General features: G+C 41.7%; 1 non-coding gene across 1 annotated transcript; it reads right to left on the bottom strand.

Annotated features, from left to right (window-relative positions):
* Nucleotides 1-30,715: 30,715 nt before the first annotated feature.
* LOC142428428 (small nucleolar RNA SNORA42/SNORA80 family) lies at nt 30,716-30,848 on the bottom strand. The gene has a single exon (XR_012780330.1). It is a non-coding gene; the product is annotated as a small nucleolar RNA SNORA42/SNORA80 family (small nucleolar RNA).
* Nucleotides 30,849-72,089: the final 41,241 nt, after the last annotated feature.

The following is a 72,089-nucleotide window of genomic DNA, read 5'->3' as shown; positions in this document are numbered from 1 at the left end:
TCTCCAGGGGATACTCCTCAGACTTCTCACCAGGGAGTTCCTGCCTGTGTACCTGGGGACATAAGGCAGCTCAGCCAACACTTATCAATATTCAAACCAATAGCGGGAACTTCAGCCCAGCCTCTGCAACACTGGTGCAGGCAGTTGATCTGCCATCTGGGGCACTCCCCTAATAGGGAAGCCACAGGAAGATAAAGTGGTAGGTTAATCCCATAGCAAAATCAGCTGTAGGCAGAGCGAAGGAGAATCCCTATAAGTCTTCCAGAGAGAGACTAGAAAATGGCACCTGGTCCCTCAAAAACAACTCAACGCAAACAGCCATCACCCCCAACGACCTCAACGAAAAAACAGGAGAAACAAAAGGCAAAGGAAGAAGATGTCCTGAACATAACAACATACATAGAAGAAGCAGACATTGAGATGCCATACAAAGAAGCTCTCAGAATGGTGCTTGGAGCGATGCAGAATATGAGGGAAACACTACAGAAAAAGGATGAAATGATAGAGGAGATAAAAGACATATACCAAAGGAAAATACAGGAGCTTGAGGAGCAGGTAACGAAAAACAATAGCAGAATCATGTTCCTTGAGAATCGATTGGAGGAATCAGCGAACCGCATCAGTGGCGTGGAGGACAGCCAAGCAGACTTTAATAAACGTGAACAAAAATCTAATAAGAGCATCAGAGAAGCCGAAGAAAACCTAAGAGCTATGTCTGATGCTATGAAGAGGAACAACATTAGAATTATTGGCCTACCGGAGGAAGACACAACAAAGAAGTCATCTGCAACAGTAGCAAGAGAATTCTTGGAGGAAAACTTCCCCAGCCTAATGAATGAAAACCAAGCAACCATCCAGGAGGCTGAGAGAACACCAGCACGACGGGACCCCAAGAAGAAATCACCAAGGCACATAATAGTTAAACTTTCAAACTTTGAGGAAAAGGAGAAAATCATGAGAGCAGCTAGGGAAAAGCAAGCAATCACATATAAAGGTTCCCACATAAGGATATGCTCAGACCTATCAGCAGAAACTATGAAAAAAAGGAGAGAGTGGAGTAACATATTCCAAAAATTGAAAGAAAACAACGCAAATCCAAGAATACTCTACCCAGCCAAATTATCGATCAAGATCGATGGAGAAGTAAAAGTCTTCCCAGACAAGGAAAAACTCAAAAAATACGTTACAACAAACCCAGCATTACAAAAGATCCTCGCCGACTCAGTATGGGCAGAAGAACAAGACTCACCAAGCACAAATAAGACACCAGCACATAGAACAACCTCACCCAGAGCACAACAAAGAGAAAACAGACCCCAAGATAGCAATGGCTTAAGGATGGAAAGAAGTCAAGAATGATACACACACAAAACACACACTAATGAGAAAGGAAAGTAGGAAAACTCCCAACACAAAAAGTATAAAATGGCATCACAGAGTCCGCACATGGAGATAATAACCCTGAATATCAATGACCTGAACTCAGGCATTAAAAGACTGAGACTAGCAGAATGGCTTAGAAAACACAACCCATCAATTTGCTGCCTACAGGAGACACACCTCAAGGCTACAGACAAAAATAGGCTGAGAATCAAAGGCTGGAGAAGGAGCTACCAAGCAAACAGCAACACAAAAAAAGCAGGGGTTGCAATCCTTATCTCGGATAAAATTGACCTCAAAGTGCAAACCATAAAAAGAGATAAGGAGGGACACTATATAATGCTCAAGGGAATGATAGACAATGAACCACTAAGCATTGTAAACATATATTCCCCGAATGAGAGACCAGCTCAATACGTGAACCAAACACTCCAAAAGATTAAGAAAGAAATCACAGACTCGACAATTATAGTGGGTGACTTCAACACACCACTCACTGAGAAAGATAGATCACAGGGAAAGAAACTCAACAAGGAGACTAGAGAGCTAAACTCCACAATTAGACAATTTGACCTAATAGATATTTACAGAGCTTTTCATCCAAATACAGAAAATTTCACATTCTTTTCAAGTCCTCATGGCACATATTTGAAGATAGACCACATGCTGGGGCATAAGGCAAATCTACATAAATTTAAGCACATTGAAATAATACAGACCTCTCTCTCTGACCACTGTGCCATAAGACTGGAAATCAACAAAAGGAAGACAAAGAAAATACGAGCAAATAATTGGAGAATGAATAACTCTCTACTGCAAAAGGAGTGCATACTGGTGCAGATCCGAGACGAAATCAGGAAATTTCTCGAAACCAACGAAAATGAGCACACGACGTACCAAAACTTATGGGACACAGCAAAGGCAGTCATCAGAGGAAGGTTCATAGCAATACAAGCACACCTGAGAAAGGAAGAGAGACTCATGACGGATACGCTGACACAGAATTTACAAAAACTAGAGCTGAGTCAGCAGGACAACCCTACTAATAGCAAAAGAAAAGAAATTATAAAAATCAGGGCTGAGATTCAGGAGAGGGAAAATAAAAAAACCATGGAAAAAATTAATATCGCTAAAAGTTGGTTCTTTGAAAAGATAAACAGGATCGATAGACCATTGGCAAACCTAACCAAAGAAAGGAGGGAACAAATCTCAATAGCAAGAATAAGGGATGAAAGAGGGGTCATTACAACACACCCTAATGAAATCAAAAGGATAGTTACACAATACTATGAAGGATTGTACTCCAATGAATTCAACAATTTGGAAGACATGGACAATTTCCTGGAAAAACAATCCCTCCCTAGACTATCCTAGGTGGACATCAAGAATCTCAACAGACCCATCGCAATAGAAGAAATAGAAAAGGTTATCACGGGATTACCGACAAAAAAATCCCCTGGACCAGATGGATACACTGGAGAATTCTACCAAGCATTCAGGGAAGAACTAATACCAATCCTACACAAACTTTTCCAGAACATAGAAAAAGATGGCAAACTCCCAAACTCCTTCTATGAAGCTAGTATAACTCTGATACCCAAACCGGGCAAGGATCCCACAAGAATCGAGAACTACAGACCGATATCCCTCATGAACATTGATGCAAAAATCCTTAACAAAATACTAGCCAACAGAATACAAAAGTATATAAAACAAATAATTCACCTTGACCAAGTGGGATTCATACCAGGGATGCAGGGATGGTTCAACATACGAAAGACCATTAGTATTATTCGTCACATTGACATGAAAAAGTATAAGAATCACATGATAATATCAATAGACGCAGAAAAAGCATTCGACAACATCCAACACCAATTCCTGTTTAAGACACTAGCGAAAATAGGAATGGAAGGAAAGTTCCTCAAGACAATACAAGCTATATATGAAAAACCAACAGCCAAAGTCATAGTCAATGGAGAAAAGACTAACACAATCCCACTGAAAAAGGGAACCAGACAAGGATGCCCCTTGTCTCCACTCCTATTTAATATTGTGCTGGAGGTTTTAGCTAACAGCATAAGGCAAAGAAGTGACATCAAAGGTATTCGTCTGGGGAAGGAAGAGGTGAAACTATCGTTATTTGCAGATGATATGATTTTATATATGGAAAATCCCAAAAGTTCCACAAGGGGAGTACTGGAAGCAATAGAAGAGTTTGGCAGAGTGGCAGGATACAAGATCAACAAACAGAAGTCCATCGGACTGTTATACACATCAGATAAGACCTCAGAAGAAGAGATCAAAAAGGTGGTACCCTACACAATAGCCAAACACAAACTGAAATATCTAGGGATACACTTGACTGAAAAAACAAAAGATCTATATAGGGAAAACTATAGAACACTATTACAAGAAACCAAGAGCGACCTCAACAAATGGAAAAATATTCCATGCTCTTGGATTGGGAGACTTAATATAGTTAAGATGTCAGTTCTGCCAAAGGCACTATATAAGTTTAATGCTATCCCGATACAATTACCATCATCTTTCTTCAAAGAAATGGAAAAACTGATTACCAACTTCATATGGAGAGGGAAAAAGTCCAGAATTAGCAGAGAATTCCTCAAGAAGAAGGACACCGTGGGAGGGTTTGCTTTACCTGACTTTGGCACATACTATACAGCCACAGTTCTCAAAACTGCATGGTATTGGTACAATGACAGATACTCAGACCAATGGAAAAGAACTGAAAACCCAGAAATAAAAGCATCAGCATACACACAGCTGATCTTTGACAAGGGCCCCAAAAAGATCAAATGGGAAGCAGATGCCCCCTTTAACAAGTGGTGCTGGAAAAAATGGATATCAACAAGCAGAAAAATGAAGCAAGACCCTTATCTCACTCCATGCACAAGAATAAACTCAAGGTGGATCACAGACCTTGAAGTTAAACCCCAAACTATTAGGGCCATCAATGAGGGAATTGGGACCAACTTGAGAACTTTGGCGCAGGGAATACACAGGCTATCAGAAATAGGGAAGGACACAAACACAGAGGAGGCACAAATCGACAAATGGGATATACTGAAGATAAAACACTTGTGTACATCTAAAGAATTCACCAAGAGAGTAATAAGAGAGTCCACAGACTGGGAAAACATCTTTAGCAACGACACATCAGACAAAGGCCTTATTACTAAAATCTACAGTACTCTGCTAGCTTCCAAAAAGAAAAAAACCAATAGCCCACTTGAAAGGTGGGCAAAGGACTTGAACAGAAGTTTCACAGGGGCAGAAATCCGAATGGCCAACAAACATATGAGAAAATGTTCCCGATCTTTAGCCATAAGAGAAATGCAAATTAAAACAACAATGAGGTATCACCTGACACCCTCAAAGGTAGCCCAATTCAAAAAATCAGAAAGCAACAAATGTTGGAGGGGCTGTGGGGAGACAGGAACTCTCATCCACTGCTGGTGGGACTGTAAGTACGTACAGCCAGTATGGAAATCAATCTGGCGATACCTAAAACAGATGGAAATAGAGTTACCATATGACCCAGTAATCCCCCTACTGGGCATATACCCAGAAGAGGCAAGAAACAAACCAAGACCAGACATCTGCGCTCCAATGTTCATTGCGGCACAGTTCACAATTGCAAGGAGTTGGAAGCAACCCAAATTTCCATCAACTGACGATTGGATTAAAAAACTGTGGTATATACATATAATGGAATACTACGCATCACTAAAAAGCAGTGATGAACGTATGAGGCACATAGCGGCATGGGAAGAACTGGAGGAAATCATGCTAAGCGAAGTAAGTCAGGCACAAAAGGACAAGTACAACATGAGTCCGCTGAGGTAAGAATTTTAAAAAAATTTTTTTTAAAAAAGCAAAAGTGGCATAGGGAAAAAAGCTACTGTATACAAACATTTTAGGGGTGAAGACGGTGTAGTATGGAAGAGACCAGACCAAAACCATGGATGTACATGGTAGACAATGGTGGAGGAGGTGGGGAAAAGAAAACAAAAGGATGAATACAAGGAAGAAAAGGGTAGTGGGGTCATGGGGCATTAATCCACCCAAGGGGAGGGTATTGTTTATATCTCCACAGGGAAAGTGGGACCAGACTTCAACCCAGTGTCGCAAGGTGTTAATGCAATATCCCGGCGTGGAGGAGGGAACCGGTGGACAGGTCTGGGAGGCTGGCCCCAGCACCATAAATTAAGTGGATTCCTGCCCCTCCCCAGAAAAGAATTTGTTCCAAAGGACGACATTGACTCTGCAGCTCTGGGAGATGGACATATTTGATCAGAGCACACGGGAGCAGATGAAGGGGCAGGAGGAGAGAGTGGAGCACAGCCTGGCCCACCAGGCCGTGATGATGATGTTCCTGAGTAGAGCAGCCAGTCCACAGAGAGAACAACATGGCTGGCCCTACTATGAGACATGATGCCCCTCAGGGACTAAGGGCGATACAGGGGACAGCACCGGAGACACAGTGTGGGAATTGCACCTGACCTGATCCCACCACACCGAGGCAAATCACTGGGGGAGTGCAGCGGAACAGCAAGGGAATGGAGGGACAAGGTCCCCAGGGAATGCTGAAAGTGGACTTTGGGGCCAGGGCGCGGTGCTCCAACAGACTGGACTGGAAAACGCTCCTAAGGGCCAGCAAACGATCCCTGAACTAACTACAAGCTTTTCTCTTATGAACTGTTTTGTTCTGTTCTTTGTCAGTGGTTTGTTTTTGTTGTTTTGTTGTCTGGTTGTATACTGTTGCTTTGTTTTCCTCTGTCTAGTTTTCGTGCATGTTAGTGACTCCACAGGTCTGTCTGAATAGGACAGGCTGGATGAACTATCTGGAGGAAAAACAACGGGACCGACAGTTCCGGGGGGACTTGGGGTGGGGGGGTAGGGGGAGTAAGGAAGTGGTGTTAACAAACCCAGGGACAAGGGAAAAACATGGGACCCCAAATGGTAGAGAAGGGGGAGTGGCAGGCCTGGTGGGAAATGATCAAGGGTAAGGTTGCTTAGAGAAGAGGCATACTCTAGCCCAGGTGGCGATGAAGCATGGTAGTAGGGCAGGAGGAAAGTCAAGGGAGATGGAGGAAAGAGCTAGGCGTCAAAGGGCATTCATGGAGGTCTAGACAAAGACATGTACATGCAAATATATATAGGAGGATGAGGAAATAGATCTATGTGTCTATATTTATAGGTTAAGTATTAAGGTAGCGGAAGGACCTTGGGCCTCTACTCAAACACTCCCTCAATGCACGAATACTTTCTTTTATTAAATTGGAACTCTATGATGCTCACTCTCCCGACACACCGGCTGGAGCCAAAGTAGGTGAACAAGTAAATGTGGTGAAGAAAGGTGATGGTGCCCGGCTATCAAAAGAGATAGTGACTGGGGTCTTAAAGGCTTGAAGATAAACAAGCGGCCATCTAGCTCAGAAACAACAAAGTCCACATGGAAGAACACACCAGCCTGTGTGATCGAGTGGTCCCAAAGGGATCAGTTACCAGGCATCAAAGAACAAAAAATCATATCATTGACTGCACACCTCCATGACAGGATCGCTGAAAACAAATGGGTGCATAAGCAAATTTGGTGAAGAAAGCTGATGGTGCCCGGCTATCAAAAGAGATAGTGCCTGGGGTCTTAAAGGCTTGAAGGTGAACAAGCGGTCATCTAGCTCAGAAGCAAATAAGCCCACATGGAAGAAGCACACCGGCCAGTGCGATCACGAGGTGCCCAAGGGACCAGGTATAAGGCAACATGCAAAAAAAAAAAAGATATAAGTGTGTGTATGTATGTGTATATATGTGTACATGTATATATGTATGTGTATATATGTATATATATATCATATTAAATGAAGGGGGAAGTGCAGAGTGGAGACCCAAGGCCCAAGTGTCGGCCAATGGAGATCCCCTCATAGAGGGGTTTAGGAGAGGAGATGGGTTAATTAGGGTGTGAGGTAGTATCGATGAAGAACACAGCTTTCCCCCAGATCCTGGATGCTTCCTCCCCCCAACTACCATGATCCGAATTCTACCTTGCAGGGCTGGATAGGACAGAGGCTGTACACTGGTACATATGAGGGTTGGAGGTACAGGGAATCCAGGGTGGATGATACCTTCAGGACCAAGGGTGTGAGGGACGATGCTGGGAGAGTGGAGGGTGAGTGGGTTGGAAAGGGGGAACTGATTACAAAGATCCACATGTGACCTCTTCCCTGGGAGAGGGACAGCAGAGAAGGGGGAAAGGGAGACTCCGGATAGGGCAAGATATGACAAAATAACGATGTATAAAGTACCAAGGGCATATGAGGGAGGGGGGAATGGGGAGGGAGGGGGAAAAAAAAAGAGGACCTGATGCAAGGGGCTTAAGTGGAGAGCAAATGCCTTGAGAATGATTGGGGCAGGGAATGTATGGATGTGCTTTATAAAATTGATGTATGTATATGTATGGATGGTGATAAGAGTTGTATGGGTCCCTAATAAAATGTAAAAGAAGAAAAGAGAAAAAAATGATTAGGGCAAAGACTGTACAGATGTGCTTTATACAATTGATGTATGTATATGTATGAACTGTGAAAAGAATTGTATCAGCCCCAATAAATTGTTAAAATAAAAAAAATATGAAAAAAACGGAAAAAAAAGGATGCAGCCATTGTGAATAGCACTTTAGTGATTTTTGAGGGAAACATTTTCCTCAGTATTTGGTTTGATGAGCATACCAAGTTTTAAAGCTCAAGCACATACTTGTGTATTTTACTCCATGCTAAACAAAGTATAAATTAATTTAAAAGTGAAATTTCACAGTGAATATAGTTGTTGATAGTTATGTTTTATATCAGTGTTTCCCAAAATCTGTTCCCTTACAGCTTCATAAGCTCTAACTCACATTTATGCAGAATGTTAGCTATTTGTCTCCTAAATACTATTTCGTTTACTAGTGGTTTCTAGAGATAAAGAGTTTCAAACAAAAATGCTCTAAAAATCATTTTATTGGGGGCTCGTACAACTCTTATCACAATCCATCCATCCATAATGTCAAGCACATTTGAACATTTGTTGCCATCATCATTCTCAAAGCATTTTCTTTCTACTTGAGCCTTAGTATCAGTTCCTCTTTTTACCCTCATTCCCTCCCTCATGAAACCTTGGTAATTTATAAATTATTATTTTTTCATGTCTTATACTGACCGATGTGTTCCTTTACCCACTTTTCTGTAGTCTGTCCCCCAGGGAGGGGGTTATATGTAGATCATGATCGGTTCCCCCTTTCTCCTCCTCCCACCTTTCTCTTACCCTCCTGGTATTGCTACTCTCAATATTGGTCCTGTGGGGTTTATCTGCCCTGGATTCCATGTGTTTCCAGCTTTTATCTGTACCAATGTACATGCTCTGGTCTAGACGGATTTTTAAAGTAGAACTGCAATCATGTTAGTGGGAGAGGGGACAGAAGCATTAAAGAACTAGAGGGAAGTTGTATGTTTCATCGTTGCTACACTGCACCCTGACTGACTCATCTCTTCCCTGTGACCCTTCTGTAAGGGGATGTCAAGTTGCCTACAGTTGGGCTTTGTATCTCCAGTCTGCACTCACCCCCATTCACAATGATATGATTTTTTTCTTCTTTGATGTCTGATACCTGACCCCACCAAAACCTTGTGATCACACAGACTGGTGTGCTTCTTCCATGTGGGCATTTTTGCTTCTCATCTAGAGGCTGCTTATTTATCTCCCAGCCTCTAAGACCCCAGATGCTATAACTCTTAATAGCTGGGCACCATCAGCTTTCTTAACCACATTTGCTTTTCAATGGCTATAATTAATAGCACATTGTGTTAGTCTGGGTTGACTGGAGAAACAAATCCAATGATGCTCAAATGTATGCAAGAGATTTATATCCAAGAACAATTATACATTAAGAAAACCTCCCTTTCAAAGGACAGCATTGTATCTGCAGCTGTGGGAGAGGGACCTATCTGATCGGAACACATAGGAGAAGATGAAGGGGGAGTACAAAAGTGTGGAACACATTCTGGCCCACCAGGCCTTGAGGAAGATGACCCCAATTAGAGCAGCCAGTCCACAGAGAGGACCACATGGCCAGCCCCACTATGAGACATAACACCCCTCACTGACCCATGGTCCTGCGGGGGACAGCACTGGAAAAACTGTGTAGGAATTGCGCCCTATCTGATCCCACCACCCTGAGGCAAAGCACTGGGGAGTACAGCGGAACAGCAAGAGAATGGAGTGGCAAGGTCCCCGGGGAATGCTGAAGGTGGACTTTAGGGCCAGGGCATGGTGCCCCAAAACATTTCTAAAGGCCAACAAATGATCCTTTAAATAACTACAAGCTTTTCCTTCTTGTTGTGTTTTGTTTTGCTCTGTCAGTGGTTTGTTGTTGTTGTTTTGTTGTATATTATTGCTTGGATTTTCCCTGTCTTATTTTTGTGCATGTTATTGTCTCTGCAGGTCTGTTAAATAAGATAGACTGGACGAACAATCTGGAGGAAAAAACAATGGGCCCGACAGTTCCAGGGGACATGGGATAGGGAGAGGTGGGGGAAAGGAAGTGGTATTAACAAACCCAGGGACAAGGGAACAAGTGATCCAAATTGGTGGTGAGTTGGGTGTGGGAGACCTGGTAGGGCATGATCAAGGGTAAGGTAACCAAGAGGAATTGCTGAAACCCAGGTGGGGAGTGAGCATGATAGTGGGACAGGAGGAAAGTCAAAGGAAATAGAGGAAAAAGCTGAGAGGCAAAGGGCATTTATAGAGGCCTAGATAAAGACATGCACATATGCAAATATATTTATATATGAGGATGGGGAAATAGATCTAAGTGCCTATATTTATAGGTTTAGTATTAAAGTAGCAGAAGGACATTGGGCCTCCACTCTAGTACTCCCTCAGTGCAATACTTTCTTCTATTAAATTGGCATTCTATGATGCTCACCTTCGCGACAACACAACTGCTGAAGACAAAGTGGGTACATAAGCAAATGTGGTAAAGAAAGCTGATGGTGCCCAGCTATCAAAAGATATAGTGTCTGGGGTCTTAAAAGCTTGAGGGTAAACAAGTGGCCATCAAGCTCAGAAGCAACAAAGCCCACATGGAAGAACACACCGGTCTGTGTGATCACGAGCTGCCAAAGGGATCAGTTATCAGGCATCAAAGAACAAAACATCATATCATTGGGTGCACACCTACATGATATTATCGCTGAAGACAAATAGGTGCATAAGCAAATGTGGCGAAGAAAGCTGATGGTGACCTGCTATCAAAAGGTATAGCATCTGATGTCTTAAAGGCTTGAGGGTAAACAAGTGACCATCTAGCTCAGAACCAACAAAGCCCACATGGATGAAGACACCAGCCTGTGGGATATGAGGTGTCAAAGGGATCAGGTATAAGACATCATTAGAACCAAAATATCTTAACATAGTGAATGGGGTGGGGAGTTCAGAGTGGAGACCCAAATGGCCACTGGAGATACCCTTGCAGAGGGGTCTAGGGAAGGAGATGAGCCAGTCAAGTTGCGGTGTAGCAACAATGAAAAATACAACTTTCCTCTAGTTCCTAAATGCTCTACACCGCCCCCCGCCCCGCCTATTATCATGATCCGATTTCTACTTTGCAAGTCTGGCTAGACCAGAGGATATACACTGGTACAGATAGGAACTGGAAACACAGGGAATCCAGGGCAGATGATCCCTTCAGGACCAGTGATGTGAGTGGTGATACTGGGAGGTTAGAGGGAGGGTGGGTTGGAAAGAGGGAACCGATTACAAGGATCTACATGTGACCTCCTCCCTGGGGGATGGACAACAAAAAAGTGGGTGAAGGGAGATGTCGGACAGGGTAAGATATGACAAAATAATAATTTATAAATTATCAAGGGTTCATGAGGGGAGGGGGAGCGGGGAGGGAGGGGGAAAATGAGGAGCTGATTCCATGGACTTAAGTTGAGAGCAAATGTTTTGAGAATGATGGGGGCAATGAATGTACAGATGTTCTTTACACAATCGATGTATGTATAGATTGTGATAAGAGTTGTATGTGCCTCTAATAAAATGAATAAGAAAAAAACACATAGAAAAATAAAGAAAGAAAACCTCCCAACCCTGTCCAGATCAGGTCCATTGTCCTATATGTCCCATACAAGTCCATACATTCCTCTTCAGACTCACACAGCACATGCAGTGATGCCAAAGAAAGGAAGCTTAGAGCCTGGTGTTTGGAAAGTCTTGTGGATCCAATGCCAGTGGAAGCATCTCAGTGCTGGTGTGGGTCTCCACATGCTCCTCCTGCTCTCTGAGTGTGGCTCCTCAACAGGCAGGGGAAGCAGAGAGAGAGTGTGGCCCACCGCCAGGGAGAAAAAGAGGAAGTTCCCAGAATCCTCATGAAATGGCCACGCCCACAAAGAGGCATCATCAAGCTGTGACCTGATTGATGGGCTAGACCCCACCCCAATACTTATTTTTATAAAGTTGACCTGAAATTCTGTAACTACCACACATGGGTATGTGGCAGATTTCAAGAATTGACCATGTCCAAGTGCTAGACTGCTTTAAAAGGTTTAAGAAGTGCAAAAATTCAGCAAGTACAATATCAGCTATTTGTAGACTGTCTCCTGTTTTGTTTCAGAACTTCATTTTAATTTTCCATGGGAAAACGAACAATTTTCCATAAGGAAAATAAAATCATTAAAATATATAGTTTATAAAACAAGTTCTTAGTTCTGCCCTGAGGTATTTTACCTCATGACAAGTAATTCAGCTCAAATTATTTGTCTTGGACATTTGCTGTTCTAAAATATAGCATTGTGATATTTATCTAAAGCAAATAGAAGAAATGATGAAGTCAAAGAACTGAAGAGAAAATTTCAAATGGCAATTTGAGAAGAAAAAGTCAAATATTATAATGAAAGGTATAAAGATCTAGAATTAGAAAATCAAAACATAACTGAACCAGAAAGAACCCAAGATAAATTCAAGCTTCTATTTCCCATACTGAAAGATCCTAGGGGTAAAATAATGAACGATGCAGGAAACATCAGAAAAAGTATGGGAAGAATGCAGAATCACTGTACCAAAAATAAATAGTCAACATTCTACCATTTCAGGAGATAACATATAGCAAGAACCAATGGTGCAGAAGGAGGAAGTTGAAGCTCTACTGAAAGCATTTAGCCAAAAACAAGGCTCCAGGAATTGATAGATTATCAAGTGAAATATTTCTACAAGCAATGAAGCACTAGTATTTACCCTACAAAATTTGAAAGACAGCTACTTGGTCAATTAACTGAAAGAGATCCATTACAAAGAATAGTGGGCCAGCAGATTTCTCAAATTATGGAACAATGTCATCAACATCACATGCAAATAAAATTTTGCTGAAGATCTTTCAACAGTTCTGGCAGCAATATATTAACAGGGAGCTGCCTGAGATTCAGGCCAGATTCAGAGGAGTGGAACATGAAGTATCATGACTGATGTCAGATGGACATTCGCTGAAAGCAGAGAGTTCCAGTAAGACGTTTGCTAGTGCTATATGGAATCTGCAAAGGCATTAGACTGTGTGGATCATAACAAACTATGATAACCTTTATCAAAATAGGAATTCCAGTACATTTCATTATGTTCATGAACTTGCACATGGATCAATGGGCAGCTTTGTGAGCAGAAAAAGGGAATGGTGCATGGTTTAAATTCAGTAAAGGTGTGTTTCCAGTTGCATCCTCTCACCCTGATACTCACTTTTTGTTGAGTTGTTGGTAAAATGACACTTGTAATCAGGGTTCTCTCTAAAGAGGGTAGCTGCCTAATGTGAAAATCACATTTACATTCCTTACTCTTTTTAACACTCATCTGCACAAAAACTGATTCTAAGCACCGTTAGCAATGTTCATTCTGTCCATGGGCACAAAAACTAGAACGATGCTTGTAATATTTATTAATTTCATAACACTCATCATATTTTAACACTATACTACATTTTTACAAACATTTGCCATAAAGAAAACAATGCCAAACAACCAGAGGGTGGCATGCTGTCATTTCTGGCAGTTTAATGTTATGCCATTCTTGGTTGCTAATCTAAAGGTTAGTGGTTCAAATCCACCCACCACTATGTTGGAGAAAGACATCCAGTCTGCTTTCATGAAGAGCACAGCCTTAGAAACCCAGTGGTACCATTCTACTCTGTCTCACAGAGTTGCTCGGAGCAGATATCTCCTGCATGGCAGTGAGTTGGGGCTTGGTTTTTGGATGGCAGTTCTAAGGAACTCCAGTGACACAAAAATTAAGTGCTCACTCACTCACCAACCTCTCCCTGGGGTGCGTGGGAAAAAGACACAGCAATCACCTTCTGTGAAGACTGCAGCCTCTAAAAGCCTGCGGGACAGTTGGACTCAGCCACAGCAGGTTGCCTGGAGTTAGGTGTCCTCAAGTCAACGTTGACTTCAAGACCCCTAACCATGGCATGGCGATTCTGGGAGTAAGATTCTGGTGAACTGGCCAAGTGCTTTCCAAGGTGGCTCCATCATTTTATATCCCCACCAAAAGCGTGTCAGTGATCTCCTTTTCCCTCATCCTCACCAACACCTGTTATTATCTGTATTTTTAGCGGTTGACACCTTAATGGGACGCAATGTGCTTTAGATCCCTGGATTTAAAAAAAGTCAGAATTATTGTACATGTGACCACAAATAACATCCTAACTGAGAGAAGTAGGGAGGAGTTGTAGCAGGAATAGAAATATTGGTAACAGCAGTGGCTGTCGTTCCTATAGTGCAGTCAGCAGGCCCAGCTGTGGAATGTTCCCTTTGTTCCAGGCATTCTGCTACCTATGTGAGATGCTGAATCTTTAGCCTGACAACTGCTCCTGTAGGATGGTCCTCTTTGACAATCAACATGGACAATTTAAGTCATTGCATTATAAATTCACAATTAGAACTAAAAGAGCTGGGTTCAAACATAGACCTATCTAATTCTATAAATATTTGCCATTACCCACTAGCTTGATAAGCCGTTGGAATCAAATGAGAAACAAGACAAACAAACCAATCTCAATGGCATCGAGTGGATTTCAACTGAGATTGACTTTACATCCACGGCTCCCTCTAAGCCATTATGGTCTCTCTGAGGACCATGAATCCTCAGTGTTATGGGTAGGATTGGCCCAGCTGGCATTCCAATGGAAAATGTCCTGCAAGCTTTCTCTTAGTAGCTCATTTGTACTGGTGAGACCTACATTCTGATTTTCAAGCTGAAATCTGAGTGAGTCTGCTTCAATGAGGCCATTAGTAGGTACATTTTTTTAAAAAACTTTTTTTTTTGCCATGACGAGGTTCTAAGATATGATTTCCCCTTGTGCTGATTACCAGGTTTATTAATTACCATGGTTACTACCTAATAAATATGTATGATGTCCTCATTATGTATCTTGTTCAGTTTACAGCCAGTTATTATATTTAATAATGATTCTTTGGTTGCACAGTATACTCTGTTATCCATGAAAGCCCATTACTGTCACCTTATCAAGAAATGCACATTAAATTCCAATAGACTGATGTATACTCTTAGGAAGTTAAGTCTTTACCGGGGGGAAATGTATTCTTCTATAAATAAATGTAAAGGGAGGACTTAAACAGAGAAATATTTGATAAATATTTGCCGTGTGGGAGCTGCTACTAAGCTGTGAAATGAATTAGAAATGAATTCCAAATAGACGCTTTTTGGAAATTCTACTGAATCATTAATAAATTGAGTCTCTTCCGCAAGTCTATTCATATTTAATGCTCTAAGTAGATGTACTTGTGGCATTTATAAATGAAATAAGAGCAGCATGACCAAGAGAAATTGTCATGGTAAGTAGTCAACTTATACGACTGGAAACTATTTTGAATTTTAGGTTAGACCAATAAGTTCAAAGCTTTTGTTTGGGAGGAAAAAAACCTGCAGGTGGATTAGAAGAAGGCAAAATTCCAAATACAAGTCAACAAATGTTCACTTTAATTAAGGATTGCCTGTGCTTTGAGAAAGTCACTTGACCCCTGTGAGATCTAGTTTAATTATTTGTCAGAAAAGGAACAGAGTCTGGAATATATCATCTCACTTGCCAAGTTTTATAACTGGGACGCATTTTTTAAAGTGGTCCTGAAATAAAATAGAACAAGAATGTAACACAGAGTATTGAGTGTCCTTTGAACTAAACTTCCGATTAGTAGCCATTACAGTGGCAGATTAATGGACGAGTCTCTTCATTTGGCAAGGAGATTGGGACAATTCTCAAAGGTGCCAGGACCAATTAATGAAAAGATCATCGTAAGGGTAGGTCAATCCATAGTTCCGGACCACGTGAAGCACCTAGTGAGTTTCCTAGGTTCCTGCTGTCATTGCAGCAACATTAGCGACAATAACAGTATGAACGGCAGCTAATCAGAGCCCTGGCGGCCTGAGTGACTCGTTACTTTGCTCGCTACTAGCTAGACCTTGGGAGAAAGATGAGGCTTTTTAATTTAGTAAAGAGTTTCAGTCCCTGAAACCCACAGGCGCGATTCTACTCTGTTCCACAGAATCCCTATGAGTCAGAATTGACTTAATGTCTGTGAATTCGAACTCGAATGTGGCATCTGTTGGCTGCTGCTAGGTGCCTGCACTTACTTTTATTGTAATGCCTCTGACAACTCATTGAGGTTAGTATAAGTGAGGAAACCGTCACAACATGCTCTCGTGGTTTGCTGAAAGTACAGAGCTAGTATGTGATAGAGTCTACTTCGAACTGGGCAGCTTTATCTGTAGCTGGTGGCTGCCTTCAATTAAACTGTATTTAAAGATCTGAAATTTGATTTCCATATAAATCTTACCCATCATGAAATATTGTCATTTGGTGGTCCAGCCCGGTTCCTGCAAGCATTAAAAACATAGAAACATCCTTAGTTTGTGAGATGTACAAAGTCACGTGGTAGGGCCCCATTCGGCCGCTGGGCTGCACCATCCCTGCAGAGGCAATCCACTAATCAGGCTCTGAGAAAAAGTGATTCAAGTGTGTCGCTCAGTGTTTATAGTTTCATGTTCCTTAGTCTTTCTTCCCAATTCTATATTGTTTGAACCAAGCAATATTTATGTGCTGTTCATTTTAAATCCATATTTAAATATACCTATGTTTATATCATTTTTCTATTTCCAATTGTCTGGCACCCATTTTACTTGGTTTTCAATGTAGCCCAGCCTCCAAAATGATATGTAAACTTGGGCTTAAATAGAGTGTTACTCTCCTATAACAATTAGGTGGAGACTCGGCTTTCACATTTTATTAAATTTGATATGTTCAGAACTGAAGTATGTGCCTAGACGATTTGCTGCCCTGGAGTAAATATGGACCCCAGTCCTGAGCTCTTAATCAGGAGTCCTTAAACTTTTTAAAACAGGGGGCCAGTTCACTGTCCCTCAGACCCATTGGAGGGCCAGACTATAGTTTAAAAAAAAACTATGAACAAATTCCTATGCACACTGCACATATCTTATTTTGAAGTATAAAAACAAATAGGGCAAAAACTCCCCGCGGGCCAGATAAATGTCCTTGGTGGGCCGCATGTGGCCCACAGGCCTTAGTTTGAGAATGCCTGCTGGATAGTCCTCGGGCACTCCATCCTCCCAGCTCTGGCCCGTAGAGCTAACGATGTCCTGACATGTGGTTATGTGGCTAGAGGCAGCAGCTTAGTCACGAGTTAGATAGAATGGAAATCGAACATTTCACAGTTTTCCATGTCTGTGTGGAGACTTCCGAAATAAAAGATGATGGTGTTGTAGCGCGGGCTGTGCTTACCTCTTATGTCAGGGCGAGGCAGTTCTGCGAGTGTCTGACAACGCCAGGGGCTGCTCTGTCTCAGGGATGGTGCGCGTGCACAGGCCCGTGGCTGTGAGTTTCTAGTCATGTTCACTGTCCATGGACATTGGAGTAAGGATTTTGTTTCAGAATAACAGTTCTTAACTGGAGAAGACAGACTCTCCCACATCAGCACTCTTGTCACTCCATTTCAAGCAAAAAAAAGTATGTGATTCCTGACCTGCCCCGATCATGAAACTTCTCATTTTCCAGATCTTCAATCAGAGCGTGTGGTAGGTAGCTGCTATGTTCTTCCTGATTCAACAAGGGGGGGGGGCGTCTGATGAACATGTGTTTGCTTTTCAGAAGACTTACATAATACCCCCGTTTTCTGAGCAGACGTGCACTATTTCTGACCAGATGCAGCATTGACATTCCAAATGGCCTTACTAATACTGCTCCTTAGCTAATTATGCTGAGCAGCCTCTCCCCCCTTCCTCACATGCGGCTCTGCAGGCCCTCTATTTTTACTGCTGGGTGAAGCGCTCTCAGAAATAAATGAAAGGACAAGGGCATCCTGGGAGGAGACACAGACTTGGGAAGATGATGAACATATTTTTATACCTTGTTCCAAAATTCATGGCATGTTTTGTGCTATAAGAAAGGAGCATAGACTCAGAGACAGATATGAGATGTTGAAGAGATTATAATTTCCCAAAATGTAGTTGTTTCGTTTTCCGATTGTTACCATAACACATTACTAAAAATCCAATAGTTTAAAAAGTACAGATTTAATATCTGACAGTTCAGTAAGGGAAATCAAGGTATCAGGAAGGTATCTTTCCTTCTGGAAGCTCCAGAAGAAAATTGTTCTCGTCTTTTTTCAGCTCCTAGAAGCCACTCACATTCACATTATTTGGCTATCTTCAAAGTCACTTAATAGCTTTAAGGACCTCTAACACCCCTGTTTCTCTTTTATAAGGAACCGCATGAATTACCTTATCCCACTCAGACAATCCATTATCATCTTTCATCTGAATATCTTTCGAAGGACAATAGCTTTCAACCACTACAAATTTCCTTTTACCATCTATGGTTACACATCCACTGGGATGAGGACATGAACATCCTTGGATCCCAGTGGTCTGTCTCCCTCAAGCTTTCTATGGGGTTAAGACGTTCTGTAAAAAGAGGTAAAGGAAACCTCTTAGCTCAGAGGATGCATTTCCGGAACTGTGGACTTTGTGAGACAAGGTTAAGCCATGGTGCCTACCTTCAAATTCTAGTTGGGCACGATAGGAAGGAATCACATCTAAGTCTAGTCGTGTGCAGTCAAGCATCTCGCCCTGTGGAAGGTCATCCCAAAGGCAGCATGCATTGTGAGCAAAACTGCTGAGGGCAGATGCTTTCTGAAGAAGAACACTTTCCCTCTCTTATGAAATTGATGTCACGTGTTTTATTTGCATTCCCAAACACCAAATGCCTTCATTTACTATCATGTACAGACAAAGGAGAGTTTAGATTTAATTGACTTTCATATGTGTGTACATGCATGTAGATGTGTATATATTTCTTCTTTTTAATTGGAAGCCTCTTGGGCAGGTGGGTGTAAAAGATCATTATTTGGATGCCAGTGCTGGTGCAGGGAGATGATGGAGGTATGATCTGTACAAGCTGCCTCCCAGCACTGTACCTGTGAGTTACCCATGACTTTAGAAGCTATCAGGGTTCCCTTCAAGAGATGGGGAAAGGACAGTTCAACTAGCTATTGCAGACCTCCTTTTTTTTTTTTTCTAATACACCTTTTTAGAGACCCCAGGACTCTTATCAAGGATCTGTGTATCCTTGCCGCTTCGGCAGAACCAGCCCTGGATGGCAGAAACAATGTGGCCAGTCTCAATTCATGGCCCCTGCCTTCCCTCAATTCTCAAATAGGACAGAAGCTTCTGTAAACTCAGAGGATGGATTGATACTTGAAGTCGTCAACTGAAAAGAAGCTCAATAGGCAAGGCTGGGGAGGCAACCCTGTAAACAGACAAAAGACGTGTCCACACAAATGTCTACATCTAGGGTTCAGGCAGGCATGAAGCAGTTGAGTCTTCGTTGCTGCATTGGATAGGGCATTTCAGGGGCTGGGTGCAGGTGTGGGCTTTCTATAGCAGTGGCCTCCACTTTCCTAATGCCCCAACCCTTTACACAGTTCCTCATGTTGTGGGGATTCCCCCAATCATAAAATATAGTTTCATTGCTATCCAATAATGGCCACCTGGGAAAGAGTCGTTCGACCCCCAAAGGGGTTGCCACCCACAGGTTGAGAACCGCTATTCTAGAGGCTTTTATTTGAAGACTAGCCCAAGCATCAACAGTACCAGCAGCACTTGGAGCTTATTGAAAATGCAGTCTTGGGTCCCACGCTAAACCAACTAATTCACAACCTTTTATTTTTTTTTTTTTTGGCATGAGAGAGTTTTATACAAAGGGTAAGTGCATATTAAGAAACAATCCCAACCCAGTGCTGCCCAAGCCCACAAGTCCAACATTAGCACATATGTCTGACACTAATCCACAAAGTCCTCCTCCATCTCACAAAACACACACAATGATGCCGACTGCAGGAGGAAAGCCAAATCAGGGAATATGTAAGCATCTCAGTATTGGCAGGGGTCTCCACACAGCTGCTCCAGCACCCATGCCTACATCAGGGTAGGTTCATGTGGCTTCTCCTCGGGGATATCTTGCAGGAAGTGAGCCTTGCCAGCTGAAGCAGGAGCTGGCTAAGGCAGCTGCACCCTGGTCCGACCATCAGAAAGCAAGCGACCCAAGAGCTAGAATGGTGAGGCTCACTGAGCCATTTATTCCTCCGCCCTTCAGTTAAGCCCACATGTGTTTATTGGCCAGGTTGGTACAATGAACTTTTTAAAAATCATTTTATTAGGGACTCATATAACTCTTATCCTAATCCATACATACAACAACTGTGTAAAGCACATTTGTACATTCATTGCCCTCATCATTCTCAAAACATTTGCTCTCCATTTAAGCCTCTGGCATCAGCTCCTCATTTTCCCCTCCCTCCCCACTGCCACCTCCTTCATGAACCCTTGATAATTTATAAATTATTATTTTGTCATATTGGCCCTGTGCGACATCTCCTTTCACCCACTTTTCTGTTGTCCGTCCCCCAGAGAGGAGGTTATATGCAGATCCTTGTAATCAGTTCCCCCTTTCCAACCCACCCACCCTCTACCCTCCTAGTATCACCACTCACACCACTGGTCCTGAAGCGATCATCCACCCTGGATTCCCTGTGTTTCCAGTTCCTATCTGTACCAGTGTACATCCTCTGGTCTAGCCAGACTTGCAAGGTAGAATTGGGGTAATGATAGTGGCTGGGTGGGGGGGGCGGCATTTAGGAATTAGAGGAAAGTTGTATGTTTCATCGTTGCTACATCACACCCTGACTGGCTCATCTCCTCCCTGAGACCCTTCTGTAAGGGGTGTCTAAGTGGCCTACAAATGCATTTTTGGTCTCTATTCCACACTCCCCGCCTCATTCACTATGGTGAGATTTTTTTTGTTCTGATGATGCCTGATACCTGATCCCTTCGACACCTCGTGATCATACAGACTGATGGGCTTCTTCCATGTGGGCTTTGTTGCTTCTGAGCTAGATGGCCGCTAGTTTATCTTCAAGCCTTTAAGACCCCAGATGCTATATCTGTTGAAAGCTGGGCACCATCAGCTTTCTTTGCCACATTTGCTTATGCACCCATTTGTCTTCAGCGATCATATCAGGGAGGTGAGCACACAATGATAAGATTTTTTTGTTCTTTGATGCCTGATAACTGATCCCTTTAGCACCTCATAATCACACAGGCTGGTGGGCCTCTTCCATGTGAGTTTTGTTGCTTCTGAGCTAGCTGGCTGCTTATTTACCTTCAAGCCTTTAAGACTCCAGATGCTATCTCTTTTGATAGCCAGGCACCATTAGCTTTCTTCACCACATTCGCTTATGAACCCATTTGTCTTCAGCAGTTGTGTTGGGCAGGTGAGCATCGTAGAATGTGAATTTAATAGAAGAAAGTATTCTTGCATTGAGGGAGCACCACAACCTTTATTGTAACCAAATCCCCATACTGTTTGTATAAAAATCAATATCTGTGAAGGCTATTAAAATATTACTTTGGAATACTTTTTCACTATTGGGGGTAGCAGGTCTATCTGCCCTTTCTCCTGGTTCTTAATACACATCTCTTTAGGGTTTGAGGAGGATGGTAAGTATGATTGTCCTACCCCACTACAGATAATAAGTGGCTCCCTTTCAGCATATATCAAGATCTGCCCTGGAGAATCCTCCCACCTATATTACTGTAAGAAAACCACATCTACTAATAGACACCTTGACATACAAGTTAATCTCCCGAAACTGTTTCCCAGGTTGAGGCTTATGTCAGAGGACTAAGACCCTTGAGGCCAGCCAATGGGTCCCAAAAGAAATGACATGGAAGGGTCCCTTCTCCAGTATTTGTCCTTGCTATTGTGAATGGTTATTTCCTTCACAGGTTCTATGCAGTGACACTTTAACACCAGTGGAATCAATGAATTCTTCCCTTTTCTTGGCAGGCACAAGATAAGGCCTTCTACTCCTATAAAGAGTTAGAATGTCAGAAACCCACAGGGGAAGATCTGTCCTGTCCTATAGGGTTGCTATAAGTCAGCATGCACTAGATGGTAGCGAGTGTCCTCTTCTTGACCTTCAAATGTTGGTCCTTGTTGTAACTGCCCTATTGACTCAAGGCCCTTACGTTTCCCTCTGTATACCGGTGGGTCTGACGCCTAACTGACTATTGAAATCATCCAGCACACAGCTGTCTTTTGTAAAGCTTGTCTCTTAAAAAAAAAACCCACCCCCAAACAGACTCATTGCCATCGAATCCATACTGACGCATAGCTATAATGTTGAACCTTGGCTTGGTGACTTTAATGCATTGCCAGGATTGAGAAACCCTGCTGTTCCCTCTCATGCATACCCTTAACTTGTTAGTGTCCTATATTTGACAATGGCTTTTAAATTTGATTTGCCATGATTTCGCCTCCACACAGCCCTCCCCACACTCTGCCTGTTTCCTCTCTGGGTTCCACTTTCTATTGTTCTCCTCTCTGGCCCCTTCTGCCTTCTGAGCTTCTGTTAAGATGAATGATGCCCTTTGATCTCCTATGGTTAATGATGCTGCTGTTCTGCTGAAAGGGAGCCCCTGGGGGTGGGCTCAGTTCCACATGTGAAAGATGTCTGAAGGTCATGGTGTTGGAGGTTCCACCAGTATTTGTCAGAGCAGTAGGTCTGATCTTTTTTCTTTATTTCATGCCCTTTATTTTTTAACTCACAGTATTTCACTCATTAATCCAGCAAATATTTCTTGAGCACCGTGAAATGCCAGGTACTATTCTTTGTGTACTGAGTCTATCGCTTGTACCTTGGAGAATTAGGAGAGAAAACTGCTTCTTCTACAAACTTAGGACAACGAAGGGAATTTTGATGCATCACCACCCTCGAGGGCAGATTGGCACATAGTACTCCCAAGGCTGTGCCAGCAGATAACCACATCTCTCTCCCAAACAGAGGCTGATGGATTGGATTCCTACTGCCAAACTGTTGGCTTGCATCTAAGTGCTTCAACCCCCGTGCCACCAGAGGTCCTCCACTAGGATACACTTTAAGGTAAAACAGGCTCAAGAGGAATAAACAACTAAGTCCTCAATACAATGCTGTTGTCAGGTACCACCAAGCCGGTTCTGACTTAGAGCAACCCGATATACAACAGAAGGACAGACTTCTTGGGCCTGTGCCACCCTCATGGTTGTTCTCAGGTTTGAGCCTCTTATTGCAGCCCCTGTGGGAATCCATCTCACAAACCATGTCCTGATCGATTTGGGGCAGGAGATCGCCATCTAGTATTGTCCTTGTTAGGTGGCCTTGAGGAAATCCTCATGCACAACCCACATGCCACCGAAGGAACCACGGCCTGCTCTTGCGCCTCCTCCATAATTTATTAAGTATTGTTTAATTCCTTGTTTCTTAGGCATTCACTATTTGCCTGTTGCACAATCCTTCACAAAAGAGTAGCTATTACAATACCACATGGAAAACTGCATTAGTTGCTACTCTGTATTACTAATATATCCATGATAAAGTGGCGTATTACAAGTATGGCTAACAATTGTATACTACCTGAATAATTGAAATATGCGTTATTTCATGGTAGATGATATGCCCTCCTTCGGAATGTTGGCCTTGTGTCATAGCACTGCCATCAAATCACAGCCCATTATGAGACCATTATACTAAGAACAAATGACAAACAGTGACTGTGGGGTAGTAATGGATGCGTAATAGCGAATAAATGGTTGGAATATGAACAGTAATGGTAGCTAGTGATTTCCTAGTAATAATAACCTCCTTCTCTTAAAATAAGTGCAACTTCCATGTCAAAGGCTGTGGGTGGCAGGATAGCTCCACATTGCTGTCTGAGGGCTGGGTCACTCTTTCTGTCATGAGGCAAGCCTCTCCCCAGCTTCCTCCTGTGGTGTATCAGGGTGATATACTTTAAAAGCAGGAAATCCCCAAGCCCCAAACTGAGGTTATCTTTTAGGATACAAAACAATGTTCTTTGCAGCTTCCTATTTGCCTTACCCACTCTGACCCTGATGGTTTCTCATTTGCATCTAAGAAACCAAATGAGAAACAATTTACATACTGGTTGGCTGCTTCTTTCAACACTGTTAATAGCTTTGTTGTCTAAAACTGTAACCCCAACCTCTAAGAAGGCTCAGCACTCTCAGGTGTTCTTCAGGCCAAATCAATCAGTGACTCCTGGCAGCCACCTCCTGCATTGGGGCGGCCCATCCCCCTGCTGACTCTCCTTCCCTCCTGCTTGGTGCTTCCCAGCAAGGACCTCCAAGCCCTGTCATTGCCTGTGAGTCCCTGGGTCTTGAGGGCTGGGGGCTGGAGGGCTGGTGGTTCAAAGACATGTGCTTTGCTCTAATCATTAATTGAAATTCTGAACTTACTTTCCATGAGGGAGTTGTGCTTCTGATTTCCAGCCAATGGTGCCGTGGAGCCTTCAGACAACGACAAACCAGGAAGAAAGACGTGGCAGTCTAAAAAATTAAAATCTGAAAGTCAGCCGAAGCAAACCTTTTGCGTTACAACATTGTGATGTGAACGGAGCCTGGTTCTGGCAGCTCCGTGTTCCTTTGGGTCAGAGAACTATGAGTTGAGGGCTGACCCTACGGCACCTGTCAACAGCCAATTTAGACCCATGATCTAAATTCCTTTCCGGTGCAGCTTCGGTTGGAGCTCACGTTAATGGTTCATCTCAGTTGCCTCTGTAAGGTGCATTTCTTCACAAGCAAAGTCTTGGGGATGCAGTCTGCTCCCAATCTCCCATCCATTTGCCTTCACTGAAGCTCCCCTTGGCCCTGCCACTCCCACCACCTCAGGCTAGAGGATCCAGTGTCACTTTCTCAGCCCACACTAGCAACTTGTCCATGAAGTAAATTTTGCTCAGAATTATTACCGAGAAGCTCTGTCCAGTCATCACGCCATCTCGGGGAGGGCTGTTTAATGGAAGGCTCCAGAAGGACAGGTTGCTCTCTCTCTGCTCTCTCTAGTGTGTTAGCTGCTCACCACAAGGGGTTCTTAAACATTTGAAGTGTGGTTCCTTCCGGTGCCTGGTTCAATTTTATTCATTTTCATTGTAGTCAAGCTTAATTAATTTAAATGGAAATTGCCACATGTGGGCAGGGACTGTCACCCTGAGGGTGCAGCTCTAGGGAATGCAGTGGCAAGTAGACATGGCAGCTGGTGCATATCTTGCTGAAGGCCCCTCTACAGCATAGGGATAATTACCTGCCACCAAAAGCTGGTGTTTTACTGGATGTGGGGTCATTTGCCATTTACAGCTTGTCTTTTCTGACTGCTGTCTCAAAGTTACGCATCTAGGAGTTGAGTTGTCAAGGAGTCACTGGATAACACAAATAGTGGAGGCACTTGACCACTAACTACAAGGTTGGTGGTTTGAACGCAGAACGCACCCAGAAAAACCTGGAAGGTGTTAGACTTGGGAACCCTGTGGAACAGTTCTATTCTCCAGACATGGGGCCACCAGGAGGGAAAATCCACCGTTTGGTTTGAGTTTGGATCTGTTGTCCTTTTAATTTTATTAGCGAATATCATGAACTGCAAGATTGAACATATAATTCAGATGTGAGTCAGGGAATTGATTAAACAATAGCTAAAATCAATGATAATTTTGATGAATTCCAAAACTTTAAAAATATCTAAATATCTGTATTAACCTTTCTAGTCCTACATGAAAACAAATTTTTTTTTCAGGATTGTAAACACTCTTATACATCAATGTGGTCTGATTAGGCAAACAGACTATGCAGTTCAGTGATTTAATCATTATTCTGTGGCAGCACATGTGACCAGCCTAACTCTCCCTGTCAACAGTTAATGTCCTACTGATTAGACCTGGCACAGTATTCACTTTGAAAAGACTACAGAACCTTCAATACATACTGCTCACAAAGCATGTTCACTTGTTTTTGGCTCAAACTGATAAATGTGGAATTTTAGATCTTTATTTTAGGGGGGATGAGATTGATTTTGCTGAAGTTCAAAGCACGTGGTCCAGAGGGAGAAACAAACCACCACACATATAAGAAAAGGCACAATAGAAATACCACTCTGTATGTGTAGTTATGATAGAGGCAGTGTTCACAGCATAACATGGGATACAGAAATACGTCAAAGACTCTGTTATCCCTGAAATCTCAGTAGAGCGCAGCAAAAGACTAGCACAGAATTTCAGGGTTTGGAAGTGTTTTTTCCTCCCCTGATACCAGGCATCTTATTATAAACAAGGATCACATCAGATTAGCATGTAGGAAAATAAAACCGAAATCGAGCTAAAATACCTGCATTACCAGCGTCAAGCATGAATGGTGGCAGCCTTAGAGTAAGCTCTGGCTGCTAGAGGCATTATGCTGCTTTCAAGTTGCGCTCTTCACATTTCTGTTGAAAATGTGTCTACTAAGAAGAATCTGATCTTTTCATTGGTAATAAAGTAACTATAAAGAGAGAATGAAGGAACACGAAATCAGGGAGCTTCAGAGATCGGCATGGCATGCAGGAAGAGGAGAGGATCAGAGTCCCAGGCGGAATGAAGAGAACTGGAAGGTTTGAAAAGGGGGCAAACCAGCTCTGACCCTTGGAAATGTCCCTGCAGCACCGTGTGCCCTTCAGTCTCGCTTTCCAAGGTGCCTGTGGGCAAGGGGGATAGGAAAGGACTTGATCCCTGGAGAAATTGGGGTCTGGAAGTAAAAGTCTAGGTCGTTTAGATGAAACAAGCAGAACCCAAGAGATGGCCTTGTGATTAAGCCTTACTAATAACATTAGATATGATGGGATGCATGGACCAATCTTGTAAGCCCTTCTCTCTAACGTAATGCAGGTGTCCCACTCATGATCCTGGTTCGGCTCCTGTCGTCCTGTTAGGTTTCTCGGGTGTAACATACCTCGGTTCTTGGCTTCACACAAGAAAGAATTCACTCTGAAGCCTGCTTTGCAGTCCAAGTGGGTGTTTTGTAAAGGACAGAAGTTTCAGGTTTGACAGTCTCAAAAGAGTACACACTATTCCAGGAAATCATGCCAAACTGCGAGTGAGCCACGCTGGGGCTCACCACTGAACACAGCAAACCTCGTGGGACTGCTCGCCCACACGTGGGGACCTTGCTGAGCAGGCACAGGAGCAGGAGCCAAAGGGCAAGAAAAGAGCAGTGGTCCTGCAGCTAAGGCAGTTAAACCTCATGCTGGGGAGGCGTGGTCGAAGAGATTGGTTGACCTGATTGGCTAAATTAATCCCACCTGGACCTTTGGGCTGCCCAGATACACCGCCCACCTGGCTGGGGGAGGAGCTGAACTGGAGCATGCCCAGTTAGTCTTTATGGCTGGCTAAGGCTCACCTGATTTTTCTTACAAACCTCCTGTAGGGAGCCTTGTGCAGGCATGGGGAGGGACAACCCCCCTGTCCCTGTCTCTTGCTACCTAGCATTCCCACCTGTAATTGGGATGTACTGCTCTGCCACCAATCATGGATTTGTGACAGTTTCCTTTGTTCCGAGCTGTATTTAACTAGCATTCCTGTTTGAATCCTAGTCGCATTTTTGACTTCAAGTTAATGGTCTCTCTCCTCCAGATAATGTGTCTGTGTCTCTTTTTTTTTTTACATCTTTTAAAATCATTTTAATAGGGACTCATACAACTCTTATCACAATCCATACACACATCAATTGTGTAAAGCATATTTGTACATTCGTTGCCCTCATCATTCTCAAAACATTCACTCTCCACCCAAGCCCCTGGCATCAGGTCCTCTCTTTTAAGACTTAATATATATTCTCCTTAAATTATATTTGTGATTGGGATCTCCTTTGCACCCTAAAACAAGTGGTGTAGTCAGAAAACAGGAATCCAAAGCTGTCTTTCCTAGTGGGATTGCTGGCAGGATCTAGGAAACTTGGGACCAGAAAAAAAGTTACTTTCCTTCATATTTCCAGGGATCCTTGAAGATTCCACAATGGTAAGCAATCTCGGAATTGGAACCTTGTGCTTTGGGGCTTCCAAAAATTTTATTAAGTCTCATTAAATCTTGCTGTATATTTTCAGCTTTAAATTGTTTGCTCTCTGCACTGTTTGCCTTTACTGCCTCATTCTCATTTTTGCTTTGCGTGACTGTAAGTCTTCTGAAAATGGGTATTCTGCTTAGGATTTTGAGAGGTAATACCTATTTGGGGTTTGAGTGTTTGGATGCCATGTTATTTTGCACATGTGTGCTGGGAGTGCAAGAAAATATTCTATGTCTACATCGTATCTACGTCTGCAGATTTATATCTATTATCATCTATCTTCGTCTGCACCTACATCTATATCTACACTTACATCATGTATAATAGAATCTCTGCTGATATACAGGTTCTTTACATAATCCAGAGTAAACCTGAAAAATAGTACTCTGTTTTGGAACGTTTTGTGTATGGATTTGGAATTGTGAGTAAGGTAATTCTATTTCTCTGAGAGCTCTGACTCACTATACGCTGACATTTTGGGCTGCTTACTGCTGATGGTGTTGTGGTTACATGCTGGGCTGTAATCTGCTTGGTCAGTGTTCTAAACTGCCAGCAGCTCCATGGGAGAATGACTGGGCTTTCTACTTCTGTGAGCACTCAGTCTCAGAAACCCACAGGGGGATGCTGTAAGTCAGCATTGGCTTGCCTGCAGTGAGTTTGGTTATAAAGATTATCAGGTCAACAATTTAAACTCACCGAGTGCTCTACAGTGAATTTTTACACTTCTTTTATGATTTATAGCTTTGGAAACACCCGGGAACTTTGTCTGTATACACACACATATACACATACACACATACAAATGAGGGGGTACACCCAAAAGACCAGAAGAATGCTCCACTAAGTGAAACTTTTGTAGTATGCATTTTTCCTGCTAGGGGAGCACCCAGCAACTAGCTCTGAGTTAGTGCACCCAGTGGCATTGCCTTGGAAGCTTCTGTCTCAGGCAGTGAAGTTTTTTGTAAAAGCAGTTTTCTCAAACCTTGTTTTATTGGAGGTTTTGGGGTTTTTTTGTGTGTGTGAAGTCTGATTTAAGAGAACAGCATGTAGCTATACAGTTTTATTTCCTGTTCAGGAAAAATGCCACCGAAACTGTTGTGATGTTGAACACATCTTACAAGCACAGTTCTATGGGAAAAACTCAAATGTACAAGTGGTTTTCTAATTTCAAAAAAGGTGAAATGTCAATTGATGACAAACCTCATTCTGGATGTCCATCAACTTCTGAAACAGACAAAAATGTCTACTCATAGTGCATTTGGAGGTTGTTCTACCAGGTCAGACTGTTAATCAAGATTTCTGTTTAGAGGTTCTGAAAAGACTGTTTCAGTGTGTAACAAAAAGGCCTGATTTGTGGCAGATGAGGGACTGGTTTTGCCACCACAACAAAGCACCTGCTCACACAACCATCTCAGCAAGCCAGTTTTTGACAAAAAAAACAAAACAGTATGCCGCTCTTGCCTCACTCTGTGCAACTTCTTTTTTGTTTCTGCGAATGCAGAGGGACATGAAAGGACAGTGATTTGATGATGTAGAAGAGGTAAAGAAAATGAGGGAAGTGACCTCAGCAATCCCAACAGATGAGTTTGAAAATGCTTCCAAGCATAGAATCACAGAGTTGACAAATGTATTAAATGTAGTGAAACGTATTTTGAAGATGATACAGTGTTTTGCAAAAAATTTTGAAGCAACTGGATGACTTGATCTCATAGATATTTTCAGAGCTTTCCACCCCAATACAAAAAAAAATTCACATTCTTTGAATGTGAATTCATGGAACATTCTCTAAGATAGACCATATGCAGGCACACAAGTCAATCCTGAGTAAATTCAAGCACATAGAGATTATAGACTTCTTTCTCAGACCATTATGCTGTGATGCTAGAAATCAACAAAAGGATAATGATGAAAATAAGGGCAAACAATTGGAGGATGAATAACTCTATTGGAAAAGGAGTGGGAATAGTCCAGATCAGATGTGAATTCAGGAAGTTTCCAGAAACCATGGAGAATGAAACTACAATGTCAAAAAACCTTCAGGACACAACAAAGGCATTTATCAGATGACGTCTGATAGCAATACATGCACACCTGAAAAAGGAAGAGATTCTTATGGTTGATATGCTGGCACAAAACTTACACCAAGTAGAGCAGAGTCAACAGAACAATTCTACTAACAACAAAAGGAAAGAAATAATACAAATCAGACCTGAGATATAGGAGAGGGATAACAAGAAAACTATGGAAAAAATTAATGCAGCGAAACATTGGTTCTTTGATAGGATTAACAGAATTGTTAGACCGCTGGCAAACCTAACCAAAAAAGGAACCAATTTCAGTAGCAAGGATGGGGAATGAGACAGGGGACATTACAAAGGACCCTAATGAAATCCGAAGGATAATTGCACAGTACTATGAAGGCCTGTATTCTTACCAATTCAACACCTTGGAAGACATGGGCAAATAGTTGGAAAAACAATCCCTCCCTAGACTATTCCAGATGGATGTCAAGAACCTCAACAGACCTATAGCAATAGAAGAAATACACAAGGTTATCAAGGTATTACCAACCAAAAAGTCCCTCAGACCAGATGGCTTCACAAGAGAATTCTACCAAGCATTCAGGGAAGAACTGACAAAATTCCTCAATATTATACAAGCTACATATGAAAAACCAACAGCCAATGTGGTATTCAATGGAGAAAAGACAAAAACAATTCCACTGAAAAAGGGGACCAGACAAGGATGCCCCTTGTCCTTTTTCTTTTCTTTTCTTTCTTTCTTTCTTTTTTTTTTTTTAGTGCCTGAAGCCCGAGGGTAAAGCCAGGCAATGGTTTGGGGTGACAGTTTGCTTTCGCATGGTATACTGTGTCAGGCCCATGGGATCAGACCTGCCACAAATCCAAAACCATGCACCCCACTCCTATTTAACATTGTACTGGAGGTCCTAGCTAACAACATAAGACAAAGAAAAGACATCAAAGGTATTTGTCTGGGGAATGAAGAATAGAAACTATCATTATTTATAGATGATATGATTTTATATATTGAAAATCCCCCAAACTCTACAAGTGGATTGTTGGAAGAAATAGAGAAATCTGGCAGAGTGGCAGGATACAAGATCAACAAACAGAAGTCTATTGGACTGCTGTACACATCAGACAAGATCACAGAAGAGAGCATTGAAAAGCCAATAGCCAATTGCAAATTGAAATATCTAGGGGTATACCTGAGTGGGAAAAAAAGATTTTTATGAGGAAAGTTACAGAACACTATTACAAGAAACCAAGAGTGACCTCAACAAATGGAGGACTATCCCATGCTCATGGATTGGAAGACTCAATATAGTAAAGATGTCAGTTCTGCCCAAGGCACTATATAAATTTAATGCTATCCTGATACGAATACCATTATTCTTCTTCAATGAATTGGAAAAGCAGATTACTAACTTCATATGGAGACAGAAGAAGTCCAGAATTAGCAGAGAACTCCTCAAGAAGAAGGACAAAGTGTGAGGGCTTGCTCTACCTGACTTTAGCATATATTATAAAGCCACAGTGGCCAAAACAGTGTGGTACTGGTATAACGACAGATATTCAGACCAATGGAAAATAACTGAAAACCCAGAAATAAAATTATCAGCATACATACAAGTGATTTTTGATAAGGGTCCAAAAAATATCAAATGGGAAGCAGATTCCCTTGTCAATAAGTGGTGCTGGCAAAAATGGACATCTATCTTCATAAAAATGAAACAAGACCCTGACCTCCCTCCATGCACAAGAATAAACTCAAGGTGGATCACAGACCTTGAAGTAAAACCTTAAACTATTAGGGCCATCAATGAGGAAATTGGGACAAATCTGAGAACATTGGCAGAAGGAATACATATGCTATCAGAAATAGAGAAGGATGCAAATACAGAGGAGTCACAAATTGATGAGTGGAATATACCGAAGATAAAACACCTGTGCACATCGAAATAATACACCAAGAGAGTAATAAGAGAACCCACAGCCTGGGAAAACATCTTTAGCAATGACATATTAGACAAAGACCTTATTAATAAAATCTAAATATTCTGCTAATTTACAACAAGAAAAAATCTCATTGTTCACTGATGAGGTGGGCAAAAGACCTGAACAAACGTTTCACAGGGGTAGAAATCTGAATGACTAGTAAACATATGAAACTGTTCCTGCTTGCTAGCCATAAAAGAAATGCAAGTTAAACAATGAGATACCACCTACCACCTTCAAAGATAACCCAATTCAAAAACTCAGAAAGTAACAAGTGTTGGAGGGGCTGTGGTGAGATAGGAACTCTCGTCAACTGCTGGTGGACCTGTAAGTATGTACAGCCATTATGGAAATCATTTGCCAATATCTAAAACAGATGGAAATTGAGCTACCATATGACCCAGCAATCCCCCTACTGGGCATACACCCAGAAGAGGCAAGAAATACAACGGCCAGACATCTGTGCTCCAGTGTTCATTGCGGCAAAGTTCACAACTGAAATGAGTTGGAAGCAACTCAAATTTCCATCAATGGATGAATGGATTAAAAAACTGTGGTATATACATACAATGGAGTACTGTGCATCCCTAAAAAGCAGCGAAGAACTCATGAAACACATTGTCGCATGGGAAGAACTGGAGGAAATCATACTAAGTGAAGTAAGCCAAGCACAAAAGGACAAGTGCAACATGAATCCACTAAGGTAAGCTTAAAAAAATGAGGCATGGGGGGAAAGCTACTATATACATACATTCCTGGGCTAAGGTCCACCTACTATGGCAGGGCCAAACCCAATCTAGGGATACATACAGCAGCTAACTAAATAGGAGGGGGAAAGAAAGAGAAAAAGAAAAGACATGGGTATGGGGGAGCAGGGCACTAACCCACCCAAGGGGAGGGTATTGCTTATATCTGTACAGGAGAGGAAAAGAGAGACCAGCCTTCAAACCAATGCACCAAGACATGAATACAACATATTGGCATGTACAAGGAAAACCAATAGAGAGGTCTGTAGGGACCAGCTCCAATCCCAACTATGAGTACACCCCTACCTGCAGAAGAATGCACTTTAGAAAACAAAACTGGGGCTACAGCTTGGGGAGAGGGGCACATCTGGCTAGAGCACATGCAAGAAACTAAAAGGGATAGATAGGGAGGGGAGGACATCCTGGCCCACCAAACCCCAAGGATGATATTCCTGCTCAGAGCAGACAATGCAGAGAGGATCATAGGGCCAGCCCCACCACGAGTCGTGGCATCCCTCCCTAAACCAAAGCACTGCGGAGGACAACACTAGACACACAGTATGGGAAATGTGCACAATCTTACCCCATCACAGTGGGGTAAAACATTAAGGGCATGCAATAGAGCAGTAATGGAAGCAAAGTGATGACCTCCCTGGGGAATACCAAAAATAGACTTTGGAGACAGAGTGTGGCACCCATAACACTCGACTGGAAAACACTCATAAAGGCCAACAAACAGACCTTGAACTGTTTATAGGCTTTTCCATTTCTGTCACTGGCTTTCTTTTTGTTGTTGTTGTTATTGTTTCATGAGTCTTGACTTCCTTTGTTCTTTTGTTTGGATTTGCCTGGATTTTGCGCTTATTAAAGTCTCTGCATGTCTATCTAGATAAGATAGGCGGGATCAACAATTTGGAGATGAAAAGAATGGGACCAGTGTTCCCGGTGGGGGGAGGGGAGATATGGGAGAAGGAGAGGTGGGAGAAAGGAAGTGGGGGAGGGAGCCAACCCAAGGACAAGGGAACAACAAGTGAACTAAAATCAATGGAGAGAAGGGTGTAGGATGCCCAGTGGAACTTAATCAAGGGCAGTTAGCAGTGAGGAATTACTGAACCCAAATGAAGGCCAAACATGATGGTGGGACAAGAGGAAATAGAGGAAAGAACCAGGAAGCAAAGGACATTTATAGAGGTCTAAATACTGGCATGTACATATATAAATATATTTATGTATTTCTATAACGTGTGGGAAATAGAACTATGTACTCATGTCTATATATTAAGAATTAAGTTTGCAGATGGACATTGAGCCTTAGCTCAAGTACTCCCTCAACACAACAACATTTTGTTTTAATAATCCGACATTCTGTGATGTTCACCTTCCTGACATGATCGCTGAAGACAAAATGGGTGCATAAGCAAATATGGTGAAAAAAGCTGATGGTGCCCGGTTATCAAAAGATATAGTGTCTGGGGTCTTAAAAGCTTGAAGATAGACAAGTAGCCATCTAGCTCAGAAGCAACAAAGTCCACATGGAAGAAGCACACCAGCCTGTGTGATCATTAGGCATCGATGGGATCAGAGATCAGACATCTAAGACCCAGAACAAAATCATATCCAATGTGAACATGGGAGGGAGGGGGGCATGGAGCAGAGACCCATTGCACATCTGTAGAACATGGGGCATCATCTCACAGAGGGGTCACAGGGAAGAGATGAACCAGTCAGTGTTCAGTATAGCACTGATGAAACAACTTTCCTCTTGTTCTTTGGTGTTTCCTTGCCCCCACTATCATGACCTCAATTCTACCTTACAAAGCAGATTAGACCAGATCATGCACACTGCTACAGATAAGATCCTGAAACACAAGGAATCCAGGATAGATAAACCCCTCAGGGCCAACAATGAGAGCACAGATACCAGGAGAATTAGGGGGAAGAAAGCGAGAATGCATCACAAAGATCAACCTATCACCCCCTCCCAGGGGGACAAACAACGGAAAAGTGGGTGAGGGACACGGAGGATGATATAAGACATGAAAATCATGACATATAACTTATCAAGGGTTTGTGAGGTAGGGTAGACAGGGAGGGTGGGGGAAGAAATGGAGAACTGATATCAGGGGCTCAAGTGGGAAGAGATTGTTTTGAAAATGATGGTGGCATATCTGCAAATGTGCTTGACACAATGGATGAATGTATGGATTGTGATCAGAGATGTAAGAACCCCCAATTAAAGCACTTTTTAAATTTTAAATACATAGTTTGAAAAAAAATGTTTCTTTCTTTTCTTTTCTTTTTTTTGTGTGGCTACTCCTTCATTTAAATGATATTGAAGGGGCGCTGGGGGGTGTTGGGCAGGGTGCGATCTACACGTTTGGCAGTTGGAAAACACAGGCATGAAAGACAGGCTCTCTATTCCTGTCAATAATTACAGTCTCAGAAACCAGGGTGGGTGGGGTGGGTAGGACAGGTCTCTATGAGTCGGCAGTGAGATGTTTTTATATATATTAAAATTGCACTGGGCCACTGCTGATTATTGCTGCCATTTTTGTGCATGTTTGGGGAGGCTTCACCCAAGGCCAGTGAGGGATAGGTAACAGTTCTCCTGTGAAGATGCATGTCATTCCAGGGTCCGACAGAATGTCTTTGAACTTCTCCTGCAGTAGAAACTGGCATTCTATTACATGGGAGCCTTTAGACCACTAGCAGCCATCTTTAAAGAACATGGTTTAGAACTTTTTTAATCGGTTAACCTAACTAAAGGAGCTTAAAATTATGTAGCTAATTTTCAATGTTTGTGCTGTTTTGAGAATGTTGTGCAGTTGTTAATCTTCATAACAGGAAATTTCAGAAGAGAAAACTCAAGCCGTGAGCGACCTTACTGACTGTTACAGAGATTGAGTGCTTGACAGCCCCTGTGATGACTGAAAGTTTTGCCAGGAAGTTGGACTGAGTCCACCACGGCCTTCTCTGTCAACCTTAAGAATAATCCATTTTGAGGTTCAAAATATGTTTCCACTTCCATGTACAAATTTTCCCTTTTTTACTACTTGGTAATCAGATAAACCCTTTAAAGAGAGGTTTAAAATTAATAGAAAAACCTATTAATTTTTTGATATGACATGGCCTTTCTAAGTAAAACATTTATTAAAAATATAAACAAGAAATTCCTATTTCTGCTAATATATACTTTTCTTAAGAACTGAATTTTTAATTTATGTGTGTTTATGAATTAAATTGTTTTAATATTATGAAGAATTAATGAAATGATTTATTTTGACAGGTTTTTGTATGTGTATATTAACCTTAAAATCTAGACCTTCATGAGTAACTAAAATTAAATATCATAAAATATTGCTTCTCCAAAGAAGAGATTTTAGAAGAATAACCAGTTTATCCCCTTTTTTCCAGCCTTAGCTTATTTAGATATGCAAATGCTAGGGTTAATTCTAGTTAATTCTAAGTAGAAATGGCCTGGCAGCAAAGAGAGTCAGGCAAGCATTAAGCTGCTAACGTCTTTGGTTTGAACATGTCAGCCACTCCCAGGAGGGTTTGGCTGTCTGCTCCCATGGAGATATTTGTCAAGGGGTCCCTGGGGAACATTTCTGCTCTGTCCTATGAGGTAACAATGATATAGAATCTACTTGATACTAGGTTTGTTTGTTTGCTTTTTAAGTCAAAATGAAGACAAAATCTAAGAATGCCAGATATAAATAAAATAGAAAAAACTTAAAAGTAATTAAAATTTATTTCAGTAATCACTTATGATACATAAAAAATAAGACCCTTTATCTGATTTGCTTATATTAAAATTGAGTTAATAAATGTTTGTTGTAATTAAAAGTTCATGTTTTGAAGGAAAAGCTATATCTAAATCAAGTTTGCAAAATAGTGTTTATTTTTCTTTTACTGTTTCATTTTTCTCAATTTTCGAAGGGTTGTTATAAGATATATATAAGAACAATGTTTGAAGAACTCATCAATGATATATTTATTTGTCAAAATTAACTAAAACATTGATGGTCTATTAAAAGTTCATTGATTTGAGTTTTTTAGGGGTGTAATAATATTAAGTAGTATTAACAAAAACTTTGTTTGTTTGTTTTTTTAACCCTTAGGGAAGAAAAGAAATTTTACAACTAGTGTAAACACCTGATTCAATCTTTGAATGTGTGACTTCCAAATAAAGGGTAGATTGCATTTTCAAATCACGTGGTAAAAGGCTGATGCTCTGGCATTTCTCAGTTCATTCCTACCAAGTCAAAACTTCATGGAAAGTCATGTAACATAAACTGAGTTCCAATTTTTCAGTTAGCCTAAATGTAGACCCTGTTTGCTTGGTTCCTCACCCCAATATTCCAGGAATTTTTTTTCTTTTTTCTTGCTCTAGAACAGACATGGTGTCTGGATAATTTGACCTTGAGGATCATGTAAGACTATTCCACCCATAAGACTATTAAGATATCTAAAAGATTATTTAACTTTCATAAATATTACTTTTATTGTTTTAGCTAGTTGTTATAGTAGTGATTTCACCAAATATTTCCAACGACAAAAAAATGGACTGTATTTGAACGTATAAGTAAGGACTGACATCCTAAGTGGGAGCCTGTCAGTCTAAATCAGGATTTCTAGAACTCAAAGGTGATGAGATATGTGAATTACAACTGATCAAAAAATTATCAAAAATGGAAATTAGCCACTGAATAGATTAAATGTTTCTATAAGTCATATACGTGGGGCTGTTGTGGACATTTTCAAGGTATCCTCTGTAAATAAAAAAAACTAATTTTCTCATTTCTCTCAAATTTTTTACCATATGGGTTTAAAATGACTGAAATTTCTATCAGAAAAATTTAACAGATTTATAAAAATCATGATTACAAAAGCTAGTGAGATTGAACTATGGGTTGTAAAATAAAAATAAAATAAAGTAAAATTCTGTGCTAAGTTCCAAAGAGACAGTTTTGTGTCTTAATAGATAAACATTTTCAGTATCCATATTCATATCCTTGTTCATAAACCATCTGAGGAATTTACAGAATGTAGCCGCTACTGGTGTGTTTAAACATAAACAAATACTTCAAAATACTCCTTGAACTTGTCTTTTATGTCATTTTCAAACATTTAGTTTTATAGTGTTAGTATATCTGTTCTGTCTCTGGTTTTTGTGGAAGTTGGGATAAATCAAGCATGAATCATTTGCCCCAAGATGCTCTTAATTTTTCCCACTTTGGATCTGAAAAACAGACTCAAACAAAAAATTGGTGTTTAAAGACCATTTTGAATTTAAATGATGGGCACAGAAAGATCATTTTGCTCTGAGCCGTGTCCTATTGAAGAATTCAGCCCGTTTAATGGAACAGACTCCAAAACTGGCGGGGGTGGGGACGGGACCAAAACCCAAATGTCTTATTATTTTTAGGTGGCATCCAGGGGGTTCCGATCCACAGTGATGGTGTGCATAGCAGAACAAAACCCTGCCCTGTCCTGCATCCTATGATAATTGTTCCCATGCTCTGTCCATTGTTGCAGCCCCTGCTCAATCCAGCTCCTTAAGGGCCTCCACCTGTTTCAGCCCCGCTCTCTTTTACCAAACATGATGTCCTTCTCCAAGGACTGGTCTCTCCTGACAAGATGTCATGTAAGATGAAGTCTCACCATCCTTGCCTCTAAGGAACACTCTGGCCTCTAAGCAGTCCTTGGTACTTTCAGTATTTCCCAGCACCACACCTTAAATACATTGGTTGTTCTTCAGTCTTCCTTATTGAATGTGCAACTTTCACCTGAAAATGATGCAATTAAAAATTCCATGGCTTGGGTCAGGCACACCTTTGGCCTCAAAGCAACAGCCTTGCTTTTCAATGCTCTAAAGAGATATGGGCAGCAGATTTATCAAGGTCAATGCATCTTTTGATCTCTTGACTGCTGCTTCCATGAGCATTGATTGTGGATCTGAGCAAGACAAAATCCTTGACAACTTCAACCTTTTCTCCATATACCATGGTGTCACCTATTGGTCCAGTTGTGAGGATTTTGGCGTCTTTACAGTGAATTGTCATCCATATTGAATCTTTGATCCTCAGCAGCACATACCACAAGTTCTCCTCACTTTTAGCAAGCAAGGTTGTCATCTGAATACTGCAGGTTGTTAATAAGCCTTCCTCCAATGCTGATTCCAAATTCTACTTCATATAATCCAGCTTCTCTGACGATTTGCTCAGCATACAGATTGGATCAGTATAATGAGAGGATACAGCCCTGACACACACCTTCCCAGATTTTATACCATGCAGTATTCCCTTGTTCTGTTTGCACAACTGCCTCTCGATTCACGTACAGGTTCCACAGGAGCACAAGGAAGACTTCTGGGATTTCCATTCTTCTCAAGGTTATCCATAGTTTGTCAGTATCTACATAGTAAATTTCTTTCCATAGTCAATAAAACACAAGTAAACATCTTTCTGGTATTCTCTGCTTTCAGTCAAGATTTTTCTGACATCAGCAATGATATTCCTTGTTGCACATTCTCTTCTGAATCTGCCTGAACCTCCGGCAGCTCCCTGTGAATGTACTGCTGCGACCATTGTTGGATGACTCTCAGCAAAATTTTACTTAAATTTGATATCAATGATATTTTTCTATACTTTGATATTTCTGTTAGGTCATCTTTCTTAAGAATGGGTAAATAAATGAATCTCTTCCAGTCAGTTGACCAAGTAACTGTCTTCGAGTCTCCTACCATAAATGAATAAGTGCTTCCAGTGCTTCATCAACTTGTTGAAAAATTTCAACTGGGATTCCATCAATTCCTAGAGCCTTGTTTTAAGCCAATACTTTCAGTGCATCTTGAACTCTTTCTTTCAGCACCACTGGCTCTTGCTTATATGGTTTGACCTCAACCAGTTCTCCTTGGTGTGGTGACTCTGTATATTCTCTCCATCTCCTTTGGATAGTTCCTACATCATTCAGTATTTGCCTATAAAACCTTTCACTATTGGAACTTGAGGCTTGAATTTGTTTTCCTGGGGTTTTTTTTTTCTTGTTAAGTTGTGCTGAACATGCTCCTTTCTTCTGGTTTTCTTACTTTAGGTCCTTGCATATTTCATTATATTAGTTTCACTTCTCAGGCTGCCTTTTGTCATGTTCTTCATCATTTCTTTCAATTTAGAGAAAGTTTCAGACCCTCTTCTGACCTGCCCTTGGATGTTTTCTTTCTTTCCTATCTTTTTATGAACCTTTTGCTGTCTTTGTGAATGATGTTCTTGCTGCCCTCCCAGAGATCATCAAGTCTTCTGTCATTAGTATTATTATGTCAAATCTGTTCATGAGATGTTCTCGATATTCAGTTGGGATCTACTTAAGCTCATATTTTGGTGTTCATGTTTTAATGTTTTTAAGCTTCAGGTTGAACTTACATATGAGCAATGGATGGTTTGTTTCACAGTCAGCCCCTGGCCTGGTTTTAGGTGCTAATATTGAGCTTCTCCATCACCTCTTTCCATAGATGTCGTCTATTTGATGTCTGTATCTTCCATCTGGAGAACTCATGGGCATAGTCACATTTCGTATTGTTGAAAAAGGGTATTTGCTATGAATACGTTCTCTCATGGGATCTCCAGCTTTGTTTCCATTATCAAGAGCATATTTTTCAACTACTGTTTCTTCTTTATTTCCAATGCTTGCATTCACTCATTAATGCATCTTGCTTGCATGTTTGATTTCAGACTGAAGACTTCAGTAGAATTCTTCAATTTCTTCATCACTAACATTTGTGGCTGGTACATAAATTTGAATAATAGTTTTATTCATTGGATTTCCTTGAAAGTGGATAAATATAATCCTATCCAGCATTGTACTTCAAGATCAATTTTGAAATGCTCTTTTGGACAATGAATGCGGTGCCATTCTTCTTAAATGTGTCAATTCTGGCATAGTGAATCATATGGCTTTCTAATTCTAAATAGCCAATTCCAATGATACATTTCAGCTCACTAACACCTAGAATCTTTTGCATCAAATTCCATTTTTTACAACTTCCAAATTTTATACATTCCAAGGTCTGATTATTAGATTTTTACAGCTATTTCTTCTTACCTTGAGGTGTGCCCAATCAGCAAATGAAGATCCCAAAGGCTCCACCCCACAGGTTTTACCCCATTCTCATGGCTGTGAGAAAGCAGCTCCTCCTCACTCACATTTAGAATGCCTTCCGACATTAAGGACCCATCTTCCATTCATCAGGCCATCAGTATCTGATAATGTTTGGAAACTACCCATAAGGCTTTCAGTAGCTACTTCCTCTGAAGTGGGCAGATGATTGCTTGTTTGTTGTTTATTCTTAAATAACCCCCTAGAGGTTGTTTATGTTATTTCTCAAGAGGCTAATCATGCTGCCTATAAAATGGACCATAGAGATTATGTAAAACTTAAATATGTATTTTTGAGCTCACACTTAATCATAGCCCTACTCTAAGAACAATTAGTTTTCATGATGTGACCCTCGTCAATATTAGCCCTCATAAAGAGATAAATGAAGATAAGGGTGCATAGCAAAGTGTATTGAAGAAATCAGATGGAGCCTGACTATCAGAAAGAATAGAGGTTGGGGTGTTAAGGGCTTATCATAAAACAAACAGCCATTTAAGCGAGATGTCAGCCAAGTCCACATAAAAGACGCACACCAGCCTGTGTGATCAAAGAATTACTAATACTAATTCATGATCAGAGGTGTGATTGCACAGAGTTTAAATTAGGTTTAAATTAAACTGGATTTAAATTTAAATTAGTGTGGTAGTTATATAATCATTTGTCAATTTGCGGATTAATAGGGGTGGAGTCTAGCCTGTCAATCAGATCATACCCAATGAGGCCTCTGTTTGGGCATGGCCTTCTCCTGAGGATTCTGGGAAACCCCGTATTCCTTCTTGGAGGCAGGAGACACAATCTCTGCTCACTTCCAGTGAGACATCCCTGAGGAGAAGCCACATGGACCTATCCTGATGCAGCCCTGGGAACTGGAGCAGCCATGCAGGGACCTCTGCCAGTGCTGAGATGCTTATAACACAACTGGATCCAAAGACTTTCTACCACTAGCCTCTGATAGTCCTATAGTCAGCATCATTGCTGTATTTTGTGAGTCTGAAGAGGACTTTATAGATTGGTATCAGACTTACGGACTAATATTGGACTTATGGACTTGATCCGGACTGGGTTGGTATGCTTTCTTAATGTACAATTACCCTTTATATAAAACTCTCTCTTATACACAAATGAGTTTCTATGGTTGTTTCTCTTGTCTACCCAGACTAACCCAATTAGTGTACCTTGTTTGCAAAAGACAGTGACAGCCCCAAATCCACTTGCAGAATACCCACATAAATTAAGCCTCCATTGAATTATTTCAGAACATTAACCAAAATGCAGAAAATCTTGCCCTCAGGCAGAGTGACTTGCAAAGTGAATTACCTCCACCCTCTCCAGCCAATCCCTGGAGGGACAGTCTCTCTTAGGGGCTTGCCTGGGTCTGTCCTTGAGGGAGGTCCCAATACTTGGGACAGTCCAAGGGGTGGTGTAATCATGAGTCATGCCCAATCAGTCTACCCCTGATGTGCCTTGGTCAGAAAGCCCTGGACCAGGCTTGTAAATTTTTCTAATAGAACATAGTGGATATAGCTCAGATCTGGTCCTGATCCTGCTTCTTCTGTAGTCCCACCTGTAATTGTTATTTATTGATCAGCCACCAATCATAAATTTGTGACAATTTCCTTTCTTATTTGACTAATGTCCTGACTTGTATCCTTGGATGCCATTTGGCCTCCCTCCTCCAGATGACGTCTGTTTATGTTGTCTTTGTCTCTCTTAAGATTTAGTAAATGTCCTTAAATTATATTTGAGATTAGAGTTTCTCTTACACACTAAAACAAGACCTACTTGGGAGAAATGTGTGGGCTGGAGGGTAGGAAGCATGTCAGGGGGTGGTGAGGTGGGTGGAGGCAAAATGAACAGCTCACAGTGGGGTCAATGCACTGTGAGGGAGTCCTATCAGCTGATCGTGAGCATCCACCGAAATAACTTCTTACATCATCCGTCTTGGACTGACTTGCAAAGGGTTCTTTAAAATGCCACCAGCTTGATGGAATTGCTAATAAGGTCAATACTATAAGCAACAGCATCTATAGAAATTAAACTGAGCAAGGTCAGTCCGGGACTGCATGGAATTAAAATAGCTACAAAATATTTTCAACTTAAAATAAATGTATCTAAAATAAAACTAAATTCTTACTCTTTTTTGTTACTGTAAACATTTTGACAAGGATCTTTGTGAATTTGTAGTTTGCAGACTTTTGTGTGTATCTTCCTCAGACAGCATGAGGCTGGTGAGAGCAGGATTCATCTTGATCCCTGACCCAGATGGAATTTGTGAGATACAAGGTCATAGCTCTTGTCATCCCAACAATCTGGGGGTGCATAGCAGAGTGCCCCATCTTTGGGGTTTGGGACTACATTGGAGGCTCTGAAACATGAAGCGATAGTGCCCTTTACTGAAAACTCAGAAGACTCCCCAGCAATGAACCGGGGGTGCACTCAGTACCTGTATTAGGTGTTGCTACATACACTGACCAGCAGCTCAAAAACTGGCTTTCAGCTGAATCGTGTTGTTCCCATCAGCCCAGTGTGGCGGTAAGGTTCTTGTTGGTGGGAACCTCTGTGGGAGTGTAGCACTGAGTGCTTCCTTGTGGTGACCACTAGTCCTGACCTTGCTCTTGGGCAGTTAGCCTTATTACTAGTTTCTGCGATGGCTTACCTCTGTTTTTCTCTCTCAATGCTGAAAGAATTCACATGGCAGAAGCACTTTTGTAAATCTGCTAGGTTTCTCAGTGGGAACTATCTCGGTTCTTGGCTTTGCATGAGAAAGAATTCAAGTCGAAGCCTAGTTGGTGATCCAAGTGGGATTTCAGGAAGGCCAGAAGAACGTTTCAGATTTCGGTCACTGAACACAGGCAACCTCAGGGGATGCACCCCCACCCCCGCACACCCACCACGTGCGCACACACACACACACCACGCACACATACACCGCACATCTACACACACACACACACACACCCGTCCCCCTCCCCTCCCCAGCCTGAGACCAGACGTGGAACGGCCGAGCAGAAAGCAGAGAAGCAGCAAAGGGACAGAGAGCGGTGGTCTTCAGGTCCCAGCCTTTAGGGTCTTTCGCTGGCAGCAGAGGTCGACGGTTAATGCCATTGGCTGAATTAAGCCCACCTGGCCTAGTTTGGGCCCACTCAGGTGTGCGCCCACCTGGCTTGGGAGCCTGAATTTGGCGCATGCCCCTTAGACATCCCTGCTTCTTGCTACCTAACAAATCCAAGTAACTTTTATGAGGGAAAGGAAGCTTCGGGTTATACAGTCTCAGTTAGTACAACCTATCCCTGGAAAGGGGGAAAGTTTGCGACAGAAAAATGGCCGCTTTAAGGGAGTTAGAAAAACCACAGGGAAAATGGCCTTGAACTTAAAGGAGCCCACTTCCTTGAACTGAGAAAGGAAGCCAAGCTTGGGATAGAGAGTGCGGAGCCGGCGCCCTGAGAGACCCCGTCCTCTGACCTGCAAGAGAGCGCCCCTGAAAGGTAAGAGTAGAGGCCCTCAGTCTTCTATTTATGCAGCCTCACCACCCCTATTCCACCGGCGGGGGTCGCAGGGAGGGTGTTGAGGTTGCCTGCCGAAATTGTTGGCTGAGTTTAGTCACACGTGTGTGATATCATGTCTGATATCATGTTGTTGGTGCCATGTGGGATTGCCCAGGTTTATATCCACCTGGCCTTGGGTGACCTGGGTCTGTTCAGGTCCAGTTTTTGGGATCTTCCCATAGGTGTCCACTGTGGACCTGATTCCTTTCCAACAGCTTTATTGGAGCATGGCCAGGTAATTTTCGTTTCAGGGAGGCATTTGGTGGAGACAGCCCCTAATCTTGCTGCCTGATATTAAGATCCCAGCTTCCAGCTGAGGACATTGAAGCTCAGGTAGTAGAAACAGTTTGTCCCAGACCACTCAGCTTGCAAGGGACAGAACCTTAAAGAGAGAAACAATGTCAGCCTTGTGCTGTGCTAACCTTTTGATCCACAGTGACTTCTGTCAGTTGGTTGTGCAGCTTCCGCTTTGGGCTCTTGTCTAGGTGAGGTCTGCTCAGGGCTTGTTCACGGATCTTTGGTGCTCTCACATGTCTTCCCATGGCACTAGTTGCCTGTCTCCCCTGGGAGCATAAGGTGCAGGCGTTCTGGGTCCCTTGCTGGTTCTCTGGTGATTAATCTGACTTCCTAGTCACACTGCCCTGGACTGGGGAAACGGAGACCTTTCTGGTAGATGTTCTGGTTATATTGGAGTGATTGAGAATTATGTCATTGTTTGGGCTCCCATCAATTAAGTAGGTCACTTCCCTCTGCGCTTATTTTGAATAGGTAATAGCTGTGATGCTTCAGCGTTCACTTTATTAAAATAAATATTTTAAGAGGCCAAGAGGACTACGGTACTAAGAATTCACTTAGTGGTCTACATACTCACACGGCATCCTTCCAGCTACGGCATCTGAGCCACACCACAGTGGGTCCCGTGTCTCCCGCCGCCACCTTCAGGAGAGGGCCTGACACAGATTCCTTCATGAGTCACCCTCGTGACTTGGGTTGTGGGATCTTTTATTTATTTTGGTGGCAGTGTGGGCAGGTATGCTACTGAATTTCAGTAAAGCATGACACCGAACACTGTGTAGTGGGAATGTAACATTTATAGGTACCGAAAATTTGCTTTTTCCCCTCTTCTGGTGGGGAAGGATTTAAATAGGTTTAAATTTAAATAAGCTAAAATTTCTTTTCCTTATTTTGGGGGAAAAATGGGAGGGCATTGACTGGGGCATAATTCATCTCTTCTCTATTCTAAAAGGCACCGCAGTGATCCCTGCAAGCTCCAGCTGAGTTCCATTACATATTAGTCAAGGCCAGAGGCCTCATTTGTCTTTGCTTTTCTGCTTTGGGCCAAATCAGCAGGAGTGAGGAAGCTTAAGGTAAAATCTCACTCCTAAGAGTACATGCAGTCCGTGGGTTAGGAACGTCCAACTAACGGACTATTTCTACTTGACCTGCAGTGTTATGTAAATTTACGCTTACTTTGAAGCAATTGAAGCGGCCCCACTCCTTACTTCCAATCCATTCCTCATCAGAGACACCTTCACTCACTGCATGAGCAGCAGTTAAATCCTTTAAAAGGATTCCAGCTGTTTTTTTCTTCACTGAAAACAGACTCACTGCTATCAAGTCTATTCCAGTTTCTAGCGACCCAATAGGACAGAGGGTTTCTGAGACCAAATGTTCCGATGGAGCAGCTGCGGAGTTTGAACTGCTCACCTTGTGATTGGCAGCCCAGTGCCTAACTCAAAGCATGACTAGGGCCCCTTTCTTACACAGGGAAGGCTAAACAAGAATCCTAAGAATCGTATGTATCCGTTCCAATACACTTATAAATTCCACTTAAAGAAACAATTGGCATCAAATCTCTTTGCCTGTACCAGGGATTTCAAAAAGTTCATGGAAAATTGGAATAAAAAGATAAAGGAAATGTTCCATACAGATATGCTTTAAGTATGACTCCGTCTCCCTGGTCTGCCTGGTAATAATAGCTCCTCACTATGTTGGCCACCCCCAAACTCAAAGCCTTACTTCAGCTGGCTTCTGTGACTTCACCGGGAATGATTGTCATCTGTCCTTCATCCCAGTTCTTCCCTGTTTGATCAGGAAGCTCAGATTCTCAAGACACCTCTCAGTCCAACCCCCCACCCCCCACACTGTGCCCTGCATGCTCTGGAATCAGAGACCTTCATGAGAACAATCATCTCTGCTGTTGTCTGAACCTCTTCTTTCTGCTCATAGCCTAAGCTGCTTCCCTGCGCCCCTCTAAGAAGGGTGTGGACCAATGGCAGGACAGGTGCTCCATGTTGGTCTTCACTAGTATTTCCACTCACCTCTCTGAATCTCCACAGTTTTGAAATTCATATCATCAAGCTACATTAGTAGTGACTCCTCATGGCTACAGTCCCCCAACAATATCTCTCACTCAGTTTAACTGTTGACTCACTGTCCCCTTCAACACTCCTCCAGCCTTAATTCTTGGTGGTTTTTATTATTCATGTAGATGATCTTTCCAATCCCTATCTTCTCAGTGATTTGGGTTTTCTTTTTCTCCTCCATACCTTAGCCACTGGTCCTATTATTTAAGAACTATTTAATTCGACTAATTCGGATGACTCCATGGGTCACAGAATATAACTGTGTTCCTTTGAGTTATTTATGGAACTTTAAAAAAATATATCACCAGATTTCCTTTTAAGCTGCCTTTGAATAAGCTTAAACATTTATCCTTTTGTTAGCAACTGAACAGATTAACCATGCACACCACCCAGAAACTCTTAGACCATGTTGACAATAATGTGATTCTCCTGTCATTGCAGTTGATTTCATCCTACTCTCTGACCACTGACTGCCACATTCTTTTGAGGCCTTTCACTTGAAAGTTCCAACACTATCAGCCTTTCAGCGTCTTTGGACCTCCAATACATTGATCCGACTACTTACCACATTTGCCCCTCCCTGTGATGGTTAGGGATTATGTCAACTAGACATCCTTGAGTAAGGGGAGGCGGGTATAATCAGCCTACTCTAATTCTGCCTCATGAAGTTAAACAAGACCAGAGACAGACACTGACTAGTCTGCATGTACAATCACAAAACGCAAGTGTCACCAACTACTCAGGCTTATTGAAAGCCACAGAGTTTCTCTAATCCATTTCCCCCTCATTCTGCCAGATAACTCTTTCATATCTTATTTTTTCTTTCTTGTCAGTTTCCTGATTCCTTGCTCTATCCTCATTATCAGCATTGATGTCTACTGTCTAGCTCTCCTAAACTGTGTAACAGTTGGAATAGAATCATTAAACTTTCAAAGCGCCATGAATACCTACCTGCCCGTTTGGTACCCATGTGCTCCATATGTGGGTTTTGTTGTTAGGTGATACCTCATTGGTTCTAACCCAGAACAGCCAGTGTGTCACAGTGCGCAACCTTGCAAGGTTCTGTGTCACCTCACAATGATGCCATATTCAAGGCCATTGATGCTGCCACTGGGGCAATTCATGTCATTCAATGTCATCTTATTCTTAACTAACACTCTAGTGGAGTAATGTGTTGGGCTGATAACCACGAGGTAAGCTGTTTAAATCCACTCTGTGCTGTGAGGGTGTGTCTCCAAATTTGATGCCATATTTTTCTTCTCATAAACTTCTCGTATTATTAACTCAGTGTACAGATTGGTTTATAGAAAAAGAATATAACCTTAACGCATACTTTTTCTGATTTGAAGGCACACAATGTCCCCTTCTGTTCAAACAACTCTCCATGTACAGGAATATTCCTGATGGTCATATCCTTGTAAATATTACCCATAATTTTACATAACAGCATGAGGGTGGCCATATCTGACCTCCACCAGCTTCCCTATGGCCATGAGGAAGGGGTCACACATGGTCCCACCTCCATCCTTCTGTACCCTATTCTGATCGCAACTGTTCTGCCCACTGCTGTCTACGTCTATGCTGGGCTTAATGGACACACACCTCGCAGACAAAATTCACACTCGTGGGGTTTATTATGGAAGTTCACAAGATGGCCCAAGCCAAGAACAATAGGGATAGAAGACTTGGTCCATATCGGCACCTCTTCTTATGCAGCAGCCAATTTTTCCTGTGGTCCTTTGGCCTATGCCTGTGCGGCTAGGAAGCCAGCCCATGGCTTTCCCACCAGTCTCACAGTTTGGGTGCTGCTCCTGGGTTCTGTTTCATGGTCTCTTTGCCCCTCAGCCTCAGATGTCTTCGGTCCCAGTCTCTGTTAGTTCGGACCCTAGACAGAGATGTTCTTCCAAGGGTCATGGGGCTTCTTTAAGTTCTTGTTGAGACTCATCCTTGTAGTCAGCGGAGTGGCAACTAAAACTGGCCAATGCCTTCTATTCGTGTAACACATCCCCTATTTGCATAGCCCCGCCCAATTGTGGAGGGAGTTACAGAAACACGGATAGAACTTCACTCCCCGCAGTTTGTTAGGATCCATAAAGCCAAAAGCCTTTGGATAGTCAAAATGGTGCAGGCAAGCACGTGCCTTGTATTTTCTGCCTGTAGTTAAGATTGATCTGACATCAGTAATGATATATTTTTATCCCATGCCCTCTCTAAATCTGACTCGAATTTCCAAGAGTTCCCTGTTGATGTAATGCTTTAGAAACAAACAAACAAATAAATAACCACTATCTATAGAACTGCCCCTGTGTGTTTCCAAATCCATAACTCTTCACAGGAGTAGAAAGCCTCCTCTTTGTCCTGCAGAGTAGTGTCTGGCAGTTTCAAACTGCTGACCTGGTGGTTCACAACCCAAATCTTATCCACTTTGCCTACAATAAACTGTGTGGAGGGCCATCTCTGACCATGCCTGGCTTTCCCATTGCTATGAGGCAGCAGACAGATATGCTTCCATCTCCAACTTTCTATAGCTTTTCTGACACTAGCTAGACTCTACTATGCTGAGTTTGATAAGCTGTTTCTATGGCCACAAAAAGCACACAGAAAAAACTCACAATTACAGAGATTTTAGTTAGCAGAAATTTAGCAAGCTACCACAAATCTGGATCGGGAAGCAGCAAGGATATAGTCATTGGTCCACATTAGTACCTCTCCTCAGCCAGCAGTCAGGTCTCTCTCTGGTCCTCAGCATCTCAGCCTTGTGGTCTCTTGGCCAGAAAGCCCTCCTGTTGTTTGCCTCACAGTCTTCTTGTCGTGACCTGTGGGCTTGGTCTGTTCCTTCTCTCTGTCCCATGGATTCCATGGTGCAGCCTCTGATGCTTCTGGCCTCAGCCTCCCCCACTTCAGAGAGAGACCTTGTGTTAGACTGGGTTGACTAGAGAAACAAATCCAGAGATACTGATATATGTATAGGAAAATAGCTCAGCCCAGTTCAGATCAAGTCCACAAGTCTGTTATTAGCCCATAAATCCAAGCCTAGTCAATAAAGTCCTCTTTAAACTCACATAGCCACTTGCAGTGATACCGAATGCAGGAAGATCACAGGCAGGTGTGTGCGCATCTCCAGGGCTCTGGCTGCCATCTGTGTGGCTCATTGTGGCTTGTCAACAGGAAGGGGAAGTAGAGAGAGTGTCCTGCCACCAGGGAGGAAGAGAGGAAGTTCCACAAGGAGGCATCAGTCTGTGACCGGATTGACAGGTTAGACTCCACCCTTCGCTCTTAATCTCCCCAAGTTGACATGAGATTATGTAACTACCACCGCCCTCAGATGTCTTCCACGCTCGATGCTTCTAAGATGGTTCTTATACACAGAAGAAGGGCTTGGAAAGAGGTGTGGAAACTACTGATATTTTTCACCTTGTGTGACCCTGCGGTTATTTGAAATGCCTGCGATGTTGTTTCCAGAAGCCCAACAACATGGAAGCCACCTGACGGAGGTTATTCGTCTTGTTTACTATTAATACGTCATTATAGCTGTTTATTCTCAGTTTGAGTCATGAAACATCGGCAAATGAAAGATCCCCAAATGGAACTCATTCCACATCATTATAGTCAGCAAACTTTTAGAAAGTTGCTCTTCCAGTCTTATTTTGAGTAGCCTTGAACTTTCGGTGCTCACCTCCGACTATATCGTATGCTACTCCCCTGGCAGTGAGAAGGCTTTCATGGCCATCTTTAATAGTACAGGCATTGCCAGGTACTTAATTCCTAGTCTACTTATCTTCCTGGCATTATAGATGTACTTTCCTTGTCTCTATGCAAGGCTAACTCCTACACCACGCATGACTCAGAGCCTCTCTCTTCTCTGCCACATCTCAGCAATCCCTTTTCCTTTATCACTGGAGCCTTAGTGACATTGTGGTATAAGCATCGGGCTGCAAGGTCGGAAGTTCAAACTGACCAACTGCTCCAAGGGAGAATATTGAGGCTGCTTGCTCCTGTAACTACAGACTCGGAAACCCTCAAAACTCAAAAAACAAAATCACTGCCATCAACTTGATTCTGATTTAAAATGACCCTATAGGTCAGGGTAAAATTGCCTCTGCGAGTTTCCAACACTGGAAGTCTTTACAGGAGTGGAAAGCCTCATCTTTTTCCCTAGGAACTTTTGGTGGTTTTAACGTGCTGATCTTGTGGTTAATAGACCAACACATAACTCACTACACCACAAGGGCTCCCAGAAACACTAAGGAACAATTCATTTTTATCCTACAAGGATAATATAAGTGCTGTTATTTCTCCCATCTCCAAAAATATTTTCTGATTCTACTTCTTGCATTTAAAGGAAACCCCTTTGAAAGCACTGTCAGTACACTGCTAAGACTTTTTAAATATCTTTTAGATTTCTTTCTTAGTTTTCCTTTTTCCTTGGTGGCAGTTCCTCCTCAGACACCTTTACTGGATTCTCCTATCTCCTCAACTTCTTAGTAGTGGTGTTCACAAAGCTTCTTATCAGACTTTTCCTCTTCTTCAATTCTTCTCGTTGCATATTGCTCCCTTATCAAATGCTGAGGCTATAATTATCTTTTCTATACTGATGAAATCCAAACTCATATAAAATGACCTCTTGACATATATACTTGATATCTCAGATATGGCATATCCAAAATATGTATGCCTGATCTTTTCCAAACCATTTCTATCAACTGTCTTAGCCATCTGAGATAAAGGTCAATGAAGTTATCTTTGATATCTCTCTATCACAGTCAATATTCTAATCTGTAAGCCATCTGTTGACATGAAAAATCAGGTCTAGGCCTGCTGATATTTCTCTAGTGACTAGAAGCTAGTCCAAGTCACTATAGTCTCTCACCTGGATTGTAGCAATACACCCTACTGGCCTTCTGCTCTAACCTAGCCTCTGCCTATCTCCCCCAGTACCCTTAATGCTGCAACCAACAGATACTTATAAAATTCAACTCAGATCATGTTACCCCTCTGTGGTACTTACATAGTTCCCTGTCAACCTGAAGATATATGAAAGTGTAGGGGTCAAGTTCAACCTGTCAATCAGGTCACAGCCCGAGGTTGCCTCCTTGTGAAGGCATCAAGAGGACCCTTGGGAACTTCCTTTCTCTCTCTGCCTTCACTGTTCTGCTGACTGACGCTGGTCACTGTTAGAGCCTTGGAGATGCTTCCACCACTATTGGATCCACAAGACTTTGTACCCACTGGCCTGTGATATTTCTACAATTTGCATCTTCTCATGTGGCTGTGTGAATTGGAAGAAGGACATATGGACTGGGATCAGACTTATGGACTTGAGTTGGACGGGCCTGGGATGTTTTCTCAAGCTCTTTCTCTCACATATATGAATGGCTCTGGATTTGTTTCTCCAGTCAGCCAGCCTAATACACCCTCTTTGCAAAGCTTTTTAATGTCCCTCAATATTCCCTACAAGTAAAAAGTGAAGTCCATAGCGTCCTGCCTGATATAATACCAATGCTACCTCTCTGCCTTTTTTCCTTAATATTCTCTCCATCCTCACTCGGTTTCAGCTAAAACAGCTTCTTATTGTTTCTAAACTTGCCAGGCTCCTGAAGATGGGTGCTTTGGACCACTCTCCATGCCCTCTGTAGGTAACCATTTTATTACCATAAATTAAATCAATGTATTTTTGAATTTCTTACAAAAGGAATTATACAATAGGTACTTTTTGTGTCAGATTACTTTGAGTTAATTGTTTTATTTTCAGTCTTTATATACTTACAGATTTAAACATAAAAACATATATGTTTTATTCTTTTTTTAATTTGATATAGTAATATCTTATCTTCTATTTTTGGCAGATGGATTTGATGTACCTAGGGATTTACTCAGCTTCTGGAATATGTGGATTGAGGTTTTTCATAAGTTTGGGGAAATTCTCATTCATTATCTCTTCAAATATGGCTTTTGCTCCTTTTGCGTGTCGCTCCTGGGATAATAGTTACACATATGCTGTACTTTGTGTGAGGATGGCACCGGAGTGGGCAGTGTTTGGTGCTCTTGTGCACAGGGCTGCTGTAAACCGGAACCAACATGATGGTACTTACCGAAAACAACAACATCCTTCATGAGACTAGCTCACATGCCTCACGTTTTATTTATGTGTGTCAGTGTTCTTTCATTTTGCTTTCTGCCTCCATATGTCCCATACATCCACCTGTCATTTCACTTTTCTTGGCTCTTTCTTCTCTGCTGTTGTGCTCCTTCAATGAATTACATTATTGTTTAAGTTATTGCACCCCCAAACACACAATACAACATCTGTCAGGAAAACCATTTGAAAACGTATGTATCTCAATTCCAGACATATAACTCAGAGAAGTGGAAACAGGGAAGCAAGTAGAGACTTGTATATCAATATTCATTTCAGCACTTTTACAAGAGCAAAAAGGTAGAAACCACAAAATATCCATCCACAGGTGACCAGATTAAAAGATATGGTATATAGACATATAATGGAATACTATTTAGCAATCCTGATTCATGCCACAAAATAAATGAAACCTTGAAAATGACATAAGCAAAATAAATTAGCCAAGAAAGGACACATAATGCATGATCTCATTTATATGAAATAAAAAGGCATATTAGTCATTACCAGGGATATGAGGAAGAGGGCAAGGAGGGGTTTTGCTCAGTGGGCCCTGAGTTTATATTAATAGTTACAATGATTTCGACAAAAGTGGTAGAATGATTTAGACAAAAACAATACTGGTTGTACAACATGAAGCATAGAGTCAATGTCTGTAGAAATCGTTAGTTTGCTCCCTGATAACATTTTGCATGATTTTCTGTGTATGAAATTCAGGATAAGTAGATCTATAGAGACAGGAACTGAACAGGGCCTGGCAGGGGAGAACTGGGACTGAATGAGAATACGAGAAGAAAGATTGTGGTGATTGTTACACACCTCTTTTTTAATATAATTGAACAATTGTGTTATATGTGAAGTGTATCCCAATAAAACGATCTAAACAAGAAATAAATGAGAGGAAACCAATTTTTACAGAAAAGAAAAGAAATGGAGTTTTGCTGCCAGAACTAAGCTAGGATCTTGAGATAGGTCATCCTGGATTCCTCACATGAACCTTCAATCCAAGGTCTTTTATATCTGTATCAAAGACAAACTTAGAGAAAAGAAAGACAAGGGAAGAAGGCCATATAATGACAGAAGAAGAGTTTGAGACAGTGCCCCAAATTGAGGGACTCAGAGCCCAGGAATCTGGAAGAGGCAGGAATCTCCCTTGGAGCCTTTGGAGGAAACGTGACCCTGCTGACACCTGGCCTGTGGGCTTCTGTTCTCTACAGCTGTGAGAGAATAAAGCTGTACTCTCGTAAGTCACCTGATTTGCTCTCATTTGTTATAGCATCTCAAGGTAACGAATACCAGGACCTTAATCCAGTTAGAAATTGGGCCTGGGATATGTTCAATGTTGGGGGTTTCAGAAGTGTTAGGCAAATGGACTTCCCTGCGCACAGTGCAGGCTCTCCCTCCAGAGATGGATGAGAGGGCTGTGATAGCACAAGTGACTCTGTGGTCCAGCTCTTCTGCATATCCTCCTGTCGTGCAATGCTTGCTTTGGAGAGAAATTCAGGGCGAGAACTAGCTCATGTTTATGGAGCCCAGTTTTCATCCATCCAGTTTGCTCATGCAGCTGCTAAGCATAGTAGGCTTCTACTTTCTCCAGCAGAGTTGTGTGGATCCCAGGTTGGTAGGAATATGGCAGGCCCTGGCACCTCTCAGGGTCAGGTGGTCCGCATGAGGCCACGCCTGGAGAAGGGCAAATTTCCAACAGGCAGGAAAGCAGAGGACCAGAGAGAGACATAGATTAACAATTTCTTCTTATAAAAAGACCACATCCCCAAAGAGGCATCATTAGGTTGTGACTTGATTGACATGTTGGACCCCATTCCTACACTTAAATAAAACTTCAAGTTAACAAAAAATCTTCTAAGTTCCAAAGATAACTCCTTGTCAACTCGGGACCTTTACGTAATTGTTTAGCCATACACAATCTCAAAACAAAGACAACAGAAAAATCATATCTGTGCATAATATGATACAACTAACATATATACACCTGAAAATGCACTAGCCCCATTTAGACATGATATCCTAGATATGAACAAAACAAAAATATTATATGCCTAATAATTGCAGTTACGTGAACACACATACACCTGAATCCAATAATCCGGTGAGCATCTTCCCCTCATAAAAGTTAGTTAGTCAGCTACTTCATGCCTTTATCTCACCCCCCTTTGGATATCCACTTTGCAATTGCTCATTTCTATAAACCTAGTGCTCTGAGGAGACAAGCATGTTCTTTGATATGAAGAACCTCCATTTCAGTTGGGAACTTGTGTGTCTGTATCCATAGTTAAAGTCAAATCAGGGTAGGCATCCAACAAATTCAGCAAGCAATGTACACCAGCTTACTGGGTCAAACATCTTATCTTCATCTGATAGAATTCTGATAAACTCAGCCCTAGCCATTCAACGCTAAGTCAATGGACACTGCGGCAGCAAGTTAAGGAGTCCCCTGCATGACTCCCCCCACTTAGACTATGGGCCCCTTTACAAATTCTCAACAACTAACAACCCTGTTGGGCTGTCATGTCATAGGCTCAAGTTAGGTCATGTAATCGGCTCGGGCAAGTTTCACACAGCTCTTTAAACTTCAGGCCAACCAACCCATTTTCATCTCTCCTCAAAACTCTGTGAATCAAAGCCAGGAAGTTCAGGGGCCAGACTCAACGGATCTCTCCATTGCTGCATTTCCCTCACTTCCACTTAGTGAATGGATCCAGGCGGTTTCTAGTGACTATTTCAGGCTGCACACAGGCTCCTTCTAATGTTGAGTCCTAGAGGGACTCACAGGTCCAGATGCTTCCAATCAATGCACAAATCACTTGCTTGGGACTCAAAAACCTGCCTGTTTTCCTCCCAACTTTTGTAGTAGTAAGCCTTCTCAAATGCAAATGGCCTGGCACACAAAACACTGGGTGGGGCTTACCTTTTTTTAAAAAAATCATTTTATTGGGGGTGCTCATACAACCCTTATCACAATCCATACATTCATCAAGCACATTTGTACATTTGTTGCCATCATCATTTTCAAAACATTTTCTTTCTACTTGAGCCCTTGGTATCAGCTTCTCATTTCCCCCCTTCCTTCGCCTCCCCTCCCTCCCTCATAAACCCCTGATAGTTGAAAAAATATTATTTTTTCATGTCTTACATGGACTGATGTCTTCCTTTACCCACTTTCTGTTGTTCATCCCCCTGGGTGGGGGTTATATGTAGATCATTGTGCTTGGATTCCCCACTATGTTCCCCTTACCCTCCTGGTATGACTACTCTCAATATTGGTCCTGAGAGGTTTATCTGTCCTGGATTCCCTGTTTCCAGCTCTTGTCTGTACCTATGTACATGCTCCCATTTAGACAGATTTGTAAGGTAGAATTGGGGTAATGATAGTGGTGGAGGAAATATTCAAGAACTAGAGCAGTGGTTCTCAACCTTCCTAATGCCATGACCCTTTAATATAGTTCCTCATGTGGTGGTGACCCCCCAACATAAAAGTATTTTTGTTGCTACTTCATAACTGTAATTTTGCTACTATTATGAATTGGGCGACCCCTGTGAAAGGGTCTTTTGACCCCCAAAGGGGTTGCGACCCATAGGTTGAGAACCACTGAACTAGAGGAACGTTGTATGTTTCATTGGTGCTATACTGTACCCTGACTGACTCTGTCTACTGGCTCTGTCTCCTCTCTGTGATGCTTATGTAAGGGGATGTCCAGTTGCCTATAATTGGGCTTTGGGTCTCCACTGTACCCATTCATTCACAATGATATGAATTTTTGTTCTGGGTCTTTGATGCCTGATGCCTTATCCTGCTGACATGATCACACAGGCTGGTGTGCTTCTTCCATGTGGGCTTTTTTGCTTCTCAGCTATGTGGCCGCTTGTTTATCTTCAAGCCTTTAAGACTCCAGATACTATATCTTTTGATAGCTGTGACACTATTATCTTTTGATAGCTTTCTTCACCACATTTGCTTATGCAGAACACTTTGTTCTAATAATCCGGCATTCTGTGATGCTCACCTTCCAGTCACGATCGCTGGAGACAAAGTTGGAACTTACTTTTTCTAAGCTTCTACCTTGGCTTTAAACAAAAAGACATTTCCCCATAGGCAATTTCTAATGTCCCTTTTAACAAAGTCACTTGTAAAGGCTTGGTAATCATTAACCTTCAATATTCATCACACATTATGTCAATAATAGTAGGCAGGAGAAATCAATATACTTCTAGTACAGCCAAACCCAAAGCACAGTTACTTTTTAACACTCAAATTCAGTCCCTTCTGCTCTGGGCTGTCTCGGTCATAAGCAGACGGCCTTGGACTGCTGGGAAAGGGGAAGCACTGAGCAGGGGTGGCCTTCTGTTAGCCATTTGACAAAGCAGCGAGGCTTTTGCCTCAGAAAATTCCAAAAGGCTTTTTTCCTCTCCTGAGCTGAAATTTTCCATCCACTAATTTCATTTTCATTATTCCAGGTAGGCATAACCAATGGCAGCTTCTAAGAAGCAAATGTTTCATTTCCCATATCTCTTCCAGAAACCAACTGAGTGAAATGCATGACCATATCTGCCTTCCTCTGTCTAGCCAAAGAAGGAAAATCTAATTTGACCCAACTTCCATGAGGCAGGAGTCAGATAAACCTCTTCTCCCATCCTCGTGATCTGTTTCTCCACTCCCAGTGCCATCATGCATTAAGGCGGATGTCCAGAGCCACACATTCAGCAGTGCTCATCTATGGATAAGAAAGTTTTAACTCAAGGCATAGTTATATATCAAGAGGGCATCCAGCCTAGGACAACGGAATTCCCTGAGTCCTACACCTGTTATTAAGTTCCTCTTCCGAGTCATGTGGCTGCAGGCCAGTACACAGAAAGGTGAACCGGGCAGGAGGACTATCACAGGCAGGTGGATGCAGAGTGACATGGATCCAAGGTCCATGGAAACATCAGAAGACCCCGACAGCTCTCAGGGCTTGGTGGCCCAAATGGCATGGTTCCAGCAGGCAGGAAGATGCGGGACAGAGAGAGAAGGAGGGCCCTTTTTCTTCTAAGAAGAGACCACACCACCAATGAGGCATGATCTGGTTGTTACCTGATTGACAACAGTTTGCACTAGAACTTCATAAAAATTCAAGGTGATATAAAAGTCATCTAACGACTACAGACCCTTTCTTCCTCAAGTGCAATCCTAGCAAACATTGATGGGGTGAATGAAGCCCCACTGATCTCTGCTCACTTAGTAAAGGGTTCTTTTCTCTGGAATTTAAATCGTCTAGACTTCCTTGTATCTGCACCTCTTCAAATATTTAGAAAAGACATTGTTTGTTTGTAAAAGATTTCCTAGTTTTAACACTTCCAACTGGCCAGTCCTGATATTCGACATCATACCCAGAGCAGAACTGGCTAATGTGTCTATTGAAAATTTTTCTTAAAGCCAAATATTATCTCTGCAGGGTTAGTGGGGTCAGTATGTGATCTCTGTATGGTGAGTGTGATGGTGTGTGATTGTGGGGTGAATGTGAATGGTGTGTGAGTGTGTGGCATTAATGGGCATGTGATCTATGTGAGCTTGGTGATGCTCGTGTGTGATCTAACCAACTGCAAATTCTAGGTCTTGGCTCCAAACAGAAAAGTGGGAGAAGGTAAGGAATGAATAGATAAGCCTGGAATATTAGGAGTTATGTGATGGTGTTTAAAAAGTAACTAAAGGATGGAATTTTCCTTTGAAACCTTTTGAAGTCTTTGTGTATGTGCTGACTTATCAAAACCAGCTTCTGACTGGACCAAATGGCTATAGTTTTAGCTCTAAAATAAAGTAATAAACAAGCCCTAGATGATTATATCTCTGTATGACAGTTTTAATGTGTATATTTTTGTCTAGTTGTCATGGCATATACAATTTTGAAGGGCAGAAGCTTTGTTGTATTTTTTTCTGTACCTATGGAATTTCCAATATTCTTAACACCAATCATTTAAGATTCTGATATTGACTTATGAGCAAGATTGTAGGAAAGCATGAACAAACTTGCTAATAAAAACAAACATTCATTATTTGTTCCTTGAAAGTTATTCACTGGCTTGAGCTTTACTCAATTTCTCCAGAAATTTAATCCATTTTCAGAAAACATTTTTCTAGTTGAGGCAATTACTCATTTACACGTGAAGAAGAAGGGAAAGCCCCTGTAGTTGAGTGCATAAATCACTTGCTTCAGAGAAGGACAGGGCATGAATATAGGAAGAATTTGCATAGAATTTTAAATTCCCAAAATGGTTTGAAGTTTCACCTCTGTGCTCTGTAGTAGATACATACATTTATCTTAATGATACAATGTACTTTATAGAACATATTAATAACCAGTATGTAAATGAAGTCTATTAAAACCTAGATTTTATTGTAATTAGAGCAAACTCTAAACCTATTATGATTTGACTTTTAGACATGAATCTTTGAACTTGAGTAATGGTAAGAGGGAATACAATATTTAGTTTTGCAAATAGAAACAAAACAAACCATTAAAAAAGGGGACAGCTCAAATATTATTTGAAAAAAAACATAATCTGGATTTATACACATTTACTCTGAGTATGACCAGAGGTAATACAAATTTTCTGTGGGGTACTAGCCCCCATAACAGAATGGTCCAAGGGGTAGTTGTATAATTGGTGAATAAAATTAAAGAGACATCAGACAAGATGAAGAATGCAAATGCTCACCTCATGACCATCATGACTTCAGCATCCTGATCTATGAAGAGAAAGAGAATATATTTCCAAGCAAGGTTTATATACACAAAGGAGGCATGCAAGATCCCTAATTGCAGGTAACCACAAGTATAACAGGAAGGGTTGTACAATAGGCATATGTGACAAGAAGGGGACGAGGTGGGGGTATACATGCAATAGGACGGGGAAGCACTAGAGCGGTGGTTCTCAACCTTCCTAATGCTGCGACCCTTTAATATAGCTCCTCATGTTGTGGTGACCCCCAATCATAAAACTATTTTCATTACTACTTCATAATTGTCACTAGAGGCAAACATGACAGGAAGGGATAAATGTAACAAGATAGGCGGGCTCTAGAGTCAAGATGGCATGCTAACTTTGGTTGTCCCTCAGTTGGCTTGACCTTAGGTGTCTTTGGGCTCTCCTTCAGGGAACCATTCATTATCCTTATCAGAAGGGAGTGGGCTCTACTTGGGATAGAATATAGGGTCTGGTTGCTGTAGATGCCTCTAGTGCAGCAGTTCTCAACCTGTGTGTCACAACCTCTTTGGGGTCAAACAACCCTTTCACAGGGTCGCCTAAGACCATTGGAAAACACATATTTCTAATGGTCTTAGGAACCCAGACACCGCTCCTCCATCCATCTCCAGGCGTGTCGGGCCACATGTAGCTACGCCCACCTACAAGTACCCAGCGTGAAGACTGTTACCCATGCTTCAAGACAAAATGTCATTGACTTGTAATTAGAAATAAATATTTCAGAATATATAATTACATATTTTTTGTGATTATTAGTCAATATGCTTTAATGATGTTCAATTTATAACAATGAAAATACATCCTGCATATCAGATATTTACATTATGATTCATAACAGCAGCAAAATGACAATTATGAAGTAGCATAAAGTATGCAAATGCTCACCTCATGACCATCATGACTTCAGCATCCTGATCCCTGTTGCCTTTTTGCCTTGAAACTTCACCGAGAAAATCATACCCAAATTTTATTTCTTATTTGACTAAGAAGCCATCTAATGTTGAAGCCATCTAATGTTGATCTCTATACTATAGAATACTTATGTGGTGTTATATAGCTCAGAGAAATCAATCACTTCCTCTTTTCTAATACTTAGTTTCATTTGTTTTTTCTCATTTTTCTAGTTTCTTAAGTTCAATATTCTCTCTCTGGGATATTCCAATTACAATATGATTGAGTTTCTACAGTCCTAACAACATCTTTCCTAAGGATGCTCCACTGCTAGTCTTATTTTTTACTCAGAATTACTGAGAGTTGGTTACATAGTGGTTCCCATTATTACGACCTATCCCCTCCTCAGATCAAATCAGTCAAGGTTCTGTTTCCTGGCTACAGTTACAGTTGTTCAATAAAAGCATTCTAATTTTTTCATTGTTTCATCTTTGTGGTCTCGGCCAAGATTTGTTGACATAACCAGTCACATGGCTCCTTCACCATTCTGTCTCATTCTACCTCCTTAGCTTAGAGTTCCTTATTGCATCTTATTCCTCTAACAACTTTTAAATAGAACTTCTCAGCATCTTTATCAATGTATATATATGTATCGATCAGGTCCTGTGGAAGAACATGGCATACTATACAGACTTGACCAAGAGGCTGCTTGATAAAGTTTTGAATAGGCTTGATGAACATCAACAAGGATTGGGGCTACAGAAACCTGGAGAGAACTGGAGCTGTAGAAGAGGCTGCCCAGGACAGGAAGTGGGTCTGAGCTATGGGACGGGGCCATGGCCCACCTGCAGCCCAGTGGGAAAGGGGGATGCAGGGTTAAATATCCTGACTGACTTAGGTGTTCTCCCTTCCTCCTGATTCTCCCCAGTGCCTTTCATTGGCCAAAAGTCAACCAGAAACCAAAGCATAAAATAACTCATTAGATCCATTTGTATGGGTCAGCTTTCCTCAAGCACAATGTGAATCCAAAGCAAGAGAAGAAAATATCCTTACTATAGTGTGTATTTCTCTGTTAAATTTTTTCTCCTTATCAACAAACACAGAATCTGGCTTCACCTAATGCCAATGCATTTTTCACTCTTAATTCCATGCCTATTCTTAAAAATATATATATCCAGAAACTGGTTTCTATTTTCTGCTAGACATTGTCATTTGAGTATCCTGCAGACTCTTCTTATTTAATATGATCAAAATGAATGTCATTATATTTCCCCTTCAACATAGGTAGGCACACATTCAAACCCAAGAAAGACCAAACCCAGACTTCTTTTCCCACAGTTCTTTTCCAGGGACCATGCAGCTGTTAGATGCCCTGCATTTAAAATGCTGTTTTTATTTTTAACAAAGCTAGACTCATACAATCTGTAAAAAGTCAGTTCTATAAGTTTTTCTAAGGGAAACTTGCCCTATGATCTCTCTTCTCCCACAACTTCATCTCTGCAGAATGATTCACTTTATTTTGAATAATTATTGTAGCACGTATCCCTGTGATTCTAATCATAGACCTGGTGTGCAGCCTCCTCGTTTGTATGTGAGATCTTCGCAATGTAAGCAGATGAAGCTCTATTTCTCCCATCGCCTTCATATTGATATGCTTTCCTCTCCATCCATCCATCCCCTCAATGTGGATGGACTATAATTTTTAATATCAAAATTATCATTTACCCACAATATACTAGTCATTATAACATGAATCCATATTTTAGTTAAAAAATTATTTCTTTTAGTAATCATTGTTGTTTTTTGTTGGTGCAAATATTTTCTGCTTTATTGTCACCGTGTGTCCTCAAGTCTATTCCAACTCAGAGCATCTCATGCCACCATTTATTTATCCATTCTTTTTTAAAAGAGTAATTCCTAAAATAATTTCCTATTCATTGACAAACTTTCAAGTATCATGGTTCTTAATATTAAAATGTAGATAATTTAAAAGAAAGAACTTTAAATAAATGGATAAATCAGTAGGTTTACATTAAATTTAGTTGGATCCTGTGTTAGTCTGGGTAGATTAGAGAAAAAATCCACAGAAACCCGTAGTATATAAGAGAGAGTTTTATATAAAGGATAGTGTACATTAAGAAAGAATCCAAAACCAATGCTGTCCAAGCCCATAAGTCTAACATTAGCCCATATGTCCCACAATTATCTAAAAAGCCCTTTACACTATCACAAAACACACACTATGATGCTGACTGCAGAAGGAAAGCTGAGTCAGTGAATGTGTAAGCATCTCAGCACTGGCAGGGTTCTCCATGTAACTGCTCCACCACCCAGAGCTGCATTGGGGTAGGTCCATGTGGCTTCTCCTCAGGGATGTCTTGCAGGAAGTGAGCCTTGCCAGCTGAAGCAGGGAACTGGCTAAGGCAGCTTCACCTTGGTCCGACCATCAGAAAGCAAGACCCCCGAGAACCAGAAAGGAGTGACTCACTGATCTATTTATCGCTCCACCCTTCAATTAATCCCACATGTGTTTATCACCCAGGGTGGTACAATAAACCTTAACTATTTCAGATCCTTTATTTATATTTGTTTGATTATATAATTGGAAAACATAAAATTATAATTATATAACCACATATTCATTTATTCAACAAAACGTTGGTTGTTTTTGAGGAGCTATGACTCATGGTGACTACATATATGAGAACACACAGGGTTTCTTGGTCCTGTGTGATTATCACAATCACTGGCATGCTCAAGACAAATGTTTTAGCCAAGATAAAATTTCCAATAAATAGTTTCCTCATTTCCTGTTAGGTCCAGAGTAGGGAAAGATGTTGGTAGGATTATATGATTGATTCAGTTGTGAGTGATAGTCAACTGGGTTAAGTGTAATTGTGAAAACTAGAATTGTGAAAGAGCGGAGTAGTGGAATCTTCATGTACAAAGGGACCTTGACTGTAAGAGCCGGAGGGTGGCCTGCAGTGAAGTGCAATTACATGGGATGGCTCTTCTATCAAAAGTCTTTAAGATTCTTATCACATGATTGTGTGAAACTGTGCAAGTAGGGTCTGTGAAACTCTCATAAAATAGATGGGTCATTTTTGCCATACCACTGGGAATGAAGTAAATCCTTTTAGAGGCAGGAGCAGAGAATCTATGACCAGAAACATAGAAGAACCAACCAGGAATGAAAGTCGTCTGAGGACACTGTGGAAAGGCAGCAGAGGAACGATAGTGAGGCCGGGCAGTGGGTTTCCCAGCCCACAGGACAAGTAAAACTGAATGCCTTTGGACAGGAGGCTGCCTTGTAGAATAGAATGCCCTTTAGGCATTTCTTGGCATTAAAGAAGCTTTGTAAAACTTGCTAGAGCAAGGCAGAGGACAATGGACTAAGTGGATGAGAGGCTGAAGATTAAAAAGAGAGAGATTTACCAGCATGACTGAGAAGAGGCTTTGCGGACAAAAGAACTGCATCCTTCACCTTTTGTAATCTGTTGGATTCCCGAAACAGCCCTGTAGTCATGAGTCTTGTGAGTTCTGTGTGGCCATTGCCATGCATTGCTGATGCCAGCAGAGAAGCAGCGTATTGCAGGAAGGCCTTGTGGCATCAGAATCATGTAGCACGAGTTGGACGGTGGAGGCATGGTTGGCCTCTCCCTCACAGGAATCATCCTTAGGCAGATCTGAAGTTAGATTTTCTTTTTATCTTGCATAGCAGAAGAGGTCAAAAAAGACCACCACACCAAGTTCTGAGGCATAAATCTGGATAATGTAAATATTTAAGTACTTACCTACTAGTTACTATCCTGTGTGTAGTAACCTAGCTTGACATGAGGAATTCCATTTTATTTGAAACTGCCTTTAACCCCTGGTACAAGTTAGCTCCCGCCCCTCACGCACCCCTTCTCGTCCTCCTCCTCCCAGTTCTCCCAACAAGACCTTGACTCTTCTGAGATATCTCCAAACCCTGCCTGCCCAACTGGCAAGACCTTGACACTATCTTCTAAGACCTTGATTTAGAACCTGCAGCTGTGTTGTTCCCTTCAACCCCATTACCTTGTCAACCTGGTAAGAACGTAATGGCCAGAATATCCCTTCCCTTGAGCCAGCCCCCTATTTTGAACCACAAGAAGTTTGGAATTTGTTTGTTCGGAATCAAGAGGTTTCCAGGCACTAGCCTACTCTCGGTCCAGTTGTTTACTACAGGCTTTAATTAGTGAGGTAGTGGTGTGGTTGATCTCACTAGTGAGCTGAACTGAACTAGTATTAGTCCTACTGGATTATACAGTTATACGGTTTACTATTCCTAGAACGAAAAATTCACAAGGGATGGCATTGCATTAATCAAAAAGAACATTTTAAGACCTATTTTGAAGTACCAAGCTGTCTGTGGTATGATAATACCTACATGTATAATGGAAATCCAGTTGGCGAAACTTGTTCAAGTTTAAAAACTGAACACTAACACCAGTGATGAAGAAAGAAATGAAGAATTCTACCTACTTCTTCAATCTGAAATCCATCAAATATGCGATCTAGATGCATTGATGCAACTAAATCTTCAGAGAAGAAGCACACCAGCCTGGGTGACCCAAGGACTGTAATAAATTACTTGATTAGAGGAGACAAGTGTACAAAGCTTACATGTTGATGACTCAGTCTGCAGAAGACTATCAATGACAGTGAAAGCCCACAATTCATCTGCAGCCTCCCCATGTGGGTAAAGTGTCCATTGAATTCCTCTGAACATCAGCTAAGGGGTATGAATAATAATGTCCTCAGAGTGCAATGGAAAGGGCATCATTTCCACTATCTGGTAATCCTGGGGAGGGGCAGTCACTCTTGGAGAATTGTCAGGGTGTGTCCTCAATGGAGATAACCTTATGAAGCCACATGGACATGAATCATGCCCTGACAGCCTTGGGGAGGCTCCTGTACCAGTCTTGTAAGCTCATCTGTCTACCATAACATCCACACCCACATTATGTCATCATTCTTTCTCTGGTAACAACATCTGTAACTATGATGTTTTGTTTTGCCGCATAAGATGCACGTGTGCTATTTTTCCTTGACCTCCCATGGACTTTCTAAAGTTCTGTCTATCAGAAAATCTTTGAACAGCATTATACCTCCTTGCTAAGTATATCCCAATCTGGATAATAGTGTTTTGGTCAATGTAGTCCATTATCCTATATTAGCGGTTTTCTTTAAAAAAATTAAATTGAAAACAAAGCAAAGCAAAAAAATGCATTGATAATTGTTGGTGACTGGAATTCAAAAGCTGGCAACAGAGAGGAAGGAACCATGTCAAGAGGAAGCATAATAAGAAACTAGTTGAAAAATATAGCCTTGGTAATAAAGTGAAACTAGAGATTACAAGATCAAATTTGGCAAGAGCAATGACTTCTTTATCATAAATACAGTTTTCCAACAATATAAATGACGACTATACATATGACCTTACCAGATGGAATCTAGAAGAATCTCATTGATCTCATATGTGGGAAGAAAGATGGAAAAGCTCAAAATCACCAGTCAACTGCGGCCAGGGATTGACTATAAAATAGATGATCAATTGCTTGTATATCAGTTCAGGTTGAACTTTAAGAAAATAAAAACAAGCCCACAAGAGCCAAAATACAACCATGAGCATGTAGTGTCTGAGTTTCAAGAACATCTCAAGAATAGATTTGATTAATGGACAACTAATGACAGAAGACCCGATGAGCTGTAGGATGACATCAAAAACATCACACATGAAGAAAGCAGATGCCATTAAACAAAAAGAAAGAAACAAAATCACTGTTGATGTACGTGATAGGTAGGTTTATTGAACCAACCTGACCAATGAACACATGTGGGATTAATTGACGGGCAGAGAGATAAATGGCTTGGTGTGCCTCATCTTTCTGGTCTCTTGCTCTTTGATGATCCGACCAGTGTGCGGCTGCCTTAGCTTGCTCTCTGCCTCAATTTGCAAAATACACTACTTTTGGGAAACCTAACCCGTGGGCTGTGTTGTGCTTCGCTGTGGCTTGAGGTTCCTTCAAGACCTGCTTCACCATGCTACTGGAGTGTGCATCGCTTGAGCTGGGGACTGTGGGATCCTGTCATCTGGCTGACTGTTGGTGACCTGCCTTGCTGTTTGCTGCCTGTGGCCGCATACCTTGAATTGCTTTACAGAGGACTCGGCTGTCTGCTTCCTTGACTTGCACCCAGAGGCCCTCAAGACTTGAAGGACTGTCAGTGTAGTGTATTAGCTGTCTCATGGAAGTGAGTTGCACTGAGCCATTTGTACTGCTCTATAGATTAATTCGTTGTTTATTTCTCTTGTTATAATATATGAAATCATAAGTGTTCTGGTTTTGTTTTTCTAGAGAACTCTGTCTAACATAATGCAAGAGAGACGATGAAACATGCTCTTGAGTTTGATGTAGTAAAAATTGAACAACAAAGTTCAAAGGGCAGCTCTAGAAGACAAAGTAAATATTTATAATGAAATGCCCAAAGACCTGGTGTTAGAATACCAACATATGTAAAGCTGAAAGAACAGAAGGTAAAATGGGAGCCCCGAGTTTCAATATTGAAAGCTACTATGGGCCAAATGTGGAACAATTCAGAAGCATCAAAAAAGACAGAAGGAATATACAAAGTATTGTCCCATAAAGAAGCGGTCGGCATTCAACCATGTCAAAAAGCAGCATATGCTCAAGAAACTATGGTCCTAAGGAAGAAGTTCACACTGTGCTGAAGACATTAGGGAAAAGGTGCTGTGGGAATTGACAGGATACCCACTGAGATGTCTCAACAAGCCGATGAAACACTGGAAATACTCACCTATTGGAAATGTGAAGATTCTACCTTCCCACCTGGCTGAAAGCGATCTATAATTGTCGCGATTCTGAAGAATGAACCCCAAGAACATGTTGAAATTATCGAACAATCCAACAATGTCACATGCAAATAAACTTTTGCTGAAGATCATTCAACAGTAATTGTAGCAGTACATCAACAGGAAGCTCTCAGAAATTCAGACTGGCTTGAGAAGAGTACATGGAAAAAGGGATATCACTGCTGATGTCAGGTGGATCAGACTGAAAGCAGAAAATATTAGAAGGATATTTACTTGTGTTTTATTTGTATGTGCAGAGGCATGTGACTATGTGGGTCCTAATAAACTATGGATAGCTTTGAGAAGAATGGGGATTCCAGAACAATCCGTTGTTCTCATGCAGAACTTACACATAATTCAAGAGGCAGTTATTTCAATGAAACAAGGGACTAGTGAGTGGTTTAAATTTAGGACAGGAAAGGTGTGTTTCGGGGCTATATCCTTTTATTATTCTTATTCATTAACTATGCTATGCAGATAATCAGAAGAGCTGTACTCTATGAAAAAGAATGCAGCCTCGGGGTTGGGGGAGAGTTTCTTAGCAACCTATGGTATACAGATGACACAATCTTGCTGGGTAAAAGTGAGGAGGACATGAAGGACTTGCTGGTGAAGATACAGGACTGTAGCCTTTAGAATGAATTGCAATGTAATGTACATAAAACCCAAATCCTCAAAACCGGGACATCAGATTACATTGTGATAATAAAGAAAAGATGGAAGTTGTGAAGGATTTCATTTTACTTGGATCCACAATGCATACTGATGGAAGCCACAGCCAAGCAATCAAGAGACTTCTTGCTGCCTAAGGCATCTTTAATGTGTTGAAGCATAAGGATGTTTGTTGCCTTGAGGACTAAAGTGAGCCCAACCCAAGCCCTGCATTTTTCAAACTCCTCTTATGCATGTGCAAGTTGTACATTAAATTAGGAAGACCAAAGAATAAGTGCTGGTGATGAATATTGAAAGTAGCATTAAATTCCAAAGAACAAACAAATCTGTCTTGAAAGAAGTAGAGCCAGAATGCGCCTTGAAAGGAAGGATTGTGAGACCCTGTCTTATGAATTTCAATCATGTGATCTGGAGAGATCAGTCTCTGGAGATGGATATTAAGCTGGGTAAAGTGGAATAAAACAAACAAACAAACAAACAAACTTCATTGCCATTGAGTTCATTCTGACTCAAAATGAATTTATAGGACAAGGTAGATCTCCCCTTGCGAGTTTCCAAAACTATAGGAGCAGAAAGACCCATTTTCCTCCCACAGAGACTGGTGGTTTTGAACTTTTAACTTTGTGGATCACAGGCCAACACTTAAGCCCTGTACAACCAAGGTTCCTTAGTAGGGTGTTGGGGTAGTAAGGATGTGGAGGACCCTCAGTGCAAGCATAGCAGGAGTGGGGGTGGTTCAAACCAGGCAATGTTTTCCTCCGTTGGGCACGGTGCCTATGAGTCAGAACCAACTTGATGGTGTCTAGCAACAACAATCACCCACAATGTCGGCATTCCAAACTTACACACCCAGACTCACCTCAGAAGGCAGGCCTGTCAATCAACTTCTGAAAGATCACAGCTATAATAACTCTACGGAGCAGTTCTACTCCCTACATATGAAGCTTCCATAAACCAAAGTCTCCTGGGCAGCAACTAACAGTGAAATATTTAGGTCAAAAGCATTGTTACAAAATCATAGAATTCTTTATTAAACAAAACTATCAAAATGAGATTCTGTTCATAATATTTTCCAAGGCTAATTCCTGAGTAGAGAGTTTATTCCTTATTAACAACCTTTGATATGCAGATTACTCAATATTGCTTGCTGCCTGCTGGCATGGAGTAGGGAACCAGTAAGGAGGTCTGAGGGGCCAGTCCCAATCTCAACTACCAGGTGGACACCTGCCCCTCCCCACAGAAGAATTTATTTCAAAGGACGGCATTGAAACTGCAGCTCTGGGAAAGGGACATATCTGATCAAAGCACAAGGGAGCAGATGAAGGAGGAGGAGGGGAGAGAGGAGCACATCTTGGCCCACCAGGCCTTGAGGACAATGTGCCTGAATAGAGCAGCCAGTCCACAGAGAGGACCACATGGCCGGCCCCACTATGAGACATGTTGTCCCTCACTGACTCCAAGTCCTACAGGGGACACTGGAAACTGTAGAAATTGCACCCGATCTGATCCCACCACACTGAGGCAAACACTAAGGGGGTGCAACTGAACAGCAAGCTAATGGAGCGATGAGGTCCCCAGGGAATGCTGAAGGCGGACTTTGGGGCCAGGGAGTGTTGCCCCAACAGACTGGACTGGAAAACACTCCTAAAGGCCAACAAACAGTCCTTGAACTAATACAGGCTTTTATTTCTTGTGTTTTGTTTTGGTTTTTTTGTCATTGCTTTTTGTTTTGTTGTATGTTGTTGCTTTGTTTTGCTCTGTCTTGTTTTTGTGCATGTTATTATCTCCCCAGGTCTGTCTAAATAAGATAGGCTGAATGAACAATCTGGAGGAGAAAACAATGGGATAGACAGTTCTGGGGGGACATAAGAGAGGGGGAAAAGTAGTGGTAACAAACCCAGGGACAAGGGAACACAAGTGATCCAAATCAGTCGTGAGGAGGGTGTGGGAGGCCTGGTAGGGCATGATCAAGGGTAATGTAACCAAGAGGAATTGCTGAAACCCTGGTGGGGACTGAGCATGATAGTGGGACAAGAGAAAAGTCAAAGGAAGTATAGGAAAGAACTGGGAGGCACAGGGCATGTATAGAGGTCTAGATAAAGACATGTACATATACAAATATATTTATATATGAGGATGGGGAAATAGATGTATAGGCATATATTTATAGGTTTAGTATTAAGGTATCAGAAGGACATTGGGTTTTCAATCAAGTACTCCCTCAATGCAAGAATATTTTCTTCTATTAAATTGGCATTTTATGATGCTCACCTTCCCGACACAATCACTGAAGACAAAGCAGGTGAATAAGCAAATGTGAAGAAAGCTGATGGTTCCCGGCTATCAAAAGAGATAGTGTCTGGGGTCTTAAAGGCTTGAAGGTAAACAAGTGGACATCTAGCTCAGAAGCAACAAAGTCCACATGAAAGAAGCACACCAGCCTGTGTGATCATGAGGTGCATATCATTGTATGCTCACCTCCCTGATATGATCACTGAAGACAAATGGGTGCATAAGCAAATGTGGTGAAGAAAGCTGATGGTGTCCGGCTATCAATAGATATAGCTTCTGGGGTCTTAAATGCTTGAAGGTAAATAAGCAGCCATCTAGCTCAGAAGCAACAAAGCCCACATGAAAGAAGCACACCAGTCTGTGTGATCACGAGATATCGAAGAGATCAGGTATCAGGCATTATCAGAACAAAAAAATCTTATCATAGTGAATGAGGCAGGGAATTCAGAGTGCAGACCCAAAGTCCATTTGTAGGCCACTGGACATCCCCTTACAGAAGGGTCTCGGGGAGGAGACGAGCCAGTCGGGGCGCAATGTAGCAACAATGAAATATACAACTTTCCTCTACTTCCTAAATGCTTCCTCCTCCTCCACTATCATGATCCCAAATCTAACTTACACATCTGACTAGACCAAAGAGTGTACACTGGTACAGATAGGAACTGGAAACACAGGGATTCCAGGGCAGATAATCCCTTCAGAATCAGTGGTATGAGTGGCAATACTGGGAGGGTAGAAGGAGGATGGATTGGAAAGGGGAAACTTATTATAAGGATCTACATGTGACCTCCTCCCTGGGCAACAGACAACAGAAAAGTGGGTGAAGGGAGACATCAGACAGGCCAAGATATGACAAAATAATAATTTATAAATTATCAAGGGTTCATGAGGGAGGGGAAAAAATGAGGAGCTGATGCCAGGGACTTAGGTGAAGAGCAAATGTTTTGAGAATGATGAGGGCAATTAATGTACAAATGTGCTTCACACAAGTGATATATGTATGGATTATGATAAGACTTGTATGACCCCTTAATAAAATGATTAAGAAAATATTGCTTGCTGAAAATGAGGAGGACTTAAAGCACTTGCTGATGAAGAGCCAAGGTTGAGGTTTTACTATGGACTCAACCTCCATGTAAAGAAAACAAAAACCCTCACAACCGCACCATCGTGATCATTGGAGAAAACATTGCAGTTATCAAGCATTTTGTTTTGCGTGGACCTACAATCAGTGCTCATGGAAGCAACAGTTGAGATCAAATGACACATTGCATTTGGGTCAATCTGCACAACACACCTTTAAAGTGTTCAAAAGCAAGGATATTACTTTGAAGATGGTGTGCCTGACCCAAGTCTTGATATTTTTTCTATTGCCCCATCCAAATGTAAAAGTTTCATATTATGTAAGGAAAACTGAAGAAAAATTGATGTGCTTGAATTATGGTGCTAGTGAAGAAAATGGGAAATACCATGGACTGCCAAAAGAACAAACAAGTCTTGTCTTTGACGTGCAGCTAGAAAGCTCCTTAGAAGCACGCATGGCAAGACTTTGTCTCAAGTACTTGAGACAAGTTGTCAGGTGAGACCAGGCCCTCGGGAAGGGGATCATGCTTGGTAAAGAAGTAGGGAAGCAAAAAAAAAAAGGAGAGACCTTTAACAGGATGGATTGACACAATGACT

This window comes from Tenrec ecaudatus, chromosome 15, assembly GCF_050624435.1.
Source record: "Tenrec ecaudatus isolate mTenEca1 chromosome 15, mTenEca1.hap1, whole genome shotgun sequence".
Taxonomy (NCBI): domain Eukaryota; kingdom Metazoa; phylum Chordata; class Mammalia; order Afrosoricida; family Tenrecidae; genus Tenrec; species Tenrec ecaudatus.
Note: the sequence above shows the minus strand (reverse complement) of the source record. Positions and strands in the feature narration are given on the sequence as shown.